The sequence below is a fragment of the Hyaena hyaena genome, unplaced genomic scaffold, assembly GCF_003009895.1.
Source record: "Hyaena hyaena isolate Hyena2069 unplaced genomic scaffold, ASM300989v1 scaffold_44, whole genome shotgun sequence".
Taxonomy (NCBI): Eukaryota; Metazoa; Chordata; class Mammalia; order Carnivora; family Hyaenidae; genus Hyaena; species Hyaena hyaena.
The window spans coordinates 2,951,094-3,023,182 of record NW_024080676.1 but is presented as its reverse complement, the minus strand read 5'-3'; the positions used below and the strand labels follow the sequence as shown (position 1 = coordinate 3,023,182).

At 41.2% G+C, this 72,089-nt stretch overlaps 3 protein-coding genes across 3 annotated transcripts in view; 2 read left to right on the top strand and 1 right to left on the bottom strand.

Moving 5' to 3' along the window:
- The window catches only part of PDLIM1 (PDZ and LIM domain 1), a 52,643-nt gene extending 43,587 nt beyond the window's left edge, over positions 1–9,056 (top strand). The window contains exons 5-7 of the mRNA XM_039230292.1: positions 813–964; positions 8,083–8,200; positions 8,556–9,056. Coding sequence (XP_039086223.1) covers positions 813–964; positions 8,083–8,200; positions 8,556–8,742 — 457 coding nt within the window. The 3' untranslated portion in view covers positions 8,743–9,056. The remainder of the gene's footprint in view (positions 1–812; positions 965–8,082; positions 8,201–8,555) is intronic.
- A 14,694-nt stretch (positions 9,057–23,750) lies between these two features.
- Positions 23,751–53,897, top strand: LOC120230594 (cytochrome P450 2C21-like). Its single transcript, XM_039230221.1, is given in 11 exon segments — positions 23,751–23,932; positions 28,068–28,096; positions 28,098–28,228; positions 29,964–30,113; positions 32,334–32,494; positions 34,145–34,154; positions 34,271–34,434; positions 35,296–35,437; positions 39,008–39,195; positions 44,931–45,072; positions 53,176–53,897. Coding segments are annotated over 11 exon segments (1,467 nt in total). The 5' UTR covers positions 23,751–23,764; the 3' UTR covers positions 53,358–53,897.
- A 15,352-nt stretch (positions 53,898–69,249) lies between these two features.
- The window catches only part of LOC120230588 (cytochrome P450 2C41-like), a 36,970-nt gene continuing 34,130 nt past the window's right edge, over positions 69,250–72,089 (bottom strand). The window contains exons 8-9 of the mRNA XM_039230216.1: positions 71,606–71,747; positions 69,250–69,442 (exon numbers count right to left, since the gene is read on the bottom strand). Of these exons, the coding sequence (XP_039086147.1) occupies positions 69,261–69,442; positions 71,606–71,747 (324 nt within the window). The 3' untranslated portion in view covers positions 69,250–69,260. The remainder of the gene's footprint in view (positions 69,443–71,605; positions 71,748–72,089) is intronic.

Below are 72,089 nucleotides of genomic sequence, written 5' to 3'. Positions count from 1 at the left end.
TGGGCTGAGAATGGCAGTGTGGGGGCAAGTGATGAGGGTGGTTCATGGTGCTGGCCGGTGGTGGTGGCTTGGATGCACGGCGGAGGTGGGGGTGTTGAGGGGGGGTTCAGGACAGACTTTGCAGGTAAAGCTGAGTAGAGTCTCCCTTTTACCCCTTCAGACACCAGGCAGCAGAGGCTCCTCGCCTGGAAAGGCCTTGGGGGGAAAGTAGCCCCAGCTCAGCCTGTCCCGTCCCGTCCTGTCCTGTCCCGCCCTGTCCTGGGGAGCTGTCCTGTCCCGTCCCGTCCCGTCCCGTCCCGCCCTGTCCCATCCTGTCCTGTCCCGTCCCATCCCATCCCGTCCCGGGGAACCGAGCTCAGGCCTCAGCCCCTCCCTTACACTAGAACAGGACTTTACTGGGAAGAATTTATGTACAGTACGGAGGCCTGTACTGAGGGGACCCAGCTGAGCTTTTAGTGGTCAGGCTGTGGTTGACATTTTTTCTCTGCTAAATTTTCTTCAGACATAATGTTGTTTACGTAACTAAGAAAGAAGCAGAGCATTCCCGTTCCATGGGATCAGGCCAAAAACTAATTGAATCACTGAAACTCTTTGGAAAAATAGCCTCTTACTGCCGTGAAGCGGTAGCCAGCTCTGACGAGACACCTTGTAACACCAGCAGGGTCTGTAGCTGTGTAAAGAGAGGGCTCTGTCCACTGGATCCTTTCTATCCACCCTGGGATTCAGGGGTGTCTTCACTTGGAAAGGGGTGCCTCATGATTTATTTTCTAACTTCTGAGATGTCCTAATGAATTTCCAAACATTCTTTATAGCTTAGACAACCCTCAGCCTCCGAGCGGACTCATCATCAACAAAGAATCTGAAGTTTACAAGATGCTTCAAGAGAAACAAGAGTTAAATGAGCCCCCCAAGCAATCCACTTCATTCCTGGTTTTGCAGGAAATCCTGGAGTCTGAAGAGAAAGGTAATCAGCCCTGCGTGCATGTGTGTGGTCAGAGGCTCGTGGGAAAGGCCTAGGTGAGGGTCCGTCGTGGCTGAAACAAAGGGACTGCAGTCCTTAGTGGCTGAAAGGGGCACAGTGTGCTTTGGAAAGCATGGCTTTTAAAATGCTAAGGGGCACCTGGGTGGCTCAGCCGGTTGAGTGTCTGACTCTTGGTTTCAGCTCAGGTCATGATCTCATGGTTCATGGGTTCGAGCCCCACGTTGGGCTCTGTGCTGACAGTGTGGAGCCTGCTTGGGATTCTCTCTCCCTCTCTCTCTTCTCTTACCCCACTTGTGCTCTCTCCCTCTTTCAAAAAATAAATAAACATAAAAATTAATAAAAAAAAATAAAACGCTAAAAGCTTTGAGAAAGAGACAGAGAGCGAGAGCGAGCATGAGATCCCAACCACACATGGCCATGAGTTCTCTGTCACTGACGTCAGGGTGAGCTTGACTGTGTGGGAATCTGTTCATCTGTCCCTTGGCCATTTGTTTGGCTTGAGCGCACATCCCATGCTGACGCACGTGACTGGGTGAAGGTCGTGGGCCGTGACCAGCAGAATGTAAAGGAATCAGCAACACGGTGGAGCTGGGTGCTAGGCTTTTACCCTGGGGCAGTGCACTTGTTCCTGCTCTAGGGTAGGTGGACTCCCCAGAGCCAGAGGGCCCCCAGTTTGGCCATACCCTCCCCGCGTGACCTTAGACAAGTCTCTGAACCTTTCCCGGCCTGTTTTCTCATCTGTCAGTCAGAAACAGAAACCCTCTTCTCTAAGGTTGGTGTGAGGATCTAGTGTCATAAGCCGCACAAACACCCGCCACATGACTGGCATACATTGGGTGCTTCGTGCCCACGATTTTGTTTGCAAACCTCATCAGGAGGTGCCAGGCCAGCCTTAGCTTGTCCAGGGAGTGAGCTCTGAGGCCTGAGCACCCAGGGCCTCCTGTGTGGCTCTGCAAACAGATGTCGTAGGCCTTCTATTCAGACCATTTTCAAGTGGGTGGCACTAAAGCTATCTTAATGTAACAACTGCAGTCTATTATGAGACAATTTTGGCAGATTGTGTCCCTGGCGAACGGGTGCTTTTTCCTTTTTCTCACAGAGGTGACCCAGGAGCCACAGCCCCTGCCCTGCCTACCTCCCTGGTGGTCACTCACAAGCACCTTCTGATTCTCTTGTCAGCCTAGCCTTGAATGACTTTTTTAGAGGCTTGGGTTTTGCCCCTTTCCTGGTCTCTGCGCTGCCCAGCCCCCCAGCCCCCCGCGCTCTGTCTCCCTTGCTTTCCCTGTGGCTCAGATGTCACCAGAGCCCTGCTTTCTGTTGCTCTCTCTTCCTTCTCCCCCACCCCCCATGTGTCCACCTGTGAAGAGAGAGTTGGTGATGCCTGCAGTGAAACTGGCCTCACCACCTGGCCTGAGGGAACTTGACTTGCATGCTCTGTAACAGTAACCTACACGCACACGCACACGCACACGCACACACACCCACCTCCCGGCCCCCAGCCACAGGTGTGGCTTCCTGGGAGTCCTGCCTGAGCTGAAAGTTCCCTACCGAACAAACCCAAACCCAGGCTTCCTCCCGACTTGGGTGGGTTCTTTCCAGAAACTGGTAATTTACAAGCACAGGAAGTTAGGGGACCGTTCTCCTATTATGCTAAAAGGATATTGCTCTACCAGCAGTTTCCCCCTTTGCTTGTTGTACCTGTGCATTTTGGAAGGAATGAGTCATATTCTGTATTAAGTTCAAGTATTAGGGCCAACTGACAAGTGACTTGGGGAACCAACCCTAGAGAATGACAGTGTTGTCAAAACGCGAGAAACCACAACTTACTCTGCTCTCTGAGTAAGTAGGTGCAAACCCCTTCAGTGAAGAGAGGAAAAGTCAGTCCATTCCAGCCCAAACTAGGGCACAGACACTGCAGAACTCATCTAGTCAAACGCTTTCATGTCCCAGAGAAGGACCTAAAGCCCAGGCTTACTCAGCTGCCCTGATGTGGTGGCTCCGTGCTCATCATGATCTGGAACTCCTTCCGTGAGGTGGCTTCCATTCTCAAGGTTACCTCATGGCCCTAGTTGGCAGCTAGTGCTCCAGCCATCATGCCCACATCCAGGCGCCAGGGAAGAGGAAGGGCTAAGTGGGGACTCCTCCTTTCAGACAGGCCAGCTTTTTCTTTCCCAGAAATCCCACACTAGTATTCCATTTAATTTGACCAGAATTTAGTCACACGGCCATATCAAGTTGCAGGAGAATCTGAGAATTCTAGTTCTTTCCTCCCTGAGATGTTATCCTCTTACCTCAAAAGAAGAATGTAGTTTCTCCCCTATCTCTTAATATGTACTCGCGTTAAATTTTCACTGAATGAAACACCGTAAGTTGTAATTCATACATCTGCCAGATTCAGAAGGCTCTCAGGGGAGGGAGCTCAAATGCCAGCTTTTGTCTGAGATGAAATGGTCAACGCTCAGGGAAGTGAAGGCTACTGTCATTCCAGAAGGCCTGGGGTTCAGAAAGCAACTGCCCTGCCAGCACTGGCATCCAGGATCTGCCTGTGACCCGCCTTGAGACCACAAGCAGGTGGCCAGTCTCTTCAAGCCCTGGTTTCTGCACTTGTCCAGGGAGGCTAAAAATGGCCACTTCATAGACGGTCTAAAGCATTAAGGGCAGTGGTGCCCGTAGAGTGCCAGGCCCAGCACCAGTGAGGCCCACGGGGGAGGCTTGGCTGCGGTGGGGTTTGGTGAGAAGCCTCCACAGGATTCACTGTGGGTCTTCTCATTTGGGTGAAATTCAGCCTCTGGACTAGGAGAAAGGGTCCTGGGTTTCTCAAACTTCCTCTTGCTCTGGATCAAATTCCAAATTTGCAGGGAGAAAGGAGGCTTTACTCTTTTTTTTTTTAATTGTGAACTACAGCTACCACTAGATGTACTATCTGAACTATATTTCAGTGTACGTGGTGGCGGCGTTGGCTGTGTGCATGCTGTTGGGCTACCATCAACACCACCCGCCCACAGAACTCTGTCTTGCAAAACTGAAGCTCAGAACCCATTCAACACTACCTCCTCGTCGCCCCTCCCCCAGCCTGTGGAAACCACCATTGTACTTCCTATTTGCATGAGTTTGACTAACTTCAGGCACTTCCTATGAGTGGAATCCTGCAGTATTTGTCTTTTGTGACTGGCTTATTTTCACTTAGTGTAATTATTTCACGTGTGTTGTAGCAGGTATCAACATTTCCTTCCTGTTTAAGGCAGAGTATTCTACAATGTGTAAGTAGCATATCTTGTTTAACATCCGTCTGTCCACTTAAGAGGACTTTTAATGAGAGGAGACTGGGAGGGAGCCATCAAGGACTGAGATAATACAGGGGGCACTAGAGGCTCCAAGATGAGAAAGCTGGAGATTTGCTCAGGAAGTGTCCAAGTGCCAGGTTTGGGCCATGAATTTGGTTCTTTGGAAATGTGGAACCATGAAAGGTGGTTGAGCAGTGGATAGAAAAAAAAAAGCTGTGCTTTACTCAACCCATTTTCACCCTTTTTCCAGAAAGCTTTGACCTGAAAGTTTCACTGGAAGAAGAGAACTTTGGAAATTTTTATAGCTTACCAGAGTCCAAAGGGAGCTAATATTTTTACTGTAAGCTAGTTGAGAAGGACAGAGTTTCTTTGAGTTTGCAGTGCTGGCTAGGTGAGTGAGAGACGGAAATGGAGCCAGCAGGTGGCGCTGCAGGGCTGAACAAACCTGAAGGCTGGCTTTGTGCAGCACACAGCTGCCTCCTTTCCCCCTGTGCTGTTTCCTCCCTCCCTCCCTCCCTCTCCCTCCTTTTTTTTATTTTAAGTTATCTCTGCACCTAACCTGGAGCTCGAACTCATGACCTTGACATCAGGAGTCCTGTGTGCTACTGACTGAGCCAGCCAGATGGAATGCATTATGTGAAAAACAGCCCCATCACATGAGACCATGACCTCACTGAGCTGGTTCCCTGGGCACAGTCAGTTTCCCTTCCAAGCCGTTGGGGTACACAGAGACACCGCATTTCCTTCCTTCACAGGACAGGCAGCCGGGTGGCTCTAGCAACAGGGGCCCACAGATGAGCCTGTTTGGGATGCTTAGAGGCGTGAGGCTGGCTACCCAGGCCCTTCTGAGATTCTCCAGAGGGAACCAGGATTAGGGGGGACAGGAGGGAGGTTTTGCCTTGGGTACAGAATTTAAGGGCGCACCAAAAAAACCCTCAACAATCAAGACAAAAACTATACTTTAATGCAATATTTTAAAAAATCATAAATAACTCAGGGAAAAAGGTATAATGAACAAAGTTAGTACTGTGGCCAAGGAAGGGAGGAAAGTTTGGGAAGCCACAAGGGGATGTCGAATGTGGGATAACCAAAGCACCAAAGGCAGCTAATGGGGCGGCACCAAGCCTTCCCCAAGCCTTTTTGTAGAGCTTATGGCCGAAAACAGTGGAAACCCTGGAGCCTCCTAACATCTGCCCCTTCTCATGTGTTGCCAGATGGACATCTGTGTTGATCGGTTTCCAGCACTGATGGGGGAACCCCGAGAGATCATGCCATCAACACCCATGATAGGGCCTTTAAAACAGGCTGCTTTCAAATATTCCCTCTAGCTCTTCTCTGTAGGGCAACAGAATGTCCCAGGCTAGCTGTCATGCTGCGTTAGCCAGCAGTGGGCTGCAGCAGCGAACGCACTTCTTGTTTCTCTGACAGCAGGGCTGCTGGTCGGACCCGGCCTGGCTCCGTTCCAGAGCCCAGCAGAGGGACGCGCCACACTCTGGGGCTTGCTGTTTTTAGGGCAGAGGGCAGAAGCCTCAAGGGGACAGGACCAAACCACACAAGCGCACCTCACGCTTCTCCTAGAACAGGGCTCAAATCTGCTCACATTCCCTTGGCCGAACCCAAGGCCTGCGGGGTAGGGAGTATACTCCACTGAGAGTGGGGTTTCTAAGTTTTGTGCTCTTGACATTTGGGGCCAGATAAGTCCTTGTGGTGGGGCTGTTCTGTGCATTTTAGGACATTTAGCGGCATCTCTGGCTTGGACCCATTGGATGGCAGAAGTACTGCCCTCCAGTCGTGACGAACAAAGCTGATCTCTAGGGGACAGAATCACCCCCAGTAGAGAACTACTGACCTACTGGGATGTATGGTAAAGGTAGGGAGGGTACAGATAATTGTGGACAAAATATGCAGCCTCCCGTCCCAGCCTATTATAAATGCCCCTTATTTGAATTTATCTCAGTTTTCCGTTCAGAGGTAGCAGTCAACATGTGGGGACTCATTTTCTAAGTTGACAAGAGAACCAGGGCCCTCATTTGTCAGCCCAGGATTGCCCCGCCGGCTGCAGCTGTAGGATGCCCCTTACCCCCTCACCTGACACACACAACCATTTTTTTGCTCTTGTCCAGTGATTTTCAAAGTGTGGTTCCTGGACTGGCAGCAGCAGCAGCACCTGTGGACTTGTTAGAAATGCAAATACTTGAGCCCTCCCTCAGGCCTACTGACTTAGAAACGCTGGCCATGGGGCCCAGCGAGCTGCATTTAGTGAGCTCTCCAGATCACTCTGGTACACAGTAAAGCTTGAGAAGAGCTGCTTCAGTCTGAAGAAGTGGGTTTTAACAAGAGACAGAGTCGGATCTCCTGGGGCCCCTGCAGCTGGAGATGGTTGGTCAGCAGCTCCAGCTATGAGCCTGGTCTGTGAATTTTAGGAAGTCTCTCCTGGTGCCTTCACACATGCCCGTTCAGAACCACTGGGGTAGAGATTTCTTTGGCTTCTTGGGCCAAAACATGTCAGACTAAGGGACCAGCGAGCATTTGTCATGGCATTTCACTGCTCATGTGTACATATTTATTGAATTTCTACTGTTTGCCAAGCCCAAGGCTAGGCTCTGTGGAATATTGCAAAGTGTATAAAACAGGGTCATGGTCCACTAATTTGCAGTCCAGTCACAGAAGCGTGTAAATAGCTGACGAACAACAGTACTGCTAGTCAGCTGAATAGATGGCAGTAATAGTAATATTTACAGCTTGCCATTGTAAATAGCTGCCATGATGGAGGGCTCTGAAGGCGTGATGAACTGGGCTGCAGTTGGGCACCCAGCAACCAAGAGCTTAATTTATCCCCTTGGGGCTGACTGCAGGAAGGCTGCTTCCTCTGCTCTGTGGCAGGTGGGTTTTATCTGGCTGCTTGTAGATGCTCCACTGTAATGACTTTGTCCTTCTTGTGAGGTGGGTTTCTTTTTTTCTTTTTTCTTTTATTAAGTTTCTTTTTTTTTTTTTTTTTTTAATGTTTTATTTNGGGGAGGGTCAGAGAGAGAGGGAGTCACAGACTGAAACAGGCTCCAGGCTCTGAGCTGGCAGTCAGCACAGAGCCCGACGCGGGGCTCGAACCCACGAACTGCAAGATCATGACCTAAGTGAAAGTCGGACGCTTAACCGACTAAGCCACCCAGGCGCCCCTCTTTTTTTAAGTTTCTTTATTTGTTTTGGCAGAGAGAGAAAGCATGTGTAGGGAAGGGACAGAGAAAAAGGGAGAGAAAATCCCAACCAGGCTGTGCGCTGACATCGCAGAGCCCAACGCAGGGCTCAGACCCACGAACTGTGAGAGCATGACTTGAACTGAAACCAAGAGTCAGATGCTTAACTGACTTAGCCACCCAGGCTCCCCCTTCTGATATGGGTTTCTTTTGGCATCTAAATACATTGTCTTTTGATTATCAGATGTTTTTATTTACTTATTCCAACTGTGTAAGTCAACTTTAAGTTCCTATATCAGTATTTGCATGCATTTAATCAAAATGAAATATCATTTGTGTTTTCAGGGCTTTGTGCCAGGTACTGTGGGAAGGCTTTGTGTGTATTTTTAAATTTTTTTTGTACCACCATGAAGGGGAAGGCAATCTCCTGTGTTATATAGAAAAGGAAACTGGGGGCTGGAGAGGTTAAGTGACTTGCCCAGGGTCACATAGCAGAGTCAGGTCTGTTTGATTGCAGTGCCCAGGGACCTTGCTGGAACATATGTATAAGTGACTCTGAAAGAACTAAATGAGACTTCTGCAGTCAGACCTTTCCTGGCCAACCCAAGTGTCTTCCTCATTGTAGGGGATCCCAACAAGCCCTCAGGTTTCAGAAGTGTTAAGGCTCCGGTCACCAAAGTGGCTGCATCTATTGGAAACGCCCAGAAGTTGCCCATGTGTGACAAATGCGGCACCGGCATTGTGTGAGTACACGCCCTCCCCAGGTGCTGCGGGCCCTGCAGGTTGGGTAAAGTATGACAACGTGGCAGGTGCCGGACATTGTGCATTTGGGGTGTAATGGGGCCAGGTGTACAGGTTTTCCTTGGCCAGGGACGCCTTAGAGTGTGACCGTGTAAAACCAGGAAGGGGCTGCTCTGCCGGAGTGGGAGGGCTTTCCGAGGAATGTCTGAGACCCCAGGACAGAGCAGCTGCTTTATGAGTGGAGGCCCCTTCGGAAGCCCCGACCTGCCTTCTGATGGGCCTCAGGGGACGCCCCAGCTGCGGTGCCTCCTTCAGGTGCCTGTTGCTAACGGAGCCCTGCTCTGCCTCCCCCTGCAGTGGCGTGTTTGTGAAGCTGCGGGACCGTCACCGCCACCCCGAGTGTTATGTGTGCACTGACTGTGGCACCAACCTGAAACAGAAGGGCCACTTCTTTGTGGAGGATCAGATCTACTGTGAAAAGCATGCCCGGGAGCGGGTCACACCGCCCGAGGGCTACGACGTGGTCACTGTGTTCCCCAAGTGAACCGGCAGACCTGCGCCTGTCACCGCTTATGCTCTCACCGCCCCGGCGCTCTCTCCTCTCCTCTCCTCTCCTCTCGTCTGAGGTCTTTGGTTTTCTCCCTGCCTCTGCTCACTGACTCACTGGCTGTGTGACGCCTGCTTTTACGATTAACAGAAGATGGTTTCGTTCAGTGGCCTCCTTGCCAGCATCCCCGGGTCTTCTCTGCACCTCGGTTCATCTCTGCCACCAGTGGACATCAGCCAAATTTGAACCAGACCGAATTTAATATGTGTGATGTTGATTTCGTTTTTACTCAATAAATTTATAGACTCCAAGGCAGTGTGACATTCTTTATCATTGCTGTTTCCTGTCTCAAACCAGAATGGGATTTCTGAGGCCTCTCTCCTCTTGTTTTGGGGCTCCCCAAAACAAATCTCTGACATTTACATGCCTTTTTCCTCCAAGTGTGAGAAATTTGACATTTGAATGAGCCAGGCTCTCACCTTTCTTGGAAGCTTGTTCCAAATTCTCTTTCTCCAATGCTAATATAATGTAAGATCAACCTCGTTATGTTGAAATGATGTTTTCTTTTTTACCTGGCTGTTCTCGGACTTATCTGAGGAAATGAATGCTTCTTAAATAATAGATGGAGAGCTTTACCAGTTGGCCTTAGAATATTCCCTAATGAGTCCTTCTCCAGGCTGGTTGCCACCACTAAGCCTCTTTCCTTTGTTTGATTTTTTTTTAAGTGTTTGTTTATTTTTGAGAGAGAGAGACAGAGCATGAACAGGGGAGGGGGAGAGAGGGAGACAGAGAATCTGAAGCAGGCTCCAGGCTCTGAGCGTCAGCACAGAGCCCGAAGCGGGGCTTGAACCCACAAACCATGAGACCATGACCTGAGCCGAAATTGGGTACACAACCGACTGAGCCACCCAGGTGCCCCAGGCTCCTCCCCTTGGTGAAGGGATGCAAACTCAAGACAGATCTCATATAGGTGATAAACTCAGGAGCTAGTCCCTTGTGGAATTTGGATAGCTGGTAGACCAGTTCAGCAGCCTGAGGAGAGCATGAGACCACTGGTGGTCCTGCCATCAGGTAAGTCTCAGGTGCACAGAGTCGCTAGGTGAGGGTGAAGGGAAATAGACTGAGATAATGAGAATGGCTCACCAGAACCTGGGAGGGGCAACGTTGAAGAGTCACATGAAGACTCCCTCGAACCCGACCTTGTGTCACCTGGATACCCCTTCAGAACCCAAGGACTTGGACTCCCAAGCTGGGGAGTCGCCAGCGGAGGGCTGTGTCCATCAGCTGAAGAGTGCTCCCTTTCCCAGCTGGTCCGGTGCCTGGCCCCCCACCCCAGCCCTGGAAGGCTTTGAAGGGATCCGCTGAGGCCTCCATCGAGGCTCTGTTGCTCATAGCCAACTTCTCCCCCTGTCTGGTTCTGCTTCCCTCTCTACCCCTCCTCCCCAGGTCATGGTCCCAAGGGCACCCCTTGTAAACTTTCCTCACGCCGACCCCCAGGTCCCAATTTGCTTCCTGGGAAAACACGCTTCTGACAACCATGACAAAAATTTTGGATTTCTTTTTTCTGAGGTGGGATTTATTTGGAGAGTTTTTTTTTTCTTTCACAGTGACATACCTTAAACTGACTTAGTCGTTTAAATGGTTGATTTGTACTCCATGTGAAAAACTCCCCATAGTGGGCAGAAGTGGAAACAGACCATGTAGGAGGCCACTGTCCTGGTACAGGTAAGGAATGGAAAGGCTGGCACAGGGTGGTGGGGGTGGGGGTGGTGGGAAGTCACTGGATTCGAGACAGATTTTATTTATTTTCATTTTATTTTAAAGAGAGAAGGAGAGGGGCAGAAGGAGAGAGACGGGGTGGTGGTGGTGGGGGCAATCTTAAGCAGTTTCCATGCTCAGTGTGGAGTCTGACAAGGGGCTTGATCCCATGGATCATGACCTGAGCCGAAATCAAGAGTTGGCCACTCAACCCAACTGAGCCACCCAGGTGCCCCTGAGACAAATTTTAAACGTGGAGCAGACTGACTCGGGCTGCCCTCTTTCTGGCAGACAGCAAAGAGCTTCTCCCCCAGTAATGAGCCACTAGGGCAGACCTCTCAGCTCTGTGCGCCCCATTGTTCTATGCCAGGAGCTCAGAATGGCAGGAGAAAGGGTGTGGCAGGTGTGGCCTGGTATCCCCAGTTTGTTGGGCATGTGTTGAAGGTTGGCTCCCTCACCTGCCACCCTCTTCATCCTCCAAGAGCCCTGCTCTAGAAGAAGGAGTAGCATCTAGAAAGTATCAGGTATAATGATCCCTTACACTGATGGCACTTTACAGATTGCAAAATGCATTTATATTTGTTGTATTGCTCTGCAAACATCATAGACCCTACCAATAGGCAACTTCATAGGTGAGGTACCAGGGACTTGGTGCACATGAGAAATAGAACGTATAGGGATAACAAACGTGCAGTAAGTTACAGGGAACACTGCTTTGTGCTCTGTGGACGAGCGCCTGTGGCCAGGGTCTGAGCGCACTGGGGCATTGGTTGTAGTGGTTAGGTTGCCGCTGACTGCCCTCCTCCCTCTAAATATTCTCTTGACACGGCGTCTTGTCACTGAATCGATCGAAAAAGAATTAAAGGATTTCTGTCCAATGGGATTAAGCCAACAAGGAACTGAATTGCTAAAACTGTTTGGCAGAAGATACTCATTGCGTTGAAGCAACAGCCGGTTCTGGTGACAAGTATACCTCAAAACCTTGAAAAACATCTGATTGTAAGAGAGGGTTTACTGCATTGTGATTACATGTATATATCCTGAGATTTGTGTCTAGTATTTACCAAAGGGGAATGCATGGTTTCTAACTTCTGACACATAATGAATTTCCATACACTCTTCCCAGATTAAAGCATCATCTTCTTGGCAACCTTGGCAGAGGCCAAGAACCTGAGGTTTATGAGATGCTACCAGAGAAGCAGGAACTAAAAGAAACAGTCCACCTCATTCCAGCTTCTGCAGAAAATCCTGGAGTCTGAGCAAAAATGTGACCAGTCTTGCATGTGGTTGGAGGCTGTTGTTCAAGGCCTGTCGCGCGGGTCAGTCGTTGCCGACACACAGGTGAGCAGAGCCTAGTGGTGAGAGGAAAGAGCACAGTGTGGGCCATTAAACACCAATAAATAAAATAATCTAACTGCCTTCGTGCCTTGGTCTGTGTTACAGAAGCTGCAGATCTGGCTGTTTCCTGTACCATGGGCACCTTATGGCTGAGGGCTGCATAAGTTACCTTGTGGTGGGGTTTTGTTGGTTTCTCCCTCAGGCCCCCTTGATTTGATGTGAGCCCACGGATCCCATTCCTGCAGTGACTGGTGGGTGCAGGTAGGCAAAGGCCAAGGACAGTGGACAGACTGAAGCAAAATGAGCCACCAACAGAATGAATCTGGGCTGTGGGCTTCACCGTGTGGCTGAGGAAATGCCATTTTATATTTGTGCCCAAGTGTGTTTGGTACATTGGAGTCCTGCTTTTACCTAAGGCTTTCTCCTCTTCTCCCCACCGTACCTGTCTGCCATGGGAGAGTCCTCCCCGTTGAGAGGATCTGAGTGACTGCTGGGGAGAGACCGGCCTCAGCCCGACTTCTGCTCCCCTGGGTTCCTCCCACTCTGGAAGGGACAGAACTCTTTTCCCAGGGTGACCTGGTCTAATGCTCCTAACTGAGGAACTTAGCCAAGCTACTCACCCTTCTTGAAGCAGCGATCCTGCGTTATCGCCTCTGTTCTTCATCAGTCTGTTTTCTTTTTTGTTTCTGTTTGACTTCTATAGTAATCTTTATTATTTCTCTCTTTCTCTTTGCCTTAGGTTAGTTTGATGATCTTTTTCTCATGATTTTGAGGTGGACATTTAGAACATTGGTTTGAGACTTTTTTCTTTTCAATATAAGCATTTAATGATACGTATTTCCCTGGAAGCACTTCTTGCGCTGCATGCCACAAATTTGATATACTACTGTGTTTTCGTTTTCATTCATTTCAAAGTAGTTTCCAGTTTCTCCTGAGATTTCTTGTCTGACCCCTGGAATATTTAGAAGCATTGTGCTTAATATCTATTGTTTTTAAATTTTGTAATGTTTACTTATTCTTGAGAGAGAGCACAAGCGGGCGAGGGGTGCAGAGAGAGAGGGAGACACAGAATCCAAAGCAGACTCTAGGCTCTGAGCTGTCAGCACAGAGCCCAGTGTGGGACTTGAACCGCCCCATCGTTGTCCTTAATATCTAAATATTTGGTGGTTTTCCAACTATCTTTCTGTTACTGATATCTAATTCAATTCCACAGAATCCCAAGCAGTCTCCATGTTGTCAGCACAGAGCCCAACACGGGGCTTGATTCCACACTGTGAAATCATGGCCTGAACCGAAGTCAAGAGTGGGACTCTTAACTGACTGAGCCACCCAGGCACCCTGGTTTTATATCTTTTAAAACTCTGCTTTAGGTACATATACACTTAAGGTTCTTATATCTTGTAATGAGGTAACTCCTTTGTGATTATGAAATGAACATCTTTTTTTTTTTTAATATTTTATTTATTTCTAGGAGAGAGAGAGAGAGACAGCGTGAGCAGGGAAGGGTCAGAGAGAGAAGGAGTCACAGACTCTGAAACAGGCTCCAGGCTTTGAGCTGGCAGTCAGCACAGAGCCCGACGCGGGGCTCGAACCCACGAACCGTGAGATCATGACCTAAGCGGAAGTCGGACGCTTAACCGACTAAGCCACCCAGGTGCCCCAGAAATGAACATCTTTATCTCTGGTAATATTCTCTGTTCTGAAATCTACTTTGATACTAAGCTAACCATCCCAACTTTCTTTGATCGGTGTTTTAATATTACATCTTTTTCCATCCTTTTAGTTTTTCTGTGTATATTTAGAGTTGGTTTTCTTTTTTTTTCTTTTAGAAAAAAATTTTTTTAACATTATTCATTTTTGAGACAGAGAAAGACAGAGTGAGGGAGGGGCAGAGAGAGAGGGAGACACAGAATCCAAAGCAGGCTCCAGGCTCTGAGCTGATAGCACAGAGCCTGATGCAGGGCTTGAACTTACAGACTGCAAGATCATGACTTGAAGTAAAATTGGATGCTTAACTGACTGAGCCACTCAGGCGCCCTTAGAGTTGGTTTTCTTTAGAATGCATTTGTTTGGGGGTGCCTGGGTGGCTCAGTCGGTTAAGCTTCCGACTTCAGCTCAGGTCATGAGCTCGTGGTTCGTGGGTTTGAGCCCCATGTCAGGCTCTGTGCTGACAGCTAGCTCAGAGCCTGGGGCCTGCTTCAGATTCTGTGTCTCCCTCATTCTCTGACCCTCCCCTGCTCATACTCACTCTCTCTCTCTCTCTCAGAAATAAATAAAACATTTAAAAAAATGAAAAAAAAAAGAATGCATTTGTTTGAGCCTTGCCTTTTCACTCAACCAGACAATCTCTACCTTTTGGTTTTGACCATTTTTATTTTATTTAATTTTTAATGTCATTGGGTAAATGTCTGTCATCTTGCTATTGGTTTTCTCGTAGTAATTTTTGTTCTTTATTTTCTTTCTTACCTGCATCCTTTTGGATCAGTTATTTCCTACGGTTACATTTGATCTCAATTAATTTTTTATTAGCTCAATTTTTTTGTGTTTTTAGTGGCTTACAATTTACATCACCAACTTAATGTAGTCAAGGGTTCAAGTTATATTATACTGTATCAAGCATAGTATAATAACCTTACAATAGGAGGTTATTATAAGGTGGCTCAGTCAGATAAGCATCTGACTTTGGCTCAGGTCATGATCTCACAGTTTGTGGGTTTGAGCCCTGCATTGGGCTCTGTGCTGGACAGTGTTCATTTTCTCTCTTTGTCTCTCTCTCTCTCTTTTTCTTTCAAAAAATAAACATTAAGAAACTTACAATAGCATATTTCCATTTCCTTCCTCTCATCTTTTATATTTTTGTCATATATTTTATTTCTCCACATGCTTAAACCCAACGGTAGTCTTTAAAAGAGATTTAAAAATTACTCTGTAATATTCTAAATAAATTTATGTAATTAATTCCCACATTACCCTTTCCAGTGTTCTTCATTCCTTCCTACATATCCATGCTTTCCTCTGGGAGCATTTTCCTTCAGCATGAATAATATATTTTAGTCATTATCTTCATCAGAGTGGTCTGCCATGATGAATTTACTTCATTTGGAATGTCTGAAAATCTTATTATGTAGCCATTTTTATTGAGGCATATTTTCAATATGTAATTTTAGGTAGTTTTAAAATATGAATTGATTATAAATGCCAAAATGATATATGAGTGTAAGGAATGATTGCTATCTCTAATTTTAGTCAGTTCTCTCAAATGTCTTTCTGAGTTCCAGTATAGAGAATTATTTTATATGTGTAGTAGAAGTTTCACCTCCAATATAGGGACCATGTAATACTTATCTTATGATCCCAAAGCCTCATGTAGGACTTGGCGCAGGTATAAGTGTGTTCAGTGAGGTTTTTTGTTTTTGTTTTTTTTAATGTTTATATGTGTGAGAGAGAGAGAGAGAGTGGGGGAGGGGCAGAGAGAGAGAGGGAGACACAGAATCCAAAGCAGGCTCCAGTCTCCAAGCTGTCAGCACAGAGCCCAGCACGGGGCTCAAAGTCATGAGCTGTGAGATCATGACCTGAGCTGAAGTCGGATACTTAACCAACTGAACCACCCAGCCGTCCCAAGTTTTTTTTTAATTAGATAGATGAGACCTCCTCTGTTAAGCCTAGTTCCCCCTCTTTTGTCTATTCTATCTAGGAAAGCCATGAAAAGTTATTTAACAAGACTGCTGATTTAAATAGTTTTGTCTTGGAGAGATTAAAGGAATACCAAGAATCGTGGACACTAACCATCACTGGAACTTTTTTGACTCTTTCTGGTCAAAATGGAGCAGGACAAATGTGAACTAGGTTATGAGGTTCATCATTTTATTCTCTCTGGAGGCATTTAGGTGATTGGGCAACTACTACTACTTGGCAAGCATTTACAACAGCAGGTACTGTGTGTGTGGACCTACCCAAAGCATCATGGGGACTTTCAATCTTGTAAGGTTAGAGAATGATAAAACATGATCCCTGTTTGGTAAGTGGTAAAGGTGGAACTGAAAAAAGGCAGAATATACATATTCTTATGTCTTGGATGAAATAATTGTAATTTTTAAGGAGCAGCATATACAAAATACCGTGCTCTGAAGTGAAGCTGTAATTGATGATTGAACATAGTGCAATCATAGTGCATGCACTTAAACGAAGTGATGGCATAAATTGGCCATGAAGGATGGGGAAGGGAATTCCGTACATGGTGAGGACATGCCCAACTCTGGACAAGTGGATTGGCAAGGAGACTGGGTAGAGGGAGCAGAAGGCTTTAAGTGTTTTAGTAAAATTGGGCTTTGGACTCACAAGGAATTGGAGTTATATGTATGGAGTGATCTGAATACTGAGTTAGAAATTTTTAATTTGATTAGATGGAAATTTGAGCAGGAACAAAGATGTGCTTGCTGGTGATATTTGAAGGAAATTATGCAGGAATTTCCTGAAGTGTTTTGAAATACAATGAGGGGATGTGGTTCAGGGGCCTCCCAAAGGTCTCTAATTTCTAGACCTAGTATCTGAGAGTCTGGATAATCATTATACCCATGGAAATGCAGAGATGATTACATGATTGGGGCCCCCGGTGGCTCAGTTAGTTGAGCATCTGACTCTTGATTTTGGCTCAGGTCTTTGTCTCACAGTTCGTGAGATGGAGGCCCACATCAGGGTCTGTGCTGACAGTGAGAGCCTTCTTAGGATCCTCTCTCTGCCCCTTCCCTGTTCGCGCACATTCATGTTCCCTCTCTCTCTCTCTCTCTCTCTCAAAATAGATAAACTTAAAAAAAAAAAAGATTACATGAAGATTGTCTCTCTGCATTCTCATGGATCTAAGAAGATAATCAGTTGGGCAAGTCCAAAGAAGCAAAAGGAGAAGAAAGACATTAAAAAGAAGGAATAGGGGGCACCTGGGTGCCTCAGTTGGTTAAGTGTCCAACTTCAGCTCAGGTCATGATCTCATGGTTTGTGAGTTCAAACCTCACATCAGGCTCACTGCTGCCGGTGCAGAGCCCACTCCAGTAACGAACAAACGAACGAGCGAACGAACTCACTCTCCCCCTCTCTCTATCAAAAATAAGTAAACATTAAAAAAAAGAAGGAATAGATTAGATTGTGAGGAAAGTGGATACCTGGGTGGCCTTTGGATGAGTTAAGAGGATTTCCTGGTGAGTCATAACTAAAGAGAGCTGTTTAGAAGGAAGGAGATGATGGTGAGAGAAATTTCAGTAATGGAAGAAGATCTTCTCTTTGAGAAGTTAAACCAAAGTGGGGAAGTGGATCTAGGTGACAGATTTAAATGGCGGTTGGGTCAAGTGGAAAACGTACATGGGAAGGGAATAAAGATACTTATAAAGACATAAGTGTGAGTGCAAAGTTTTCACTGAAATGGGAGAGGGAAGATTCTAGAACACATGGAAAAGAGATACTCCTGGAAATAAATGTACATTTCTTCCTCTGAAATTATAATTGGTTTAATCATCTAGTTTCTGTTATACTGGGTAGAATGGAGAAATTGGTTCATGGGCAGGACCTAGGACCCTAAATGGGTAGAGTCTAGAAGGTCAGAAAAAGTGACATTCAAATAATTTTCTGTGGAATTTGGTCTGAACCACCAATTTCATGGGGTCTGGATGAGGTGAAGTGATTTGGGTCAAGTGGGTGATTTAAAGAGTTGTAGGAAGAAGTAAATTTCTTCCAGTATCTGTTCTTTTTTCTGTCCCTTACGAATGATTCTTAACATTTTGGAGGCCATAGTTCTTCCTGGGAAGAATTTACTTGTATGCACCACTTGCTTTTTTGTGCCCATTTTTTATGGTTGTTGTGGATGCTATAAAGCCTCTTCATTACTCCCAGGATGAGGAGGACTCCAAGTCGTCTGGTGCCTGAATTACCGGTAGCTATCACCCCAGTACTGTATTTAAATATAACTTAATTGTTCTGGGCAACATTATTTTATTTTGATTTTAGCATAATTTTGATAGGCCAGGTATGAGAACCACTGAATCCCCTGATGAACTTGAACAGATGGGTATATCCAGGGGCAACTTGTACTATTGTTTCTTTATATTGGGTCACATGTTAGGCAATTATTTTGTCAAATAATTGTATCTAATCACTCCTATGGAGTGCTAAATGCTAAAACATTTACCTGTGACAACCTGATAATGATTATATCTGACTTGTGCTGAAATAGAAATAATCAGCCTCAGCCTGAGATAATAGAATCTTTCTTCTGTTGAAACATCCTAAGAGCACAGGTTTGATAACAAGAAAGGTGAATTTGGGGATAGATTAGAATAGAATTATAAAAGTTGTAAGGCCATGGATAGTATTCACTTTGATTCTTTTTCTTTTTTTTGAAATAAAAAAAAAGTTTTAGTTATTTTGAGAGAGAGGGAAGGAGACAGGGAGAATGCAAGCAGGGGCTAGGGGGCAAAGAGAGAGGGAGAAAGAGAATCCTAGGGAGGCTCCACACTGCCAACACAGAGCCCAACACGGGGCTTGAACCCACAAGTCGTGAGATCGCAACCTAAACTGAGATCAAGAGTCTGATGCTTAAACGAACTGAGCCATCCAGGCACCCCACCTTGATTCTTTTTCTTAAAAAGTTTTTAAACTGATGTGCCCATGACTATCTTCTGTTCAAATTGCCTGGCAGGACTGGAGAGAGGAGACAACACAAAGGGGAGAATGATAGGGAAAACTAAAGGGCAGAGTGGACAGTAGGAGACGTGATCGTTATGAGCGATGCAGAATCCCAGCTTCATGGCTGTGGTTTCGGCATAGTGAGCTTGTCTTAGTTGGTTTTGTTTTGTTTTTCTTAAGATGTGGCTACTTCTTTGATCAGTGTGCTTTTTTTCAAAATTCATTCTTCATAGCGAAGATGTCCAGAGTAGTGTTCCAATGTTGCAGTTGTGAAAATGGATACTCCACTTTCTACTACTGAAGAATAAAATAGATTCTGGAGGGGCACCTGGGTGGCTTAGTCGGTTAAGCGTCCGACTTCCGCTTAGGTCATGATCTCGCGGTTCGTGGGTTCGAGCCCCGTGTCGGGCTCTGTGCTGACTGCCAGCTCGGAGCCTGGAGCCTATTTCAGAGTCTGTGTTTCCCTCTCTCTCTGACCCTCCCCTGCTCACGCTCTCTCTCTCTCTCTCCTAGAAATAAATAAAAATATTAAAAAAAAAATAGATTCTGGAATTTTGTGTGAAATGGTCTCAGATGGTTTTGCAGTCTGAGAAACATTCTAAGAAGTTAGCTTCAGGAGAAGCGAACTGCTATGACAAAAGATGTAGTAGCTAAAGGAAACTTACTATCCAAGAAAGCGATGTCCAGAAAAGTAGTGAGTACAGAGTAAGAATATCTGGGTCAATGTTTTTATTTTAGCGTTTTTTCTCACTATTTATTTATTTTTGAGAGAGAGAGCGGGGGAAGGGCAGAGAGGGAGAATCCTAAGGAGGCTCTGATGCTGACAGCACAGAAGGTGCTGACATGGGGCTTAGTCCCGTGCACCATGAGATCATGACCTGAGCTGAAATCAAGAGTTGGATACTCAACTGACTGAGCCACCTGGGCACCCCTAAAAAAAGTAAATAAATTGGGGTGCCCAGGTGGCTCAGTCAGTTAAGTGTCCAGCTTCGGCTCAGATCATGATTTCATGATCTGTGGGTTTGAGCCCCGTGTTGGGCTCTGTGCTGACAGCTCAGAGCCTGGAGTCTGCTTCGGATTCTGTGTCTCCCTCTCTCTCTGCTCTTCCCTGCTCATGCTCTTTCTCTCCTTCAAAAATAAGTAAAACATTTAAAAAAACACAAGTAAATAAACATTGCAAAGAGACAAACTTTTCTGAACTCCCCTTTTTATTTACCCTCTGTAAAACTGTCAACTCACTATTTCAACAAATTGTTTGATGTCCGAGTCTGCAAGGTACACACTCAACAAATGTTTGTAGGATATAATGTTTGTAGTTGAAATACTTTCCAGTATAGAGTTCATAAGTCATACAGTTGACCATTGAACAACACGGGGATAAGGAGGAGCCAACACCGGTGTAGCTGAAAACCCACATAGAACTTGACTATTAAAGTAAGACACACAGCTCTCAGAATGCGGACAACTCCTTTCATTCTAGATTATCTTACCTATTTTGTTGAAAACATCTAGGTTTTTAGCCCCTTTTTAATTTTTTTATTTTAATTTTTAAAATTTATGTATTTTGAGAGAGAAAGAGAGAGAATTAGTGGGGGGGTGGGCAGAGGAGGGGGGCCACAGAGGGTCCAAAGTGGGCTCTGCATTGACAGCAGAGAGCCTGATGCAGCATTTGAACTCATGAACCATGGATCATGACCTGAGCCAAAGTCTGACACTTAACTAATTGAGCCACCTCGGCACCCCATAGCTCCCTTTTAAATGAAAAATAACTTAATTTCTTCAAGCTTTACAATCACCTTATCAGTCATTATTTAGACTCAGAAAGTTTTACTTGCATCCAGGCCAGAACTCAAGATGGTTGCACTCTTGTTGAGACATGCTGGCCGTCATTGCCTCTGTGCCCACCTTAGTCTTCAGCTCTGCATCAGAAACGCTGTTCCTTTGGGAACCACTGTCAAGGAAGAGATGGGGGAGGTTCTGGAATAAGAACACTGGTTCTGTCTCCACATACCACTATCTACAGTTGGTCTCTTCCCCTAGCAATGTTTGCCACTGTGGTACAGGGATGGCCTTGAGTGTAGGGGTCTGTCTTTTTGACTTGTCAACCCTGTTGGTCCCTGGGAACTTTGTCTCCTTTGGAACTTGTGAAGTTGCTGTCTGGGGCCACCACTGATCCACACAACCATGCTTGCATTGTCTTCCCTCGCCTGTGTCATACCTGGAATGGGATCTGACACTCGATGTGGAGTACCTTATAGAAGTATGGCAGTGGGTAGAGGTCCAGTTTCCCCATTTCTAAAGATGGAATGACTCAAAAATTCCCTTTTCCTGCTCCCAGCTTGCAGCCTACTCTGGGCCTAGGATCCCTCATTCTCTCTCTGTGTTGGACCTTGATTTGTGCTGATGTTCAGCTTTCAGCTCCTTCGTCCTGAGACAGTAGAAGAAGGTCCAGCTCTATGGCCTCTGCCACCGGCACTGGGCACGGGGCTTTGGGTGCCACTGCTTGTGGGTTGTTAGCTTAAAGGACAGTTCTGTTCGTTGCTCTGAGCCCAGGGTCTTCAGCACCCACACGGTATGGCTGAAAACAGAGGGGTGAGGGTAGAGGGGAATAAGCCTATCCCAGCTAGATGGAAATGAAGAGGGTCAGTTGATTCTTGAAGCAAGTGCTTTGGAGAGAAGATATACAGCTTTTGATGGAAAAGGAAGATCTGGAAAATTAGCATTGAATCTACTACGGGTTCTTTCTTTTCCCTCTATTTCTGGAAAAACAGGCTTCTTTTATAATCCAGATTCATGTGACATCTTTTTCTGAAACTGAATTAAATACTCATTTTGTGCTTGGAAAAAAAAAGTTCTCTTTTGCACATTATTTTTGTATCCTGCATTCTCCCTGTTCTTGGATACATTTTTTTAAGTTTATTTATTTTGAGAGAGAGAGCGAGAACAAGCAGGGAAGGAACAGAGAGAGGAAGAGAGAGGATCTCAAGCAGGCTTCTCAGTGTCAGTGCAGAGCCAGATGCAAGGCTCGATCCCACAAACTGTGAGATCATGACCCAAGCAGAAATCAAGGATCAGATGCTTAATTGACTGAGTCACCAGATGCCCCTCTTGGATACATTTTTATTTCATTGGGCTTTTTCTCAATGATTTTGGAAATGGTTCAAGGTTATAAAATGTCTGAATGTTTACATGTTCAAAAATGTCTGTATTTTGACCTCATATTTGAATTCTATTTTGGCATAGAATAATAATTTTGAAAATCATTTCCTATTGAACCTTTGAATACCTTACTCCTCTGTAGTCTGTCATGTAAAAGCATCATATGTAGGAAGCTTTATTCTGAATTGATCATTAGTCTTTATAACTTCCCTTTTCTTTCCAGAATTTTTTAGATTTTGTTTTTGTTTTGTTTTATTTCTTGACGTTCTGAGGTCTCACAAGACTGCGGGAGTGTGGGTCTTTTTAACTTTAATCCTGTGGAATCTTTGCATTGTAGGAATGCAAAGTTCAGGAAAATTTTCTTCAATTTCCTTTGCTTATTTTTCCATTTAAGTATTTTTTTCTCTCTTCTTGAAATTGCTATCATAAATTCACTGGAATTTCTAGAACTATCATCCATACCACTTAACTTTGTTTGTGGTTTTCATTATTGTTACTTTGTATCCTACTCTTGGGAAACATTTGGTTTCCCAATATCTTCCTGCTAAATAAATTGAAATACAGCTAAATCTAGTTTATTACTCAGCATGTTTGTTCATTTAAAACATGTTTTTGGTCAGCAAAACTAAAAGGCAGCTGACAGAATGGGAGAAAATATTTCTAAATGACATATCAGATAAAGGGTTAGTATCTAAAATCTTAACCAAAGTCAACACCCCAAAAAACAAATAATCCAGTGAAGAAATGGGCAAAAGACATGAGTAGACATTTTTCCAAAGAAGACATCCAGATGGCTAACAGACACATGAAAAAATGCTCAACATCACTCATCATCAGGGAAATACAAATCAAAACCACAATGAGATACCACCTCACACCCATCAGAATGGCTAACATTTACAACTCAGGCAACAACCGGTGTTGGTGAGGATGTGGAGAAAGGAGATCCCTCTTGCACTGTTGGTAGGAATGCACACTGGTGCTGTCATTCTGAAAACAGTATGGAGGGTCCTCCAAAAGTTAAAAATAGGACTACCCTACAACCCAGAAATTGCACTACTAGGTATTTATCCAAGGGATTCTGGAGTGGTGATTTAAAGGGGCACATGCACTTTAATGTTTAAAGCAGCATTATCAAGAATAGCCGAAGAATGGAAAGAGCCCAAATGTCCATCAACTGATGAGTGGATAAAGAAGATGTGGTACATAGATACAATATATGGCATATTACTCAGCAGTCAAAAAGAATGAAATCTTGCCATTTGCAACAATGTGGATGGAACTAGAGGTTACAATGTTAAGTGAAATTAATCAGAGACAAATATATGATTTCACTCATATATGGAATTTAAGAAACAGATGAACAAAAGGGAAGAAAAGCAAAAATAAGATTGAAACGGAGAGGGAGACAACCATAAAAGACTCTTAAATTCAGAGAACAGGGGCGGTTAAGTGGCCGACTTCGGCTCAGGTCATGATCTTGCGGTCGGTGGGTTCGAGCCCTGCGTCAGGCTCTGTGCTGACAGCTCAGAGCCTGGAGTCTGCTTGGGATTCTGTGTCTCCCTCTCTCTCTGCCCCTCCCCCAGCTCGTGATCTGTCTCTATCTTAAAAATAAATAAACGTTAAAATTTTTTTAAATTCAGAGAACAAACTGAAGGTTGCTGAAGGGTGTTGGGGGGGGTGTAAATAGGTGATGGGCATTAAGGAAGACACTTGTTGGAATGGCACTGGGTGTTATAGGTAAATGATGAATCACTAAACTCTGTTCCTGAAATCATTATACACTATATGTTACTAAGCTAGATTTAAATATAAATAAATAATGTTTTGGGGGCATGTGGGTGGTCTAGTCAGTTAAGTGTCTGACTCTTGATTTTGGCTCAGGTCATGATCTCACTGTCGTAAGCTAGAGCCCTGAATACTAAAGTGACTGTTTTTGTTTTCATCTTTACCAATGGGTCAGAGTCCACTGAAGATAAAAAAGTATCCAAAAGGTCAAAGCTTTAGTCCATGTTTGATGATCCACTTGTGCTCAGTATTTATAAAATCTTTGGATTCCAAGCTTCCAACTGCATTTACACAAAGCACAACAATGGATTTCTTCGTAGTTCTGGTGATTTGTCTTTCTTGTTTGATTCCTTTTTTTCTTTGGAATCGAAACCATGCCAAAGAGAAGCTACCACCTGGCCCCACTCCTCTGCCAATCATTGGAAATGTTCTACAGATAAATGTTAGTAATGTCAGCAAATCCATAAGCAAGGTAAGTATGATTACTTTTCTTCCAACTCGCAGTTACAACCATATATCTAAATAAAATGTGGTCCCAGCCACCATGTTTTAAAGAAGTGATTTTAAAGGGAAGTGTTCATGCTAGGAATTTACCCAAGGGATATGGGAGTGCTGATGCATAGGAGCATATGTACCCCAACGTTCATAGCAGCACTCTCAACAATAGCCAAAACATGGAAAGAGCCTAAGTGTCCATCAATGGATGAATGGATCAAGAAGATGTGGTTTATCTATATGATGGAATACTACATGGCAATGAGAAAGAATGAAATCTGGCCATGTGTAGCAACATGGATGGACCTTGAGGGTGTTATGCTGAGCGAAATAAATCAGGCAGAGAAGGACAGCTACCATATGTTTGCACGTATAGGAGGATTAGGAGGAACTTAACAGAGGACAGTGGGGGAGAAGAAGGGGGGAAATAGTGGGGGGGAGAGAGAGAGGCGGACCATGAGAGACTCTTGAATGCTGAGAACAAACTGAGGACTGATGGGTGTGGGGGGAAGGTGGGTAGAGGGCATGGAGGAGGGCACTTGTGGGGATGAACACTGGGTGTTATATGGAAACCAACTTGACAATAAACTGTTAAAAAAAAAAAGCCTTCCAAGTTAAAAAAAAAAAAAAAAAACCCTTCCAGGTAATTCAGATATAAACTCAAATAAAGAAATTAGGGTACTAGATGTTGCCAACATCATTGCAACAAATTGATGAGACTTTATTAATGAAAGCAGTTTGAATGAAATGAAATGAAATGAGAGATTTTTGTTGCATCTTACCTCCTTTTTCTTCATAAGGTCTGTTCTAATTGGATTGATTGCTTTCTAGGACTGCAGCACAACAGTCAAACAGATTTCTTTTCATGTACTCCAACTTAAAGAACAAAAAAACGATGGTTATCTAAGATGTTAATATTAGGGGAAGCCAGGTGAAGTGTGTAAGAGAATTATCTGTACTCTCCTTGCAACTCTTCTATAAACCTAAATTATTCCAAATAAAAAATTAAAAATAAATAAATAAATAAAGGGAAGTGTTCATTAGATACCCAGCTAGAAGGTTGCCAGAGGGGATGAGATCCATGAGATGATTGTTAAGATTCCCAAAAGGAATTCCTGGTCCATATTGTGAGCAGGTCCTCTTTTTAGTAATTATTCTTTGGTGAACTCGAATGGCAATGAAACTGTTTTCAATTTTTAAAAAAATTCTGATCTACAAATCGCAACACTAAAAATTTCCTAAAAACACACATTGATTTAAACCCAGGAAATAACTTAAGGTTCCAGAAGTTTTTTTCTATTTGCTCAGTGAACATGTGAATAACTATTCCTAGCTATTTATATAGCAATACCTCTCTAAATCTTGAAGGGATTGTCTGAAATCTGTCTTCACTGAGACAGCTAGTTACCAGAGCACAGCTTCTGGAAACTCCTTTCTGTGTTTTGGGCTAAGAGATTCAACGAGATGATGTCAGCATCCTACCTCATCTGCTTGTTAACTCACAGCATTGGGTACGTTTTAAAAATCTCTCTGAGTGTTAATTTCCATTTCTTTAAAATAATAAGAATTCTATTTTTGCACAAGGTCCTTGAATATATCACATACTCATCAAGTTGTTGAATATTTAGTTAGTTACTAGGCACTATGTTGAGAGCATGTAGGGGCGGGGCAGAGGGGGAGAGAGAGAATCCCAAGCAGGCTCCATGCAAAAGCCTGACTTGGGGCTTGATCCTATGTACCATGAGATCATGACCTGAGCCAAAATCAAGAGTCAGATGCTTAACTGACTGAGCCACCCAGGTGCCCCAATGCTGAGGATTTCCAATGGTAAATAAAAAAAAGAAAAAAAGACTGAGCATTATGGGATTTCCAGTCTGTAGCTGGTAAGCATGTTTTGTAAAATAATCATGCAGATAAATGTGTGATTACAAACTGTGTAATAGGGTCACAATAGAAAGAGGCCATGCAGCTTGGTGGAGCAGGGATGGGAGAATGTCAGCAAAGGATTCTCTGAGGCAGTGAAGCTGAAGCTGAGATCAAGCATTAACCAGAAAAAATACAGATGAAAGTTTGTTCCACGCTGTTTCAGTTTGAAGAAGAATTACTTGTTACTGCCTCTGAAAGAGGACCGATTTGGTTGTACACCAGAGTGTGTGCACAAAACATGGTGTGGAGAAGATTGGAGAAATAGTTGCCAGAAATGCAGGTCTTACAAGGCTTTTAAAAATATTGGTCCTGGGGTGCCTGGGTGGCTGAGTTGCTTAAGCGTTCAGCTTCAGCTCAGGTCATGATCCCGTGGTTCATGAGTTCGAGCCCCACGTTGGGCTCTGTGCTGACAACTCAGAGCTGGGAGCCTGCTCTGGATTCTGTCTGCCCCTCCCCTGCTCATGCTCTGTCTCTCTCTTTCTCTCTCTCAAAAATAAATAAACATAGAAAAAATATTCGTCTTTAGCACAAGAGCAATGTGATGCCATTAACATGCTGAAAGCACTCTCGTGTTAGCATTTGCCTTTTGAAAAGAACACTCTGGTTGCTTTATGGAGAATGAATTGTATGGTAAAATAGAACTCAGACCTTGGACAAGCTGAAAGAGTCAGTCAGTATACCAAAGAAGCTGCCATGACAGAAAGATCCCAATAGCACAATGGCTTCAAGAAGATAAGAGCTTATTTCTGTCTCACAGAATGATACAGAGGTGAGTGCTGCTGAGCTGCCTCTTTTGCTTGAGGTCCTCTAGAGAAATAGTTTTTCTTTTTTTTTTTTTAAATGTTTTATTTATTTCTAGGAGAGAGAGAGACAGCGCGAGCAGGGGAGGGTCAGAGAGAGAGGGAGTCACAGACTGAAACAGGCTCCAGGCTCTGAGCTGGCAGTCAGCACAGAGCCCGACGCGGGGCTCGAACCCACGAACTGCGAGATCATGCCCTAAGTGAAAGTCGGACGCTTAACCGACTAAGCCACCCAGGCGCCCCGAGAAATAGTTTTTCTTAGTCTTGTAGTTGGCCATCCTGTAGTAGGGCTATTGTTCTCATGTGCATGGAGGCAGTAGGGTTGTCTCCATGCTGCCATTTCAGTGCCCGGGTAGGGGGAGGAAGAGAGGGCCTGCAATTACCACTTATACAATAGTGTAAGATTTGGACACATCATTTCTGCTAATATCGGTTCATGAAAACTTAGTCACATGGCCACACATGGAAGCTGGGAAATGTCTGCGACTACATTGCCATGTCCTTCTGTATTTAGAGGTCTCTAGTGCTAAAAAGATGTGCAGAGTGGATAATAAGGGATGATTAGTAGCCTGCACATGGGACAAGATGGGGGAACTTCCCTTAAGCAGGACAAGAAACAGATTATTTATTGTAACTATAGGAAGAAAGGAGAAATTTGGTGCAACTGTAGGTTTGGCAGATATAGGTTAATAAAAGAATATGAATAAAATCTATAATATAATATCAGGAGCTGAATAAAGGTTAACTATTTTTTTTAATAGTTTATTGTCAAGTTGATTTCCATATAACCCAGTGCTCATCCCCACAAGTGCCCTCCTCCATGCCCATCACCCCCCTTCCCCTCCCTCCCACACCCATCAATCCTCAGTTCTCAGCATTCAAGAGTCTCTCATGGTTTGCCTCCCTCCCTCTCCTCCCCTATTTCCCCCCTTCTTCTCCCCCACAGTCCTTCGTTAAGTTCCTCCTAATCCTCCTATACGTGCAAACATATGGTAGCTGTCCTTCTCTGCCTGACTTATTTCGCTCAGCATAACACCCTCAAGGTCCATCCATGTTGCTACACATGGCCAGATTTCATTCTTTCTCATTGCCATGTAGTATTCCATCGTATAGATAAACCACATCTTCTTGATCCATTCATCCATTGATGGACACTTAGGCTCTTTCCATGTTAATAAAGGTTACCTATTGATGAAGATGATAATAATAGCAATGTGACTAATAATATAATTACCACTTAATGTGATTGATTAAATTACTAGTTCTAGAAGTTGAAATCTTTTATATTGGGTGAATGAATATAAAATGTCTCTTTAGTAGAGAGACTTATCTACATTTTTAGTTTTGAAATCCTCCCTATTCCTGCACCTCCTGTTCCTTTCCCAGCTAGCAGAGAGTTATGGTCCTGTGTTCACTGTATTTTGGCAACAAGCGCACTGTGGTGGTATATGGATATGAAGCAGTGAAGGAAGCTCTCATTGATCAGAGTGAGGCGTTTTCTGGCAGAGGCCCTTTCCCAGTGTTGGACAGAGCCATCCAAGGATTAGGTATGTCTCAATCTGGGGAACGTATGTGGGTTTGTAAGTTGCAAAGACTCCAAATAAGCTAAGGGATTGAGATATTGTAAGTATTTAGAGACACCTATGAAAACATAATTCCAGCATTTTTTCTGTAAAGGATCATTAATCCATATTTTACATTATGAAAGTGACAAGGTATCTCCATGAAACATAAAATGCAATGAAAGCAAATCATCTAACCATTAACGTACTTAAATTTGTGTTCATTTCAAAATATGGCCAGTTAGGATAATGTTCATTTCAGTTAAGATAATAAGAGAAAAAGAAGGAAGGGAAATGATTCAATTATACTAGCCACCAAACATTTTCCTTTTTGGCCTGAGTTATGGTTGCCAAGAGACTAGTTTAGGAAACTTGCATAGTGTGCATGGAACCAGCATAGGTTTGAAATATTCCCAGTCTTGACTTCAGTCTTTTATTCTTTTAAAGTAAAAGGCATAAGAAATATTTGAATCCAACAGAATACAATCCATAAAGCACAAATAATCCCTGGAAAGGGAATTATGGAAAAACACAGAGTGAGTACATATGGATTGAGAGTGAAATTAGAAAAGGTTTTTATATATTTTTTTTTTAATTTTTTTTTTTTTCTAGGAGAGAGAGAGAGACAGCGTGAGCAGGGGGAGGGTCAGAGAAAGAGGGAGTCACTGACCGAAAGAGGCTCCAGGCTCTGAGCTGGCAGTCAGCACAGAGCCTGACGCGGGGCTCGAACCCACGAACCGTGAGATCATGACCTAAACGAAAGTCGGACGCTTAACTAAGCCACCCAGGCGCCCCAAAAAGGTTTTTATATTAAGTACTTGAACTGTCTTCCATTTGTTTCTGGAGCTGACCTTAAACTGTCCAGTCCTCTGTGGTTCACTGGGTTCCTGTAAAAAGAAATAAGGCCTGAATGCGGTCACTTCCTTTTCTACATTGTTCTTTAAATTCTTTATGGACAAGTCTCCTATAAGAATTGTTTTCTCTCCTGATACTGCCTTGGCTTCTGGAAGTCTGATATTGACCTTTCTTGGTGTTAAAACCGTATTTCATGGCAGAGATATTGCAGACAGAAGGGAAATGTTAAAATGAGGAGGGCAGTTGCTGTGTCTCTTATCAAAGGAATAGATTTTCATGAATTTCCTTCCAGTGCACAAGAGTGTCTCTTCTTCTCTTGAGAATTGACTCTTTTAGTTGCCTCTCCTACAATTCGCTTACAACATACAAAAATCAGCCCTGAAAATTTCACCTATGACTTGAAGTCACCATGCTGTATTAGCTGTGTGACCCACAGAGCAAGCATTTTGCCTCTGTGATCATCAGTAAAATGGGGACAAAACACTTGGTTCACAGAGTTATTCTGAGGTTGAAGGAGATGGAGAAGAGTTAAGTAATATGTAAAACACAGAGTCTTGACAGATATGAGGCTTGGCTAACAGAAAGCAGGTAAAGCAAGGCTCATTGGAAATTCGTACAGCTGGCACCACACCATATTTACATTCCTGTTTAAATGTCATTATCATTCGCTGAGATAAAAGACTCAGCTAGAATTCATGGCAATAGAGGTCATTCTTCTTTTTTGAGTCTTTTTTTTTTTAACACAGGTCTTGAACTCAGGACCTTGAGATCAAGATCTGAGCTGAGATTAAGAGTCAGACCCTTTACCTACTAAACCACCCAGGCATCCCTCTTTTTCTTTTTCTTTTTTTTCCCCCCCTGATAGGAGTTGTTTTCAGCAATGGAGAACAATGGTAGCAAGTCCGGCGTTTCACCCTCATGGTTTTGCGGAATCTGGGGATGGGGAAGAAGACTATTGAAGACAGAATTCAAGAGGAAGCCTTGTATCTGGTGGAAGCATTAAAAAAAACCAATGGTGTGTATTTCTTTATGTATTTAAGAGTAATAGTTTGGGCGGACTCCATGCTCTTTCAAATAGGCTACAGAGAGATCTAATGGCTCAAGCACCATAGAAGTTTACTTTTTGCTCACATGATAGTAGTGAAGTGAAGGGGTTGGCATACCAGTCTCTTCGGGCACCAGGTTGATATCTTCAACATGTGGCTTCCAGTGTCACCAAGGACTCCTCTCTCTTCAGGGTAGCAGAAGGAGCAAAGAACAAAGAAAAGAGCAAATAATGTTTTCAGGGGGCCAGGAGTGGCAATGGCACACATTCTGTGGACTCTAACTCAGTCTCAGGATCACACCAGCTCTAAGGCGAAGTGGAAGATGTGGTTCCGTGAGCATAGGAAAACAAGGAGAACAAGGATTCGGGTAATGAGCTAGTAGTTTTGGCCACAGTAATTTGAAAAATGACGTAATTTCTCTAGTAACGTCTTGAAACCATTGCAAACATTTCACAGTATGTGTATGTCAAATCATTATGCTGTGCACCTGAAACTTACACAGTGCTGTCAATCATATCTTAGTAAAATAGGGGGAAAACCCCATTCAGCACTAGGATTCCTTCTCTGTGCTTAGGGCTGCTATATAGCTCACTTGGAGGAGTATGAATATGAATGGAGGGAGCCTCAGTAGCACAAATTGGTTCAGTGTGTGTATTTGTGCATGCACATGCTAGACTGGGAGAGGAGGTAGAAGAGGAAGGGGTAGACAGGAGTCTTGGCAGGGAAGGAGTAAGATCAGGATTATAAGACATATATGGTTTTTGAACCTCAATCTTTAAATATTTCCCAAGAACAGTGTTAAGGAAATAGTACTGTTTTCTTTTTTTAAAACATATTTTGGGGATGCCTGGGTGGCTCAGTCGGTTGAGTGTCCGACTTCAGCTCAGGTCATGATCTCACGGTTCGTGGGTTCGAGCCCTGCATTGGGTTCTGTGCTGACAGCTCAGAGCCTGGAGCCTGCTTCAGATTCTGTGTCTCCCTCTCGCTCTGACCCTCCCCTGATCACGCTCTCTCTCTCTCTCTCAGAAATAAATAAAACATTTAAAAAAATAAAATAAAACATGTTTTGGAATGTTTGTTTATTTTTGAGAGAGAGAAACAGCAGGAGAGGGGCAGACAGGGAAGAAAACACAGAATACTAAGCAGGCTCCAGACTCTGAGTTGTCAGCACAGAGCCCGACACAGGGCTCAAACCCACAAACTGGAGATCATGACCTGAGTCGAAGTTGGGCACTTAACCGACTGAGCCACCCAGGTGTCCCATTATAGTACTATTTAATATATGGTGAATTGCCATGGTGGGTTTTTTCCAATATTATTTTTTTAAGTTTATTATTTATTTTGAGAGAAGCAGAGAGAATGTGAGTAGGGGAGGGGCAGAGAGCAAGAGAGAGAATCCCAAGCAGGCTCCATGCTGGCAGCATGTGGGGCTCCAGTCCATGAAACCTCAAGATCATGACCTGAGCCAAAACCAATAGCCAGGTGTTTAACTGTCTGAGTCACCCAGGTGCTCCACCAATGCTATACATTGTCCAGACAGGTTGTTTCCCTTTTTCTTTCTGATATTAATATTAAAACTGCCATTTTTATAAGTATTTGTGCTTATTTTTTCCTTGGAATAACTTTCTGGAGGTGGTAGTAGAGTTTCAGTGAATATCATTTGGACTTTGATGTCTACCAACAAGGAAAGGGTAGAAGAGGGATATAGATGTGAGGCTTATACTATGCATATTGTTTCATAAATTTTCAATTAAATATAGTAAATATATTTACAGGTTTAATCTATAAATGTTTATCAAGAACATTATTAACAGACTAGTACAAGATTCCATTATTTTGGATGCTCCTGACCTATGCTTACCAAGATTGTACCCAGTAATTCTTGTGAACTATCCTGTGGCTCTTATTTGGGGAACACTTGGGGGAACTCTTGGGGTGCTCCCCAAGGGGAACACTTGGGGAAAATAAATGGACTGGATGAGAGACAATCCAGTGTTTGGGGAAACAATAAATTTTAGGCATGTTGAGTTTATAGTGATGATGACGTGTCCACGGAATTCCTATACTTAAAAAAAAATCCCAGAAGTCAACCCTTCTTTTGTTTTAAACAATCAACTTAAGATTTATATATATATATATAAGATTTATATGAAAATTGTGCTCTAACTTTTTAACTTTTATTGTTTTAGCATCTCCCTGTGATCCTACTTTCCTTCTGGGCTATGCTCCCTGCAATGTGATCTGCTCTATTATTTTTCAAAATCGTTTTGAGTATGATGATGAGAAATTTTCAATCTTGATAAAGTATTTTCATGAAAACTTCCTAATTTCAAGCACTTCCTGGATACAGGTAATGTCAAAGTTCTCTTTATTTTTATTCTTTTTTTAGTTTTTTTAAAAATATATTTAAGTAATCTCTATACTTAACCATGGGGCTCGAATCCATAACCCCTGTATCAAGAGTCACATGGTCTTTCAACTGAGCCAGCCAGGTGCCCCCAGTCAAGGTTCTCTTTATTTTTAAAAATATTTTATTTATTTTTGAGAGATAGATAGATACAGCGTGGGCAGGGGAGGTCAGAGAGAGAGGGAGACACAGAATCCGAAGACAGTCTCCAGGCTCTGAGCCACCTGTCAGCACAGAGCCCGACGTGGGGCTCGAACCCATGAACCATATCATGACCTGAGCCGAAATCGGACCTTAACCAACTGAGCCACCCAGGCGCCCCCAAGGTTCTTTTTAAATGGGAAATAATTTTTAGGGCACCTGGGTGACTCAGTGGGCTAAGCGCCTGACTCTTGATTTCAGCTCAGTTCATGAGCTCAGGGTTCATGGGTTCAAGCCCTGGTCGAGCTCTGTGCTGACAACGTGGAGCCTGGTTGGGATTCTCTCTCTCTCTCTCTCTCTCTCTCTCTCTCTCTGTCCCTCCCCACTTGTACATGATCTCTCTCTAAATAAATAAATAAATAAATAAACTTAAAAATATAAAAATAAATGGGAAATAATTTTCTACGTAATCTATTACTCATGCCTACCTCAATCTTTTGCCCTTTTCCACATGGCTAAAGTAATGTTTATCACATTATCCTTTGTATCCAATTAGTGACAAATTAATGTATTGAAATAAAATTTGAAACATGAAACATAGTAATAGACAAATGTAGTATAGTGCATCAATTATAGCAACGTTTTTTTTGAGAAACCTTTTTTATATCCATAGATGGAGAGGATGGTGATGTAAAATGTATGTCTTACTTGAGTGTCAGAAGATGTTAGTATCCTGTGTTGTATGATCATTAAGAACTGAAATTCTGTGTGGATCAAAAGGTCATGATATATTCCACCTGGAAAGGACTCTCGAGAACAAAGCATCTACTCATTTTTGAACCAGGAAACCGTCACCCAGAGATATTAAGCACATATTTTCCAAAATGGCCTAGCCAAGATAAGGAATGAGCTAGACCCAGAATCTAGACTTCTCAATTCTCCATCTAGTTTGATACATGCTACCAGCCTGAATAAGTTGCTTCAGTGCCTACCAAGGGTGTTAAATCACATGGTACTGTCTAAAGCAGAGTCTGTAAACTCTAGGACAATCAATGGCCAGATAAATAAGGGCAATGTGCATATTCTTAAAGGTATAAAATTCCTAAGTAAAAATAAGCTAACTAATTTGAGCATTTCTTTAATTTTTCTGATATAGTTTCTTGACTACAAAAAAAAAAAAAAGCCCTGCAAACCTTTTAGGTGACTCTGTAGAAATACATATAGGTAAACTGGTATGAACACTAGGTTCTAGCTCTATTACTAGTTTGGTGTCCTAGAATGGTTGAGTGACCTCTCTGAACCTTTGTATTCTCCTTTGGAAAGAGGTGATATACTCTTGGATTCCTTCATAGAATTATGGTTAGGAAATTAAATGGTTTTGAGATTGCTTTGTGACTTTCGCATAACTTAACTCTGAACATTTTGTCAGTTCTCTCTCCTTCAGGTTCCAAGTTATGTTCTAGTGCGGGGAGCATGTCTTACTTTTATCTACTCAGCATAGAACTTGGTGTCTGATGCATACCATGAGCCTATAGAACTTTGTGAAGTAAATTAATAAGTGATTCTTTCCTCTTTCAGCTTTCCCTCTTTTATTACACTTTCCAGGAACTCATAATGTGTTACTTAAAAACACTGCTCACCAATATAAATTTATTGTGGAAAAAATAAAAGAACACCAAGAATCCCTGGACTTCAGTAACCCTCGAGACTTTATTGACTACTTCCTGATCAAAATGGAAAAGGTATAATGTGCCCCTTCATCTTTGTGGGTGATGTGACTCATGGATTAGCTTTGTTCTTCCCAGTGAAATTGGGATATTAAAACAAGTGGTGCTTCCTAAAGATGTATTAGTTGCTTGTGTCACTTATTAATTGTGCAAATCGTATTGGGTATCTTGAGATATTTATAAATTCTCACTGAAAGTGACTTACGAGGTTTTATATTTATTATGTGAAAGCTGGGTTTTTATTTGGGAGCAGATTGAAATACATACACACTCAAGATTAATGATACATAACATAATCATCCTTCATCAAGTCAGTTCTGAGAATGGAAAATGTAACACATAAGGGAACACAGGAATGGATAGGAATCTAGAAAGGCTTACCTTTGGAGTGTCACTAGGAAATCTTCACAGATGAGGTAGGTTTTGAAGAAACTCTAGCTTAGATGAACAGAGATAACAAAGTAGGTCCAGGGAATGGTAAGTGCAGTGATCAAGAGTGGACCTTACAGAGAGGTGATCTTGATTGTAACTGAGTAATCATGCCTGATGAGGTTGGGAATAGGGCTGCATTTGGGGGATGAGTAGTTCTGGAGGCTTGGATGAGAAAAATCATACATAATAAAAAAGGCAATTAGATGCTAGAATGGACAGTGAGTAGCAGTGAGGACTTGATAAAAATTATGTTTCAAAGAAATTATAGAGGAACTGGTCGACTCTAAGGGATGAGAAGTGAAGAATCAGAAAGGACTTGTTGGAAGTTTATAACTCTGGTTATATTTTAACTGTAGTGCTCACACCAAAAAACGGTGTCATATTGAGTTATGTTACCTATGGAGGTCTTTCATTAATCAGGTAATTCTAACACATCATTTCTAGGAAAAACACAATGAACACTCGGAATTTACCATGGAAAACTTGATCATTACTGTCTTGGATGTGATTAGTGCAGGAACAGAGACAACGAGCACCACCCTGAGATATGGACTCCTGCTCCTCCTGAAGCACCCAGAGGCCACAGGTACAGTCACAGGTGATGGGCAGGATGAAATTCCAGGTAGACGTTGGAAGGCAACATGGACAACCATCCTGCTCTTCACTGCCTAGACAATGCACAGGAAACATTTTCCATCATTAGGGGAACCTGGGTGGCTCAGCCAGTTAAGTGTCTGACTCTTGATTTCTGCTCAGGTCATAATCTCACAGTTTGTGGGATCAAGTACCAAGTCTGGCTCTGAGCTGACAGTGTGGAGCCTGCTTAGGATTCTCTCCCCTCCCCCCCCACCTCTCCACCACTTGCTCTCTTTGAAAAATAAACAAACATTTAAATGAAAAAATATTTCCAGGCACCTGGGTGGCTCTGTCAGTTGGGCATCCGACTTAAGCTCAGGTCATGATCTCACAGCTTGTGAGTTTGAGTCCTGCATCAGGCTTTGTGCTGACAGCTCAGAGCCTGGAGCCTGCTTTGGATTCTGTGCCTTCCCCTCTCTGTGTCCATCCTCTGCTTGCACTCTCCCTCTCTCTCCAAAACAAAGATTTAAAAAAATAAATAGAAATATTTTCATCATTAGTACATCTTCCTGTCATTGGATAGATTAAATTCAAATTAGATTATAGTACAAAAAGATAATGAAATACTTAAACAGCAACAGAGATTTGAAGGACAGAGCTCATTCTTTTCCCTGCCATGGTGGAATGTCCCTGATTTGTGTTGGGACAGATGCAATAGCAGAGTTTTCTTAGGATAAAAGAGTCAGCCTTCCACTTTCTCTAAAAAGATGTCACTTGATATGTCTTCCATGTCCAGATAAATATATTTTTGTCAAAAGATCTTTTTTAAGTTTATTTTTGAGAGAGAGAGGGTGAGAAGGCTCAAGAGGGGCAGAGAGAGAGAGAGAGAGAGAGAGAGAGAGAGAGAGAGAGAGAGAAATCCCAAGCAGACTCTGCACTGTCAGCACAGAGCTGGATGTTTTGAAATCACAAATGATAAGATCATTACCCAAGCCGAAATCAAGGGGTCCAACACTTAACCAACTGAGCCACCCAGGCACCTGTGTCAAAAGATACTTCTACTCAAATGCATTTGTAGTGTAAGTATTGACTCAACAAAATTACAGTCTTTCTTTATCAAAGAGACTCACTCTCTGAAACTTTATTTAAATGAATTCTTTTCAAATATATCCTTTTGGGCAAATGAATTCTTCCTCATAAACATAATTTGCAAATACAACCTTTCCATTTTTCCTCCTCTTTTTTTATTGAGTGTTCATCTCAGGATATTTCCTTCACTACTGTCTTATGTTCTGTGCTTTGGCACATTAAGACACTTTTAGTATAATTATATCTCAATAAGTTTTCTTCATGACATCAGCACCAGATTTTCCTCCTTTGTCGAAGGTCCTTCTGCCCTCCCATTATAAAGTTCTTCTTTCCAAATGGTGCAATTTAGAAGCATAGCCTCAAAATTCCCTTGCTTTTATACTTTGTGGGATATAATGATGCTGTTTCCTGTGAATGACATAGACACTTTCAGCCAAATAACTTCCTAACTCTTATTAGACCTATGTCAACTATGACTATGAATATCATATGGCATTTTTCTCCAGACCTTTAAATCTTGTGTACATTGCAGAAGCCCTTTTTGTGTCATATTTCCCCATTGCTTTCATTTTCATTTTTTCTTACATCATATCCATGTATATTTTCCTTTTCTTTCTTCCTGTTTTCATCCCTTACTGTTCCACTCTCTAAGCATTCTCATTTTACAAGTAGTTCCTAACCACTTTATATAATCACTGTCTTCTAGATAAAAATCCAGCCTTTCAACCTGAGAAGGTGAAGTTTAAAACTTCTCTAAAATTCCTAAGTCTTCTTTTTTAAAAAAATCTTTTAATGTTTTATTTATTTCTAGGAGGGAGAGAGAGACAGCGTGAGCAGGGGAGGGTCAGAGAGAGAGGGAGACACAGAATTTGAAACAGGCTCCAGGCTCTGAGCTGGCAGTCAGCACAGAGCCTGACGTGGGGCTCGAACTCACGAACCGTGAGATCATGACCTAAGCGGAAGTCGGACGCTTAACCGACTAAGCCACCAAGGTGCCCCTAAAATTCCTAAGTCTTCTTGATAGCTATCAAACCACAGAATTTCCACATGATCCATTAACAAAGACACCTTCTTCAGGTAGTAGATGAATACCATTTGACCAAAGTAGCACCATGGTACTGGAGAAAATTAACTATAGTGGCTTCAGATTCTGACTTTATTAGTAAGTAGCTGTGTGACCTCAGACTAGTGACTATCTCTCTGCATATCTTGGTCCCTCATCTGTTTAAGGGAGATGATAATACTTCCTAACATTCATAGACCCTCTCCCTCATAGGAAAAGGTTAATAAATGTTTGTTTTAACTAATGAATAGTCCACCTTAAAACTACACATGATATATTTTGCAAATAAAGGAAGAATATAATTCATTAACATAAATTACTTTCAGTAATCTTAATCAATTACTAAGATTGTGGGTTTGGAAATGAGAAAGACCACATAATACCTGGGTGTCCTTAAGAAGTATATTTACATTTATGGACCTGTTTCTTCATTTAAAAAATTAAAAAAAAATTTTTTTTTCTGAGAGAGAGAGAGAGAGAGGCAGCATGAGCAGGGGAGGGTCAGAGAGAGAGAGGGAGATACAGAATCTGAAACAGGCTCCAGGCTCTGAGCTAGCTGTCAGCACAGAGCCCAATGCAGGGCTCGAACCCACGAACCGTGAGATCATGACCTGAGCTGAAGTCGGATGCTCAACTGACTGAGCCACCCAGGTGCCCGTTTTTTCATTTTTAAGACACATAAAATAATACCAACACACAGAACTATTTTGAGGAATTATAAAGTAATGTAATATGTTGTACAGCATGCCTGTCATATTTTGCATTCTAAATAAATGTTAACTTCTTGTTCCTATGTGCTGAATCAAACATCTTATTCAATTGTTCTATTTATTAAGCATCTGTGGCACTGGGTAGTTCTTACCCTCTTGGAACATATTTAAAACAAAAACTGGGGGTGTCTGGGTTGCTCAGTCAGTTAGGTGTCTGACTCTTGATTTCAGTTCAGGTCATGATCTCATGAATCCTGGGATCGAGCCCTATATTGCGCTCCATACTGACAGCACGAAACCTACTTGGGATTCTCTCTTTCCCTGTCTCTGCCCCTTCTCCATTCTCTCTCTCTCTCTCTCAAAATAAATAAATAAACTTTTTAAAAATTTCTAAAAAAATCTGGCAGACACAAAGTGTTAGCATGGTCTGTAGTGAGCCTTCAAGATCATAGATCCTTGATTTATCAAACAAAAGTACACAACACAGAGAATCAGAGTTGAACTTCAGGGTACAATTATATTTTATATGTACATATATTCAAGTCTCTAATGGGGTCCCAATTTGCCTGGGAAACAAATTGTTTCTTTTCTTTCCCCCTATGGTTATAATCATATGTGATTTTCCCTTCTTCCAATCTACCACAATGTAACCATGATTAAGAATATCAAATCAGAAGACATTTCCATTTCACATAAATTCTCATTCCTATCTTGCCAGCTAAAGTCTAGGAAGAGATTGACCGTGTGGTTGGCAGACACTGGAGCCCTTGCATGCAGGACAGGAGTCGCATGCCCTACACAGATGCTGTGGTACATGAGATCCAGAGATTCATTGACCTCGTCCCCAACAATCTGCTCCATGCAGTGACTAAGGACACTAAGTTCAGAGGATACCTTATTCCCAAGGTGAGAGATATTTCATCTGCACTACTCCTTACGAATCTCAGGTTATCAGCCATCACAATAGTAGGATTGTAGATAACCATCTACAGATATGGCACAGTCATAACCCAGGCATCTTACCCTCTGACTACATGCTCCTGACCTTTTACTCTGTTGATACAATTTTATATATAATCATGCTCAGACTCCCATGGGATTTTCTTCATAGTAATCATTGCTACTGCCTATGTTTTCTTCTGGGAGTTTTATGGTTTTATGTCTTATGTTCAATTCTTTAATTCATTTTGAGTTAATTTTTGTGTGTGGTGTAAGATAGGGTCTAGTTTTATTCTTTAGCATGTAAAGAATTTTTCCAACATTATTTATTGGAAAAAACTGCTTTTCTTGATTGTATAATTGGCTCCTTTGTTGGAAATTAATTGGCCATATATACATGGGTTTATTCCTGGGCTCTCTATTCTGTTTCATTTATCTATGTGTCTTTTTTTATGCCAATACTATACTGTTTTAATGAGTATAGCTTTGTAACAGAGTTCGAAATCACAAAGTGTGATGCCTCCAGGTTTGTTTTTCTTCTTCAAGATTTCTTTGGCTATTGAGGATCTTTTGTGGCTCCATACAAATTTTAGGATTAGTTGTTCTATTTCTGTGAAAAATGCCATAGAAATCTTGATAGGGATTGCATTGAATCTATATGTGGCTTTGGGTTGTATGGACATTTTAACAATATTAATTTTCCCCAGCCCATGAGCACACAATATCTTTCCAGTTATTTGTGTCTTCTTCCATTTCTTTCATCAGTGTCATACGGTTTTCATTGTACAATCTTCATCAGTGTCATATAGTTTTCATTGTACAATCTTTCACCTCCTTGGTTAAATTTATTATTTTATGCCATTGTAAATAGTACTGTTTTCTTAATTTCTTTTATAGTTTATTATTGTATAGAAATGCAACAGACTTTTGTGTACTACTTTGTATTGATTTATTCTAACAGTTTGGGTAGAAGCTTTAGATCGACAATATCATGTTATCTTCAAATAGTAACAGTTTTACTTCCTCTCCTATTTGGATACTTTTTATTTCTTTTTCTTGCTAATGTTTTAGACTAGGACTGTAATACTATGTTTAATAAAAGTGGTGAGGGTGGGCATCCTTTGGTTCCTGATCTTAGGAGAAGAGCTTTCAGCCTTTCACTATTGAGTATGAACTTTTCTGTAGTCTTATCATTTATGGCCTTTATTATGTTGAGGCACATTTCTTCTTTATCTATTTTGTTGAGCATTTTTATCATAATTGGATGTTGAATTTTGTCAAACGCTTTTTTCTCAACTTACTGAGATGATCATATGGTTTTTACCCTTCATTTTAAATGTATATCATATTCATTTGTGGATGTCGAACCATCCTTGCATCCCTGGAATAAATCCCACTTGATTATGCATATGATCCTTTTATTGTACTGTTCAATTCGGTTTGCTAAGATTTTGCTGAGGATTTTTACATGTTTATTCATCAGAGATATTCGCCTTTTCTTATGGTATTCCTTGTCTGGTTTTGGTATTAGGATTATGCTGCCTCATAAAATGAATTTACAAGTATTCTTCTTTTTCTATTTTTACATAGAGTTTGAGAAGGATTGGTATTCTTTCTTCTTTAAATATTTGGTAGAGGGGTGCCTGGGTGGCTCAGTTGGTTAGGTGTCTGACTTTGGCTCAGGCCATGATCTCACGGTTCGTGGGTTTGTGCCTGCATGGGGCTCTGTGCTGACAGCTAGCTCAGAGCCTGGAGCCTGTCTTCAGATTCGGTATCTCCCTCTCTCTCTGATCCTCCCCTGCTCATGCTGTCTCTCTCTCTCAGAAATAAATAAGACATTAAAAAAATTAAAAAATAGGGGCGCTTGGGTGGCTTAGTCAGTTAAGCGTCTGACTTTCACTTAGGTCATGATCTCGCGGTTCGTGGGTTCGAGCCCTGCATCGGGCTCTGTGCTGACTGCCAGCTCGGAGCCTGGAGCCTGTTTCGGAGTCTGTGACTCCCTCTCTCTCTGACCCTCCCTTGCTCACGCTGTCTCTCTCTCTCTCCTAGAAATAAATAAAACATTTTAAAAAATTAAAAAAAAATAAAAAATATATTTTGTAGAATTTGTCAGTGAAACTGTCTGGTCCTGGACTTGTGTTTGTTGAGAGGGTTTTGATTCCTAATTCAAGCAGAGTAATAGGTCTGTTCAGATTTTCTGTTTCTTTATGATACAGTCTTGGTATGTTATATGTTTTTAGCAATTTATCCATAACTGCTAGGTTGTCTAATTTGTTGGTGTATAATTATCCACAGTAGTCTCATGTTCTCTTGTATTACAACTTTGGTATCAGTTGTAATAGCCTATTTCATTTCTTATATAGAGTCCTCTTGTTGGTGAGACCAACTAAAGGTTAATCAATTTTGTTTATCTTTCTTTTCAAAAACCAAGTTCTTGGTTTCACTGATCTTTTCTATTCTTTTTAGTTTCTATTTCATTTATTTCAATCTTAATCTTTGTTATTTCCTTACTCCTCCTAACTTTGAGCTTCATTTGCTCTTTTTCTAGTTCATTGAGGTATAAAGTTAGGTTGTTTGAGATTTTTCATATTATATGATGTAGGCATTTATTACTATGAACTTTCCTCTTTGAACTGCTTTTCCTGTATCCCATAAGTTTCAGTATGTTGTGTTTCCATTTTCATTTCTCTCAGGGTATGTTTTTCTCTTTTTATTTCTTCTTTAACACATTTGTTGTTCAGTAGCATGTTGTTTAATCTTCACAAGTCTGAATTTTTCAATTTTGTTCATGTTTCTAGATTCGTATCATTGTAGTCAGAAAATATGCTTGATACAATTTTAATCTTTGCCATTTATCAATGCTTACTTTGTGCCCTAACATATTATCTTTCCTGAAGAATATTCCACATGTGCTTGAGAAGGACATGTACTCTGTTGCTTTTGGATGGACTGTTCTGTGTCTGTTAAACACACACTCATATATTCATATGCTTTGAACCTCTTACTTGATAAATCTGACAACTAGTGTACTATGGGGTATGTTTCTATGGATTATTTTTTTCTTTAATTTTGGGTTACGTTTCCTTCTTTTCACATGTTTAATAATTTATTATATGCTTAATGTTTTGAATGATGCCCTGTGGGAAGTCTGGATTATGCTGTCTTCCTTTAAAGAGCATTGGCATTTATTTTGGCAGGCAGCTAAATTACGACAGATGCTTTTCAGTCTGTGAGGTTTACTATATTTCTTTCATTCTGGATTAGTTTCAGTTCTGAATTTAGTCTTTGTGCATGGCCTTTAGTCTGATATGACTTCCTTAGTCCAATGATTTAGAAGTTTGGGGTCACCTTAGCATCTGAGGTGCTAAGAAAGTTCTCTCCATCCTAGCTGGGTTGGAATCTCAATTCCTCTATCACTGCACAACATCTGTTATTCATCTGCAGTTCTCAAGCAGTCGTACTCTGATAGGCTTTCATGGAGTTTCCTATGTATGTGCCTCCCAACCCATAATCATGGTCTCACAGAGTCTTATGATGTCACAGGTCTTATATACCTTTGAGATCTTCTCTATTTGTAGATTCTTCTTGTCCTGTATCCTTTTTCATGAATTCTAGATGCCAAATTTTTATCTCTCTTTATCACTTGAGATAGCTCAAGTGCTATCAGTGTCACATATAGACAGAGTGCTAGCTCAAAAAGAGAAGCACTTTGCTTGACCTTCACCTCCCTGAACTCTAGGAGTAAAGTGTTGTCAGGCAGAAATCCAGTGTGATTGTAGAGTCTACCTAATTTCTCTTTAGTGAAGTATTATAATCCTGGATTGCCTCTTGTTCAGCGCCAGAGAGCTATTTCTTCATATATTTTTTTTCTGGATTTATATTTGTGTTAGTTGTGAGGACAACTCCAAAGCATTTATTCTGTTATAGTCTGAAGTGGATGGTACCATTAGCCAGGAGAAGTGTTTTGTAACTAACTTTATATGGAAGCCTATTCTAGGGCTGACCATACTGTCTGTACTTCATACTCAGGCCATGTCTCTAAGTCTATCCAAGGGCAGAAAATGAATCACAACAGTAACTGGTCTATGGGGAAGACGTTCAGTAAAGACTGAAACATCAGTTTCATTTATCTACATGGAAATGTAGTCTATGCATTTGATCCATGACCTTTCATTCAATGTGAACTATATCATGTATTTGGAAAGGCCATACAGTACACCAGAAAGCATCCAGACAGATCAGGATTTGCATTTTGTCTCTGCTATGTAATAAATGTATGACCTTAAGACCCCAAGATTTTGAATGAAGTCATTATCATAATAGTAACAGATTTCTCTCTCTCTTTTTTAAATGTTTATTTTTTTTTTAATGTTTTATTTCAGAGAGAGAGAAAGACAGCATGAACAGGGGAGGGTCAGAGAGAGAGGGAGATACAGAATCTGAAACAGCCTCCAAGCTCTGAGCTAGTTGTCAGCACAGAGCCCGACGCGGGGCTCAAACCCACAAACCATGAGATCATGACCTGAGCCAAAGTCAGGCACTTAACTGACTGAGCCACCCAGGCACCCCTTCTCTCTCTTTTTAAATTTTATTTATTTAATAAATAAATATATATATATATTTAATATTTATTTATTTAAGCGTATTTATTTGAGAGCAAGAGAGAGCATACAAGTGGGAGACAGGAAGAGGAGGAAAGAGAGAATCCCAACCAGGCTCTGCACTGTCGGCACATAGGTTGATGTGGGGCTCAAACTTACGAACCGTGAGATCATGACCTGAGCCAAAATCAAGAGTCAGATGCTTAACCAACTGAGCCATCCAGGCAGCCCATCAAATTTCTCTTTATTGAGCATTTTAGCATGTGGTAATCTTTGTGCAAGAGTATTTCATGTATTATCTCATTTTACATTTACAGTGAACTAGTGCAGATGTACAATTTACATTTTACTAGTAATGAAAATGAGGCATGGGATGTCAAACAACTAATCTACGATCACAGAGCTTAATTTAATAGAAAGATTCAATTGATTTTGAAAACTAACCTCCAGGTTGTTGTGTTACACTGTATCTATTAGTTTAAGAACACCCTACTAGGAAGCAGAAATACTCTCTCATTTCTACAATAATATGCAACAATGCAATTGAAAGAGCATAGCAGGAGGAGGGAATACTTACCCATTTGTTATCTTTAAAAAAATTTTTTTAAAGTAAGGTTTATGCCCAAAGTGGGAACCCACGACCCTGAAACCAAGAGTCACACTCTTTACCAGCTGAGCTACCCAGGTGCCCCTAAGTTTGTCATCTTGATGGGAAGATGAAGGGCTTTCAAGAATATGGCCACTCAAGTAGAGTTTTGAAGACCTCATACTTGGTTCCAAAGAGAATGAGCTAGATTTTCAGTGGCATCAGCACCTTGAGACAATACTGCAATCCATTTGTCAACAATGCACTCTAGGGAGCTCCCTTAATTTTCTGAAAACCAAGTGCTAGTGTCAGGCTACAAAATTTGAAGCCAGTTAACAGTGTCTTGGACTGCCATTACATGATTTAAAACCTCTTAGGGTTGGTCATTAGTTTGTTCTGTGACATGGAGTAAATAAATTATTTTTGTGCCTCAGTCTCCTCATCTACAAAACAAAAGGATTTTAAGCTCCATGGCCTTCATCATAATCCAGTTTATCTGTTTCTCTTTATATTAGGGCACAACCATATTAACATCTCTGACTTCTGTCCTGCATGATGACAAAGAGTTTCCCAACCCAGATCAGTTTGATCCCAGCCACTTCCTGGATGAAAGTGGCAACTTTAAGAAGAGTGACTACTTCCTGGCTTTTTCAGCAGGCAAGCAAACTTCGTTTTTATCTATGCATTGGGGGTCAGTGAGACGAAGCAGGCTTTGCACAGAGGCTCTTCTGGACCGGACAAATTGTCATTTGTATGAGACTAGAGCCATCACTCCCAAAGCCCAGGTTATTTCTTGTTTAATTGGAGTCTGCCCTCACTGAGTTTGGCATCAGGACCCACCACTGAGATTCCTAAAAAGGGGCAGGGGCAGAGGGTAGAACAGATAGAGGCTAATGGAAATTTGAGTATCTTCCTTCAGTTTGTCCTGGGAAGAAACAGGTGGCATGCTCAAAATGGCTAATTAAAGAGAATGCAATGATGAGACTATTTTCAGAGGGTGGGTAGGAATAAGGTAAATAAGATATTATAAAGTACTCAGGGACTGGCATCAGCGGGAAGAGGTTACCATCCTAAGTTGGAAGGGATGAGGGAAGGAGGGCATCACTGTTAGGAAAGAAAGGGCGGATGCCTCAACTGGAGATGTGTCTATAGTAAAGCAGCACAACCACTGCCTGAACTATAGCCTGGCAGGCTAGGATTGAGGAATAAATACTCTGACTTTTTCAATATCTAATGCTCTGAATTTATTCAGAACCCAGAAGGGAATTAACTTCTCGGTTTATGCACCCATAGAAATCAGCTTGCTGAACACAGAGTAGGCATAAAAGACAAACACAAAATAGAGCTGGAAGGAAGGAGAAATGGAGAATTTTCAAAACACTTCAAAGGGAAGACAGGAGGGTAATAGGCCTTTGCTATGGAAGTAATTGAAAGAGACAAAACTAGGAGATGTGCTTCTGATTGAGTATCTAAGAAAATTATGTGCAATGCCCAGAGATGATCTTAAAGCCAGATACTGCTGTATCACTCCTTACCTTTCTTCCTATATTTTGGGCCCATTACTGCATAATGAGACTCCTTGAGATTTCTGTTCAAGTCACAGGGCTTGGAGACCTGCTTTGCCCTGCCACTGTGGGTGTCATTACAAGATCTGAGGCCTTAACCTTAAGAGCTTATGTTCCAGTATGTGAGATAGGTTAATAATTATAATTTAATCTGAAACATGCTGTTTTAGAAGCATTAACTAGTGTGATAGAAAACAGATAAAGAAGTGAGTTATGTACTCTGAGGACATCAGAGAACTTTGCATAAAAGAAATGATATCTGAGCTGGATCTAGAATGATGTAGAAAATATCAGCAGGCAGAGTAGAATGGAAGCTATTTCAGCTGAAGGAATAACTGGAATCTAGACAGCCTTTGGAATCGCCAGTCTGGGAATTAGTGATTAGTTATTATGCTTGTGGCTGATTTGCAATATTTCTTTTCTTCCCCACCCTCGTGGCTCAGGATGACATAAATACCTTATTTTGCCTGATCATCTTTGGAATTTCCAGATCTCTGTGGATTCTCTGCACATGTGAAATTAAATTTGATTTTCTTCTGTTTATTTGTCTCATGTCAATTTGATTCTTAGTCCAGCTAAGAGGACCTTGAGAGGGACTGGAAATTCCTGCTCCCCACCAGACAATTGGTGTCAGCAGGACACCTTAACTCGCTGGACACTGCTTGCCCCACACACTGCTATAGCCAAGAGCTCCTTTGGACAGCTGGCAGAAGGTAGGATTTCTTAGCATGTCAGTGTCTGAGAGTCTCTATCTGAAGAGTCTGATGATGACAGTCCTTTTTCTCTCTTTCTAAATTTAGATTAACAGGTTCCTTGGGCTTAGTGACTCTTGCTGAGTTTGGTAGGATACTCTTTGGTAACTGACCTATTTCCCCCCAGAGATGGTCTTTGTTTTCCTTTGTGTCTTTTATGTCATTTGTCATACAAACTTTGCTTTATGTTAATGGGTGTATGAAGTCAAGGCTGTTGCTAACAGACCTCTCGGAAGCCAAAGCTGCAAAACTGGTGGACACGGGTTGAACACTTAAAAGAAGTTAGAACTAAGGTTCCTGGCTGGCTCAGTCATTGGAGTTTGTGACGTGATCTCGGGGTTGTGGGTTTGAATCCCATGTTAGGTGTGGCTCTTGCTTAAAAAATAAATTTTTTTAAAAGAGAATGAGAGAGAGAGCATCCCAAGTAGGCTCCTCACTGTCAGTGTAGAGCCTGATGTGGGGCTCGAACTCACAAACCCACCATAAGATCATGACCTGAGCCAAAGTCAGATGCTTTGACTGAGCACCCAACTGAGCCACCCAGGTGCCCCCACAAATAAAATATATTTAAAAAAAAAGTCTCCTGTGATAGGATAAGTTGGTCACAGAACAGGTTGGATTGATAATAGATCACCTCCTAGCCTCAAGAAAAAGGCACTCTGTAAAATAACACACAATTCCCAACCCTGCGGTGCATCCTACAGGTATTAATGTGGCTCCAAGCCCCCCAACACTTAGCTAAAGCTGTGAATGTGCATATATACAAGATAGGATTTTTCCTTTTGTCTTGTTCTTTGTCCTAAGAGCTTGACTTTGTGACCAGTGAGAATATTCTCTTTGGTCTCCACCATCTGGAGGAGGCACTTAACAGTGCCTTGGTGGCCAAATAGAATGGGGCTCCAAGTCTTTCTCTGGCCATGACAGTTCTTCAGGGTATTTGTCATGAGAGGTCCCAGCCCACAAGCTGTCATCTCAACCTTTGTTTCCTGCTTGTGCCAGGAAGTCCCATTACAGGAGTGCCTGCCTGGTATCACAGATTAGCAGATATGTGATGGAGGCACCTCACTTTCACAGTGAACTATAATACCAGTATTTTTAGACTGGCAAATTTAAGAATACATTTTGTAACTTAGAAACATATACTTCATCATAGTACAGTCTTTCAGTAAAGGACAAACCAGGTTTACTAACAGACCCAAATTTAACTGTAGTTTCTCTGTAATATGACAAAAGTAGAGGGATGCCTGGGTGACTCAGTCAGTAAAGTGACTGGCTCTTGATTTTGGCTCAGGTTGTAATCCCATGGTTCGTGGGATCAAGCCCTGCATTGGGCTCTGCGCTGACATTGCAGAGCCTGTTGATTCTCTTTCTCTCTCTGTCCCTCCCTTGCTCACTCTCCCTCAGAATAAATCAACAAACATTAAAAAAAAGACAAAAGTAGATAAACCTATGTTCAGTACTTATGTTTCATTATTTTATCTTATTTGGAAATGATCTAGATATTCAATGAATTTAACTTAGCCAAAGTTTAAAAATTCAGGTTACTGAAGATTTGGTATCTATTTAAAAGCTTACCTACAAACCTTTTAATCTTATTTACATCTATTTATTTTTATTGTTTTTTGGGAGAGTGTAAGCAGGGGAGGGGAGAGGGGAACAGAGGATCTGAAGTGGGTTCTGTGCTGACAAGCTGACAAGCAGTGAGCCCAATGTGGGGCTCAAACTAATGAACTGTGAGATCATGACCTGAAGTTGGACACTCAACTGACAGAGACACCAGGCACCCCTACATCTATTTAATTTACTTGTTCTGAACAGTTATATTTAGACTAGTCACAAAATTTTATAAGGCATTGGACAAAGTCAACCATTATTTTAAGGTTTTTTTCTTGACAAATTTTGTAAGCTATAATGTGGACTTATTTGACTTTTAGTAAACACAGGCAGAATAAAAGTTTTATATTTAATCCTGATAACTCTGAAGACATGGCTATTTTAATTAAACAATTTTTTTTTTTGAGAGTGCATGCGAGCAGGAGAGAGGGAAAGAGAGAATCCATGCTGAGCATGGAGCCCAATGTGGAGCCTGATCCCATGATGCTGTGGATCATGACCTGAGCTGAAATCAAGAGTCAGAGGCTCAACCAACTGAGCCGCCCATGTTCTAAACCAACAACTTTAAATTAGCTTTGATATTGAATATTTTCAGGGTGCCTAGGTGACTCAGCATCCAACTTTGGCTCAGGTCGTGATCTCACGGCTTATGAGTTCGAGCCCCACATCAGACTCTGTGCTGACAGCTCAGAGCCTGGAGCCTGCTTTGAATTCTGTGTGTCTCTCTCTCAAAAATGAATAAACATTAAAAAATATTTTCTGTGGGGCGCCTGGGTGGCTTAGTCGGTTAAGCGTCTGACTTTCGCTTAGGTCATGATCTCGCGGTTCGTGGGTTCGAGCCCCGCGTCGGGCTCTGTGCTGACTGCCAGCTCAGAGCCTGGAGCCTGTTTCAGCCTCTGTGTCTCCCTCTCTCTCTGACCCTCCCCTGCTCACGCTGTCTCTCTCTCTCTCCTAAAAATAAATAAAACATTAAAAAATTAAAAAAAAAAATTTTCTGAGATCACATTAACTTGAAAATTATTTAGGTTAGCTTCTATCTGAGTTTTAGAATGCCCAATCCTTAAAGTACTTGCCTTCAAGCCAACTAAATGGAGCCTTTTTACAAATTTATTTTTTAAATGTCTGTTTATTCATTTTGAGAGAGAGGGAGAGAATGCATGCATGAGTGGGAGAGGGGAAGAGAAAAAGGGAGAGAGAGAATCCCAAGCAGGCTCCAAGTTCAACACAGAGCCCAATATGGGGCTCCAGCTCATGGCTGAGATCATGACCTGAGCCACTATCAAGAGTCTGATCCTGGGGTCTGGGTGGCTCAGTCAGTGAAGCATGAACTCTTGATCTCAGGTCATGATCTCATGGTTTGTGGGGAGAAGCCCTGAGTAGGCACTGTGCTGACAGCGCAGAGCCTGCTTGGGATTCTCTCGCTGCCTCTCAGCCTCCCACTCTCTTAAAATAAATAAACTTTAAAAAAGAAAAAAAGTCAAATACTCAACCTGAGCCACTCAGGTGCCCCTGAAGTTTGTATTTAAAAGAAAGACTTTTACATCTTCGAGATGATAAGCATAGAAAATTTATATCACAAAAGCACAGAGAAAAGTATCCATGTTTTTTTCCAAGTCTGAACAGAAGAGGCATTTTAGCAGTTTGTATTTGGAAAGGCCTCTTCCCCTACGACTGTCACCCTACCCCACCTCTTGCTTTTTTTTTCTTTCAGTCTCAGGTGATTGTGGGCTGTGTTCAAAGACATTAGATTTATAATTTCAAGGGACAGAGAAGGTAAAAAAAATTTTTTTTCTCTTGTTTCAGGGTAATTGCTCTTTAAAATTTACTTTCTTTTCAGTACTCAGCAATACTCTTCCAAATCGTAATCTTTTATCGTATCTATAAACATTTTGAGAGAAATAGACCAGGTTTGAGGATTGGTAAAGAGAGGTAAGCTTTGAATTCTTTCTAGAGTTGCATCTCTGGTTTTGTAGAGCTTTGAAAGAAGAGTTGCTTCTAAGTCCTCAAAGGACTGGCCCCCTTTTTAAACTAAATTTCCTTTTTTTTTTAAATACCTTTTTTATTTTTATTATTTTTTTAATGTTTTATTTATTTCTGAGAGAGAGAGGCAGTGTGCGCAGGGTAGGGTCAGAGAGAGAGGGAGATATAGAATCCAAAACAGGCTCCAGGCTCTGAGCTAGCTGTCAGCGCAGAGCCCGATGCGGGGCTCAAACCCACAAACTGTGAGATCATGACCTAAGCCGAAGTTGGACCTCAACTGACTGAGCCACCCAGGTGCCCCTAAATTTGCTTTTTTATATCAGGCAGATTTTTTTATTGAAATGGGAATCAAAAGATTCATGGCTTTGTAAAGTCTGTATGAAGCATTTTAACAAAAGCCTTCTTTCTGGTTGTACAGTTTAATCTGGGCTTCTATCAGTCCCTAAATATTGCCCTTTCCCTGATCATTTATAGGAGGGCCTAGGAGAAATTTTGGTCACGTTTCCTCCCTGAAGAGAGGGTTTCTCTCTGAACGGAGGGTTGTGACTAGTGATTAATCTTTTTAATTTCTCTGTAAATTTGGTAGGGTCGTTTGAACGTAGAGGTTAAAAGGGCTTTATAATTTAAAAGCTTTGCTGCTGTCCAGGGGACACAAATTCGTTTGCCTTGGGGGTCTAGGATACAACAGCCAAGTACATTGCATAGGAATGCCTGAAGCTGTCATAAACTGCCCTGGAAGGTAGAAGCAAAGGGAGCCTTACTGCTTTTGTTAAATTCCTTTCCTGGCTTTCAGCAATTACTTGAGGAGCCTGTAAAATTTGAACCTAGAGATGAAGTTGGAGTGCTCTCTGTAAATCTTATAGGGAAAGGGAAGTTAAAATAGGCAGATAAGGCTGTATTTATGTTGAATGTGGATATTTATTTTAAGTTTAGTTTCTCTTCTTTCATCTTCCGAAGGGAGTCCCTGAGGCTAGCTGTTAAACTAACTTTAAAATCTTTTTCTTCTTTTTTCAAACATTAGCTAAGTTAAAGGATCCATCATCTGGCTATTGATAAATAGGATCTGTTATGAGCAACTCAAACCAATAAGCCTTTTAATGCCTTAACCAAAGATACAAGAGGCGTCCAGAGAAAGGGCATAGATGACACAGCCCTCATGATCCAAAGTTTACTCCCATAATTAAAGAAAACAGAGGCCCTCATTGCTGGTCTCCAACGAAATCTTGAGATGCCTCTAGTCACAGACAATAATCTGTGACATCAGGCATGTGCTCCTATAATGAGAGTTTCCAGCACTAACAAGAAATGAAGGTTGAGAATATAAAGGCTCCTATGGGCTGGGACAAACACCCTGGAAATCTGGCATGACCAAACAGAGAGACTCATATCCCCCTTTTTTTCAACTGGCTATTAAGGTGCACCCGGATAGGTGTATCCTCCAGATGGTAGAGAGCAAACAGCATATTCTTACTGCTCACAAAGCCAAGCTCTTAGGAGCTTGTTCTATGAACAAGACAAAAGGAAAAATCCTATCTGGTTTTTCTTTCAGCTAAATCTTGGGTCTCTTGGAGCCACACTCATTCCTAAGAGGAATGTGACACTGGGTTGGGGATTGTGTGCTGTTTTCCAGTGTATCTCATTGCACAGCTGTTTCCTTGAGGTTGGCAGGTGACCAAATATTAACCTAACCTGCTCCGTGACCAACTTATCCTATCATAGGAGACTTCTTAAGGTGGCCAGTGCTCTAATAGCTTTTAAGTGTTCGACCTGCACCCACCAGTTGTGCAACTTTGTTTTCCAAGATGTCCTTTAGCAACAGCTTCTAAACAGGTGCCAGTCTGATGAGAATCATGAACTCATCAGCCTGTGGGACTGGCTCAAACAGCAGGTTTATAGGGCCTATGCTTGCTTTCTACCCTATGCTAATTCCTTTTTAGGACAAACAGTGTAAAATAAACAAAGGAAAACAAAGACCATCTCTGGTTAATTTACCAAGAGTTGCTAAACCCAAGGACCTAGTTCTCCAAGTATTTTCTCCTGCTAATCTCAATTTAAAAAGAGAGGAGGACTCTCACCATTCTTGCTCCATCAGACTCTTCAGATTTCAGGAGACTAACATGGTAGGAAATCTTACCTTCTGCCAGCTATAGGTCAGATGTCCCAAAGATCTCCCAGCCACAGCTGTGTTTATGACAAGCAGCATCCAGTTGTGACAGTGTGTTACAGTGGACTGCCAAAGATGCCAGGTGTCCGGGATGAGTAATTTTCCTCTACCTTTCAAGGTCCTTCCCAGCTAGACTAAAAGAGAAATAGACAGATTAAGAGAAAATCAGATTGTTTCACAGGTATGAGGAATCCACAGACATGAAATTTCAAATACAGTCAGGCAACATGAGGCTCCTATGACATCCTGAGTTAAGGCGAGAGGAAGGGGTCTGGGGATTCACAGGAGAGGAAGACCATTAGCAGGAATGTGAAAGCTGTTTCAAAAACAAAGGTTGCTCTTTAATGCAGAGAAGTTTCTTAGGTAAAGAAGAATCTCTGTTAATTGCTCTCTTCTTGGTATAAGCTGGCAGTTGAGGGAGAAGTAAGGAGCTTTCCTTGAATCTGCTGGGTTTTGCTTGCTTTTAACTAAAAATAATTTTTATGCTAAAGTGGTCCATCTTGTGGTGACCTGCCCTTGCCTTTACACATGCACACAGAAATATGTACTGAGGAAATGAAGGTAACCAGTTTTCGGTGTAGGTAAAAGAAGGCATAGTTTAATTAGTCTGTTAATATATTTATTTTCTTCCTTGTGTGCTGACTCAGGAAAAGGAATTAAATGAATATTAACGTGTCATTTTTAGGAAAAAGAGCTTGTGTTGGAGAAGGCCTGGCCCGCATGGAGCTGTTTTTACTACTGACCAACATTTTACAACATTTTACATTGAAATCTCTGGTTGATCCAAAGGACATTGACACTGCCCCAGTTGTCAATGGGTTGGGTGCCCCACCAACTGCATATGAGCTGTGTTTCATTCCAGTCTGAAGAAAGGGCAGGCTGCCAGATTGCCGAGCGATGCTCTCTGGGCTCATCTGCACAAGCCAGATGCTTTCTGTCCTGTGTGTTAGCTGTTGTTCACCTCCAGGAATGACATTCCTGACCCCATCTCTTCTAATTTTCCTCATCCTTTAAGATTCAGTTCAGATTTTCCCACATGGAACAAAAACTCTGTTAACAGTTTCTTACAAAATTCTTTTTGTAATACAACGCTGAGATCTTAAGCTGTAGCTCATCTGCAGTGTATATCAAATGTAAGAGACCTTATTAATGTCATATTTTCTTCTGTTAAAAATTATCCTGTGAGTTAAAAATGTTTTTCAAATATATAAAATTTACTTACCTCTTACTCCAGTTAGTTCTCCAGGGGAATATGCTCTTGATAGTTTGGTATGTACAATTTCTGTTTTTTTCCAATGGTTATTAAAACAAAATTTCGGGGGGGGGGCATGTGGATGGCTTAGTTGATTAATGCATCCCACTTGATTTCAGCTCAGGCTGTGATCTGACAGTCATGAGATTGAGCCCCATGTTGGGCTCCGTGCTGAGCTTAAAGCCTTCTCTCTCTCCCTCTGCCCCTTGCCTGCTTGTGCTCACTCTCTCGAAATAAACATTAAAAAAAATAATAATTGTGTGTGATGCATGTTTGTGTATGTGTATGTATATGTAGGTATATACATGCAGGGAGAAAACTGGAGAAGATCATTCTAGCCAGAGGCAATAACATAAGGTAAAACTTGAATTTGCTGCTCTGTCCATGGATGCCCTTCTTGTTTTCCCCCACTGGTTAAACACACGAATGGTGGGGCACCTGGGTGACTTAGTCGGTTAAGCGTCCAACTTTCGCTTAGGTCATGATCTCGCGGCTCGTGGGTTCGAGCCCCGCGTCGGGCTCTGTGCTGACTGCCAGCCCAGAGCCTGGAGCCTGTTTCAGAGTCTGTGACTCCCTCTCTCTCTCTGACCCTCCCCTGCTCACGCTGTCTCTCTCTCCTAGAAATAAATAAAACAAAACAAAAAAAAAAACACGCATGGAGACACACACATACATGGACATACTAAGGCAAAGAAGGGGGAATATAATGTGTATATATGGTTATATTTGAATATACATATCAGAAATATGAGTTTTTATGTATGTGTATATATACAGATATTTAGGGATAATATACCTATGATTTGATTTGGTGATACTTATATATTTTTACAAGTCATATAAATAGAATACCCTGTTGCATAGCTATAATAATTTTTTAAAATATCTCCTTATTCAAGGGTATTTTTGAATTTTTGTTACTATAAAAATGCTGCTATATGTGTTTGCCTTTCATTATTCAGGAATAAATGTGAAGTGATTGCACATATATGTGCACTTTTATTTTTCATAATACTGAAGCATAACAAAAAATTGTGTTTACTTTTCTATCATGAGTATATAATAATAACACTATTTGACCAAACCCTTGTATAATACTGAGGATTGAATTCTTTGGTAGATTTAGTAATTTTTAACTAAAAATTCATAGATTTTCAAGTAGGAAATCATATCACCTGTAAATATTTCATTGCAATGACCAGTTTCCAGAAATAAATAATATCTATATACTAGGTCTTTCTGTCTCTTTCTAACTTATCAAACACACATGTACATAAATTTGTCAGCATGGGAAAGAGATGAAAGCTGTGAGGATTTGTGGGGACAAGATAACAGAGGGCTTAGGAAATCCATATTGAGAAGCCTGATATTTGTATGATTTTATTCTTGAGGTGATTTCTGATTTGAAATCAGGTGGTAAGTGGCTGAAAGACTATAATATTATTTAGGAGCCTTAGAATCTGAAAAGAATTTTTGCAGATTCTCAGAAGAAAAAAAAATGGACTTCAGAGCTGGCCAAGTAAGAAGGACCAAGTAAACACTTCCACTTGAGCTAAAATTTGAAAGTCTCAGAGAACTGCACCCAATGATCAAGAGTAAGCCTGGGGGTGCTGGCTGGCTCAGCTGGAAGAACATGCAACTCCTGATCTCGGGGTTGTGAGTTTGAGCCCCGTGGTGGGTATGGAGGTTACTGAAAAATAAAATCTTAGAAAAACAAAAGCCGGAAGCTAAACAGGCTGATTACTAGTAAAGAAATTTAATCAGTAATCAAAAAACTCCCAATAAAATAATTCCAGGACCAGATGGCTTCATGGGTGAATTCTACCAAACTTTTTTTTTCAAAAAATTTAATGTTTATTTATTTTTGAGAGAGAGAGACACACACACACGGAGTGTGAGCGAGGGAGGGTCAGAGAGAGAGGGAGACACAGAATCCGAAGCAGGTTCCAGGCTCTGAGCTAGTTGTCAGCACAGAGCCCGACATGGGGCTCAAACCCACAAACTGTGTGATCATGACCTGAGCTGAAGTTGGCTGCTCAACTGAGCCACTCAGGTGCCCCTAATTCTACCAAACATGTAAAGAAGACCTAAAACCTATTCCCCTTAAACTAGTCCAAAAAATAAGTGAAGGATAAAAAAAAAAATCACATGATCTCAATACATTCAGAAAAAGCATTTGACAAAATTCAACATCTATTCATGATAACAGCTCTCAACAAAGTGGGCTTAGAGGGAACATACCTTAACATAACAAGGTCATATCTGACAAACCCACAGCTATCATCAACCTCAATGGTGAAAAACTTAGAGCTTTTCCTCTAAGATCAAGAAACAAAGATGCCTACTCTCACCACTTTTATTCAACATAGTACTAGAAGTCCCAAGCACAGCATTTAGATAAGAAAAAGGAAAAAAAAAAAAAAGGAAGAAAACATATCCAAAATGGTAAGGAAGAAATAAAATTGTTATTATTTGCAGATGATGTGATACTATACATAGAAAACACTAAAGCCTCCTCTGTGTATAACTTTTGACTCCCTCAAAACTTCACTACTAAAGCCTACTGTTCACCAGAAGCCTTACTGATAGAATAAACAGTTGATAAACATATATTTTGTATGTTATATTAGGTAGCGTATTTTTTTTATTTTTTTATTTTTTTATTTTTTTTACAAATATCATCAAATTAGTTTCCACATAACACTCAGTGCTCATCCCCAAAGTGTCTTCCTCCATGCCCATCCCCCCTCCCCCCCACATCCATCAGTCCTCAGTTTTTGTCAGCATTCAAGAGTCTCTCATGGTTTGCCTCTCTCCCTTTCCCCCTAGGTAGCGTATTCTTACAATAAAGCAAAGCTAGAGAAAAAAATATTGAGACAATCATAAGAGAACATATATTTACAGTACTGTATATTTATTTCAAACCTATGCTGATCATGGGTCAAGAGTGTTATTCAGCCATAAAAAAAAAAAAAAAATCCTGCTATTTGCAACAACATGGTTGGATCTTCAACACATTATGCTAAACGAAAGAAGTCAGAGAAAGACAAATACTGTATGATCTCACTTATATATGGAATCTAAAAAACTGACCAGATAGACACAGAGAACAGATTAGTGGTTGCCAGGGGTGGGTGGTGGGGTAAATGAGTTAATATGGTCAAATGGTACAAACTTCCAGTTGTAAGAGGAGTAAGTTGTGGGGATGTAATGTACAGCATGGTGACTATAGTTAACAAAACTGTATCATATATTTGAAAGTTGCTAAGAGAATAGATCTTAAAAGTACACCCCATATGCAAAAAAATTGTAACTATGGAGGTGATGCTTGTGTTAACCTTATTGTGGTAATTTATTTGTGATACGTACATAAATCCTTATGCTGCATCCTTATATTTATACAATGTTATGTCAGATCTCAAGAAGGCTAGAAAAAAATTCCTTATATAAATTTTTTTAATTAAAAAATATACTGATTTTTATATGCCTGTAAGCAAAGATAAAGGACTTTTCAGAAAGGGTTTTTTAGTATTTACAACAATTATATCAACATATAAATGGATGTTGTACTGGGAATTAATGCGTCTAGCTCATCAGGAGCTTCATGCCCTCCTGTTGGTAAATACATGAGAAATCTGAAGTGTTCTGAGTATGTAATTTTTTCTCTTTCATCTCAAATAAAAGAGCCACACACAATGGCATAAATGAGCTAGGTCAAAATATAAAGGAGAGTGCCAAATAAAGCTGAGTTAAAAATTTTTGAGAGAGAGGGTGCAAGCAGAAGAAGGGCAGAGAGAGAGAGAGGAGGACAGAGGATCTGAGGCGAGCACTGTGCTGACAGGGGAGACTGAGCAGATGTGGGGTTCAAACTCACAAACCTTAACATCATGACCTGAGCCAAAGCCAGATGTTTAACCAACTGAGCCACTCAGGCACCCCACTCCCCCAGGAAGGACTTTAAAGTTAAGTCTTTAGCTCAAGCCACATGGTCTGACCATACAATTACTGCAGAAAATAAAGAGCAAATAAAGAAATGGAAATCTGGCTATGAACTCCAAATGGATTCCCTAGCTTGCTAGAGTTTGATAGAATTTTTTCATGTTCTGAGTATAAAATATTTTCTCAACAAATTAGCTTACCTTGACATCTCCAAATTAAATAACTAATGAATTAGATTATAAATTTTCCTAAATTTAACAGAACTCTTTTTTAACTTGACTATAAGGGTTAATAAACATTTATATAAATTTAAAACAAAAGAAAATCTCTAGAAAAGAAACCTTGAACTTCTAACACTTTAAATGGAAGCTTTTTTTTAAAACTCTAACTCAGAGCAGAAAATTTTAACTGTGCCTTAAGATAAATGACCTGAATTACTAGTTTGCAAAATAATAAGCTAATGAATGCAAATTGAAAGAAAACCATACTAAGTAAACTTTAGTAGTAATTTAAAAAATATCAGATAACATGAAAACCCCAAATATATGAAAATTAAACCACACATGTCTAAATCATCATTAGGTGAAAGAATGTCACAAGAAAAATATTTATAATTGAATAATAATGAAAATACAACCTACCAGAATTTATGGGGATACAGCTAACACAGGACACTTAGAGGAAAATTTAAAGCCTTGGAATACCTAAAATAGAAAAAGAAGACCCAAATCAATATCATCTCTCACCTTGATAAAATATAAAAGAGAACATTAAATTGAAAGCAATCAGGAAGGTGGAAATAAAAAAGCAGAAATGAATGAGATAAAAGAGAGGAGCATCTGTGTAGCTCAGTTGGTTGAGAGTCCAACTCTTGATTTCAGCTCAGGTCATGATCTCACAGTTCATGGGATGGAGCCACATTGGGCTCTGCATTGATGGTGAGGAGACTGGGATTCTCTCTCTCCCTGTCTCTGTCCCTACTCTACTCTTGTGTGGGTACATGAACGCATGTGCACTCTCTCTCAAAATAAATAAACATTTTTTTAAAAGAGAGGGAAAAGCAAAGAGAAAAACTAATGAAAGCAGAAGTTGATGCTTTTTTAAAAAAATTAAGTTTATAAACTTCTGGCTACAAAAAAAACCACATTGTACCAAAATCAGTAATAAAAGGGACATCACTATAGTGCCATCAGAACATTAAAGAATAAGAGATTATTATAAACACCTTTGAAGACCCAGAAAAAATGGACATGCATGGGTGCCTGGGTGGCTCAGTCAGTTAAACATCCAACTCTTGACTTCAGCTCAGGTCATGATCCCAGGGTCATGGAATCAAGCCCCATGTTGGGCTCTGCACTGAGTGTGAGTCCTGCTTAAGATTCTTTCTCTGCCCCTCTCTCTGCCCCTCCCTTGCTTGTGCTCTCTAAAATTAAAAAATTAAAAGAAAAACAAGATCAAAATCCCATATCTAACCCAACAAGAAAGAGAAAGCTTGAACAGCCCTATATAAATTTTAAAAACTGTATTATTAAAAACTTTCCAACAAAGGAAACTCCAGGCTCATATAGCTTCATTGGTTAATTCTACTAACAATTAAAGGAAAAAAAATCAATACTACACAAAATCGTTCAGAAAAGTGAAGACACTCTGAACTCATTTTATGAGGCCAGTAATACCCTGATTCCAGAACTAGAGACATCACAAGGTAAAAGAACTATCAATAGCTCAAAAGATCAATAACTTTCATAAACATAGATGCAAAAAGCCTTAACAAAACATTAACAAATCGAATTCAATATTACACTAAAAGGATCATATGTCATGATGAAGTAGAGTTTATCTTCAGCGTGCACAGTTGATTTAACATCTGAAAATCAATCGATATAATTCAAAATATTAATAACGGACAAAACTATGTGATTTTTTTCAGTGGATGCAGAAAAAGCACTTTACAAAGCTCAATACTCTTTTCTGTGTTAAAAAGAAAACCACAGGCCCCCAAAAGAGTCACTTATATTAAGGTCCCACATCAGCAACCCAAGACAATGCCTAGCCTAACTGCAGTTTCAAACCACCCAGGAATGTAACCTTTCACCTGTCAACATACAATTCACTAGTTAGCACTAGGAAATTTACTGATAGACAACTTCTGTTCCCCCTTAGGAGGGTTACATTACCTAAAATAATGTATCTTTTCCAGCTCCCTCTCTGCCTTTAAAAACCATTCTGTGGGGCACCTGGGTGGCTCAGTCGTTTAAACAACTGACTTCGACTCAGGTCACGATCTCACAGTTGGTGAGTTCGAGCCCTGTGTCCATCTCTGTGCTGACAGCTCAGACCCTGGAGCTTGCTTCAGATTCTGTGTCTCCCTCTGTCTCTGCCCCTCCCCTGCTCATACTCTGTCTCTGTCTCTGTCTCTCTCAGAAATAAACGTCAACAAACATTTTAAAAATAAAAAAATAATAAAAATAAAAACTTTCCTTTTCTTGAGCTCCATGGAACTCCTTTCCATTTGCTGGATAGGCTGTTGCCTTATCATGAATCGTTTGACAAAGCCAATTTGATATTTTAAAATATTCAGTTGAATTTTGTTGTTTAACACATAATTAAAAACGCTTAGCTAAGCAGGAAGGAAACTTTCTCAACCTGGTAAAGGGCATCCACGAAAAACCTACAGCTAGTTACATATAAAATGAGGAAAGGCTGAAGTTTTCTGCCCAAGATCAGGAATAGAGGAGACATCCAGTCTCACCATTTTTATTTAACATTGTACTAGATATTCTAATCATTTATTAAGACAAGCAAAAAACAGAAAGCATTTCAGTCAAGGGAAAAAAGTACAATTGTCATTATTTGTAGATGATATGAAACACCAAGGAATGCGGCAGGCAGAAAACACCAAGGAATCCACACACACACAAAATGCCCCTAAAACTAATAATAAATAAATTTAGCAGGATATAAAGCCAATGTCCAAAACTCAAGAACAAAATCAAATGTTCTATATCCTAGTAACAAACTATCAGAAAATGACATTTCAAAAAAAATTCCATCCACCAATAGCATCAAAAATAATGAAAGATTTAGAATTAATTTAAGAAATGATGTGAAACACATTTATATAGGAAACTATAAGATACTGCAAAGATAAATTCTAGAACAATTTTCAACTTAATTTCAATTATCAACATGCAAAATAAATTTAAATTTTGCTCTGTACTTCTTGAAATCATGTTTAGAACCCCAAAGATCAGATGGTTATTTTTTTTTTAAGTATAGCCAATGTAGGGCTAGAACCCATGACCCTGAGATTAAGTTACATGGCCTATTGACTAAGCCAGTCAGATGGCCCTCAAACATCAGTTTTCATGGGGAAATCATGCTGCTTTTGTGGTCTTTTAGCATATTGCCATATACAATCATGTTCAGTATAAATTTTCTCCAGCTTGCATTGTGAGAGGGCTCCCATTGATTTCATGTCACTTACTTGAGGCAAAGTTAATGCACTGAGCTGGTTAAGACTCATCAATAAAATGTTTGTGTTCACTGAACCACTGCTATCAATAAAAGGAAATCTTTTGAGTCAGCCAATTGCTAAATAAAGTTCCTTCTTAACTGAAATATTAATTCTAGGGGCGCCTGGGTGGCTTAGTCGGTTAAGCGTCCGACTTTCGCTTAGGTCATGATCTCGCGGTTCGTGGGTTCGAGTCCCGCGTCAGGCTCTGTGCTGACTGCCAGCTCAGAGCCTGGAGCCTGTTTCAGTCTGTGACTCCCTCTCTCTCTGACCCTCCCCTGCTCACGCTGTCTCTCTCTCTCTCCTAGAAATAAATAAAACATTAAAAAAAAATAAAAAAAAAATTAATTCTAAATTTGGAGAATTTCTATATTCTTTGGAAAGACTGAAGTCACTAAGAAATGATTTCCCTTCATTGTCAAGTGAAAAATTAAAGGGCTGAGAGACACTTCAGAAGCCAAGCTGATCTTTGGAGCCCCTCAGTGGCTGTGGTCCAAGCATAGCCCAGGCCAGTGAGATGGTTGCAGGCACAGTAATCACAGGGCACAGTGCTGGGAGGGGACAGTGGGTGCAGAGAGCCAACTTAGCAGGAGGCCTAAACAGAGTGTTTGATCAGTTATACAGCTCCAAGGCAATTTCTTTTTTCTTTTTTTCTATATTTTTTAAATTTACATCCAAGTTAATTAGCACATACCACAAGGTGCAACAGTGATTTCAGGAGTAGATTCCTTAATGTCCCTTACCCATTTAGCCCATCCTCCCTCCCACAACCCCTCTAGCAACCCTCTGTTTGTTCTCTATATTTAAGAGTCTCTTATGTTTTGTCCCCCTCCCTGGATTTATATTCTTTTCGCTTCCCTTCCCTTATGTTCATCTGTTTTGTAGCTTAGTCTTCATATGAGTGAAGTCATATGATACTTGTCTAATTTTGCTTAGTTCCATCAATGTAATTGCAAATGGCAAGATCTTTCTTTTTTTATTGCTGAGTAATACTCCATTGTATATATATACCACATCTTCTTTATTCATTCATCCATCAGTGGACACCGGGCTTTTTCCATACTTTGGCTATTGTTGATAGTGCTGCTATAAACACTGGGGTGTATGTGCCCCTTCAAAACAGCATAATTGTATCCTTTGGATAAATACCTAGTAGTGCATTTGTTGGGTCATAGGGTAGTTCTATTTTTAAATTTTTGAGAAACCTCCATACTGTTTTCCAGAGTGGCTGCACCAGTTTGCATTCCTACCAGCAGTGCAAAAGAGATCCTCTTTCTCCACATCCTCACCTACATCTGTTGTTGCCTAAGTTGTTAATGTTAGCCATTCTGACAGGTGTCAGGTGATATCTCAGTGTGGTTTTGATTTGTATTTCCCTGATGATGAGTGATGTTGAGCATTTTTTCATGTGTCTATGAGCTACATGGATGTCTTCTTTGGAGAAGTGTCTATTCATGTCTTTTGCTCATTTCTTCACTGGACTATCTGGTTTTTGGGTGTTGAGTTTGGTAAGTTCCCTGTAGATTTTGGATACTAATCCTTTATCTGATACGTCATTTGCAAATATCTTCATGCATTCCATTGGTTGCCTTTTAGTTTTGCTGATTGTTTCCTTCGCTGTGCAGAAGCTTTTTATTTTGATGAGGTCCCAATAGTTCATTTCTGCTTTTGTTTCCCTTGCTTCTGGAGACATGTTGAGTAAGAAGTTGCTGTGGCCAAGGTCAGAGGTTTTAGTCTCCTTTTTCCTAGAGGATTTTGATGGCTTCCTGTCTAACATTTAGGTCTTTTATTCATTTTGAGTTTATTTTTGTGTAGGGTATAAGAAAGTGGTCCAGGTTCATTTTTTTGCATGTTGCTGTCCAGTTTTTCCAGCATCATTTGCTGAAGAGACTGTCTTTATTCCATTGGATATTCTTTCCTGCTTTGTCAAAGATAAGTTGGCCATTCATTTGTGGGTCTATTTCTGAGTTCTTTATTCTGTTCCATTGATCTGAGTGTCTGTTTTGGTGCCAGTACCATACTGTCTTGATGATTACAGCTTTGTAAATAACAGCTTGAAGTCTGGGATTGTGATGATTCCAGCATTGGTGTTCTCTTTCAATACAGGCAATATCTTTAAAAGAAAAAAGAGCTAAGGGCGGATTCACAGAAGACAAAGTAAACAAAACTCAGAAAGTTATTGGTCACAGTAGAAATCTTGCAAAAGACAGGACTAATCTGTATCATTCCCTAAAATACAGAAAATGAAAGCAGCTATTAGAGAATCATTATGCTGTTATTTGATATGCTTTGATTTTTTTTAAAGGAAAAACAAGGCATACTGGATTGATAACTTAGAGTTATCCTTCAAAGATGGCCTTGGAACAATATTATATTGAAAGATTTGGTGTAAAGTGTTTGGAACAATGCCTGGCACACAGCATTTATTACTACTTGTATTTATTACTACTAGTAGTAAATACTACTACACAAGTATTTATCATCATACTATCACTTTAGAATTTTATTTGTTGTCTGCAAGCTGGCCTTGAACAAAAACTTTCTGAAATAGGATAGTACACAAAATGCTGGCAGAAAAACAACATTGCCCATTGGATGATTATAACAGCTTGTGACTCAAGCTTCATACATCCTTGTCAGGGTTTAAGGGTTTGAAATCTGGCTAAAACATGCTGTAGGTAATGGACTCTGCCTGTAAGTGTGCTTCTTTTTCCTTCCTGTAGGTTAGGGCAGCCAGGATTCCATGAAAAAAAGTGACTTTTCCTCCATGACTACCAGATCCCCAGGTCACCCATCTCTGGAGATGCAAGCCTCTCTGCAGAAGCAGATGGTGGCTAGGAGAGGTAGAGTGACGGCAAAATGCTACAGGGTCAGCATTTTGTCTTTGCCCTCACTTCCCCAGCAGGTCCCAGTATGACTTCACTGCTTTTCTACCCAGGGAACTGTTTTGGCCACAAAACGTTCAGAATGTACCAAGCCAGAAAGGCATGTTGTAAGAAAATGTGTAGACAGCTTCCATTTAAAAGAGAACAGTACAGGCAGGGATTTCCCCAATGTTTAAAAGTAGCTACTGGGTGGTGAAATGACGTGATTTCTCTTTTGTTTGTTTAAAGTATGTGATGTTTTGACTCAGTCAACACAGAACATGTATTAGTTAAATTTATTTTTTTAAGTAATCTCTACACCCAGCATGGGGCTTGAACTCACAACTCCAAGATCAAGAGTCCCATGCTCTACCAACTGAGCCAGCCAGGCACCCTGGGAACATGTATTAGTTTAGCAAAAAAGAAAACAAAATAGCACAAGTTATCTGGAAACTGTTTTTTTTTTTTTTTTTTTTTTTAAGCATGGAGAGTTTCTGCACATGCATTTACCAGACTGGTCTTAAATATTTTATTATTTGGCATCAGAAATCATTTTTATCAAGATTAACACTGTAATCAGAATGCAAAACATGAAGCCCTGCTATACTTTGAAAGTGATATAGGCAGGCTGGGTCCAGAGACCCAGAGGGGTCCTGTAAGGCCAGCCAAGTGGGCCCTTGGCTTCACACAGGATGGAAATCAAACATGAAGCAACACGAGGTAGAAGCAGAATTTATTAAAGACACAGAGAGAGCAGATACAGACTGAGTGTTCAGAAGACTCAGAAAGGAAAGGAAGGAGTATCATCTTTGCTTGGCATCTGGGGTTTTTACTGATGATTGGAGTGTGGTGCACATGTCCTCAGGTGTCCAGGAACTGGGCAGAACAAGGATAGGGTCCAGGTGTCCTTCATAAGTCACTCGTTCCCTGAAGCCCTTGGTCTTGGTGCCAAGATGTTTGGAATCAGTGGTCTTGGAGAACGTTTATGATGGCCATGCCTGGTCACTCCTTAGATGTTATCTATTGTGCTGGAAGACTCCAAAGAAATCATTAACTCCTTGACCTTTACAAGGAGGACATACATCAAGGCATGTGTAAAGCGGGAGTGCAGATCCCAGCAGGAATAGAAGCAGGAAAAGCAGCAAAGAAAAAAAATGGCATTTTTTCATGGGGTCCCTTCACCTTCTCTGTCTCAAAAGGACAAGTATACAATATGGTCAGACTAGATCAGGATATGAGAAAAGGCTTACTTTCAGATACTTGAAACACCTTCCCTTTTTGAAATGGCCTTAAACATCTTGCTCACTTGGGGGACACTGAGGCCTTCTGGAAAGAGCTGAGTTTACTGCTTATACAGTTTCAACAACCACCAATACCTGAGTAACCACATCATATCAAGGTACAGAACAATCCCATCCTCCTGGAAAATTCCTTCCCACCTCTGGCTGGCAATCCCCAGCCTCAGAAGCAACCACTGTTCTAGCAATTAGTTTTACCTCTTTTAAGAACATCATAGAAGTAGACATTCTTGAATGATGAAATTGGTTCTTTGCAAACACAATACTTAGAGGTTTAAAATTATCTTTAATAAGATTATCTTTTTAAATGATTGAAGGAAGCCTTCTAGTTTTGGAAGTCTACCTAGTTACTATGACATTAGTAATACCATCAGATTAATTAATTAATTAACACTATCAAATGCTATTATATTTACACAGCAGAAAAATAAGATATGGGTAGCTACATCTAATAATCCTAGGGAAGATAATCACTGGGAAGTCTGGGTGTGATTGCTTCTGTTTCTTTTTAAAGAAACACTTCAAGTAAGATCAGTTTAAATAAGCTTTTCTAAAAAAAATCCAAAATTTAGCTGAGTAAATTTGAAGATCTAACTGATTCCTGAATCAGGCATTTATCCCATCTAGCTAACAGAGGGGGCTCTAAGAAGATATACAAAATAGAAGGTTTTTATAGGAGAGGAGGGCAAGAGTGTTATTAGCAAAAGGATTGTTTCAAGATAGGGCTGCTTCCTAGGGGGAATCATGCAGATTGACTCATCTTTCTTTGGGGGAGTGGAGAGGACCCAAGTGGCAGATTCATTGGCACTGACTGAAAAATTCTGGACTAAGATTACGTTTCTGGCAGAGGTTGAAATTGCAGTTAGTCCCAGTTTGGGACTTCAGCCTAAATGACATCATTTTGGGGCTGTAGATTATTTTTCTAAACAACCTAACTAAAATAAAAAAAATTGAATAATTAAGACATATGAGGACTTCTCACAGGAGTTGAGGGACTTACTTATATCCTAAAACCCTCTTTGAAGGTCTTCTTACTCTTTAATCTATGTGTTTATTCAGTAAATATTTATTGAACAATTAACTCCAGGGTGTGGGCTAGGAATTAAGGCAAGTGCTTAAGTATCATATTTCTTTGTCTAGATGTCCCTGTCTTAAGCCCCAGGATGGGTAATTATACACCTTACAGGGTAAGAGGAACTGTGTAAATACAATTAAGTTCAGAATTTTAAAAATAAGGAACTTATGCTAAATTAGCCAGGTAGATCAAATGCAATGGCAAGGTCTTAGGAGAGAAAGGGAGGCAGGAAGATTAGAGTAAGTAGAGGAATATAAGCCAGAGGATGGAGTGATAGGAGGAAGGAGTCATGAGCCAAGGAATTCTGGCAACAGCTCAAAGCTGTAAACGCAGGGGAATGGGTTCTCTCCTAGAGCCTCAGAAGGAAGGAGCCTTGCCAGCACCTTGATTTTAGCCTAAGGAAACAGATATTGGACTTCTGAACTCCAGAATTATAAGATAGTAAATCTGTGTTGTTCTGAGCCTCTAACTTGGTGGCAATTTGCTATAGCAGCATTAGGAAATGAATACAAATACTATCTGCCTCTTAAGTTTATGAGAAAGATGAATGAATACAAAACATGAGAAGCGGCAAAAGCATTGTAAGGAGATTCAGAATCTGAAGGATGGGGAAAGTGGCAATGGAGAAGAGATTACAAATTTTAGTAAGACTCTCAGGGTAGGTGTCATGGAGACAGTAACTTTAGAACAAGGCACTGTGCATTGACACATGTTTTCTAACACTACCATTAAAATATTTTCATTTACCAACCTCTGCTCCTTCCCCACTCATGTTCTTTCTCTCAAAATAAATAAATAATAAAAAACTTAACAAAAGGGAGGGGGTGGAGCGCCTGGGTGGCTCAGTCAGTTAAATAGCCAACTCTTGATTTTTGTTCAGATTATGACCTCACTGTTCATGTGATCAAGCCCCACATCAGGCTCAGCGCTGATAGCTTGGAATCTGCTTGGGATTCTCTCTCTCCCTCTCTCTCTACTCCTTCCCCACTCACACTCTCCTTCTCACAACAAATAGATAAATAACTTTTAAATTCCTTTACCATTCAAGGTTTAAGAGAATATAATACAGTTTTAGTTTGTACCTTTTATTTTAAAAATCTTTTCATTTGTTTAATAACCATTTCACATCTTATTCTGTAATCTGTCCATTCAAATCATCTGCTCATGTTTTTATTTCTTAGAATTTTCCCTGTCATACTGTATGGTAGAAAACAACAAGTTGTAGAATATTATATATAATAGGAGCCCAGCTGTAAAAAAGCATTTTAAATCTCATATGTATATGTGTATATATAACATATATTATGTGTGAATATATACTTTGGACATATGTATATGTACATCTATCCCCATATGCGATCTTAAAAATGCATGCTGAAATAGAAATGGTTTCCTCTAGGAGGTGAGCAGGCAAAAGGTTAATAGATTTCATTTCATACACTTAAAGCAATAAGAAAAAAAAAGATGAAAATTATTGGACTCGTATATGATGTTCAGTTATCTATGTTTTAGATAAAGTTTTTTTTTTCTTTTAAATGTTTATTTAGAGAGAGAGAGGGTGCACATGATTGGGGGAGGGGCAGAGAGAGAGAGTGAGAGAGAGAATCCCAAGCACTGACAGTGCAGAGCCTGTGGGACTTGATCCCACAAACCATGAGATCGTGACCTGAGTGGAGATCAAGAGTCAGATACTCAACTGACTAGGCCACACAGGAGCCACAATAGTGTTTAGGTAAAGACTTTAGGATCTTAGCATCACAATGCCATCACACTTATGTTAGGTATAAAATGATGTGCTAGAGAGCAGAAGATGATGATCTAGAGATGCCCCCCAGGGATTTTGTTCTAGGTTGGCGAGAAAAAAAAAACACATAGAAAAATTGATTAGGGGCACATGGGTGGCTCAGTCGGTTAAGCATCCAACTTCAGCTCAGGTCTTGATCCCTCCGTTGGTGAGTTCGAGCCCCACATCAGGCTCTGTGCTGGCAGCTCAGAGCCTGGAGTCTGTGACTCCCTCTCTCTCTCTACCCTTCCTTCATTGTACTGTCTCTGTCTCTCAAAAAATGAACAAATGTTTAAAAAAATTTTTAAAAAGAAAAACTGATTAGCAATATGAAAGCATATGTTAATAGTTGACTCTAAGTTTGAAACACAAAGTAATGAAAGGATGTAAATCTTTGGTGTTCACAGAGGCACCAAAGCAGAGGAATGAATTCTAATGGTAATTATTCCTTCCTCCCCAGTGTTGATCTTCCATTACTCAGCTCCTGGACACAACTTTGCTCACTTTCAAATCCAAACCTCAAGTAACTCTAGGTGACATACAGCCAAAAAGCTTTTCTGTATTCTCCCCCTTTGCTCCTCTCTGTGCTTATCAGTATGAGGACCATGTGGCCTTTTTGAACTCTACTTTCTTCCATTGGTTACCTGTATCATGCACAAAAGAAGTAAAGTCTAACAACTGGCTCAGCAAATAACAGTGCTTTCTATTTAGAACATGCAGAGGACAGATGGCTGTGTGTTAGTCATTTTGTTTTGTTTCACGGTGATAACATAGTAATAGCTCAATATTTGATAAGTATTAGCATATATGGTGGCGAATACAAGAGCTATTGAGTACAAAGAACAGCACAGCATACCATTTGTGCAATGAAATTCTGGAAACTCTCCTTTAATGGAGGCTGGATGTTCAGTGGGTGTGGAGGCAACGGGGAAATATGAGGTGAGAGGTCAGAGAAAGCATCCCAAATAGTGAGAAGGAGGCGGGTGACACCCAAGAGGATGAGGAGTTACTATAGCACAGCAGCAGCTGGATGGTCTGCCCTTCCTCACAAAGGAATAAAGCAAAGCTGGTAGGGAGGTGGGATATGTCCAAACCCGCTGGCGACTGGGGTGGTGTCAAGGTCTTTTAGGTCGACCAGAGGTTTCAGGGTAAAATTCTGTAAAATGGAGGTCAGGAATAAAAACAGCTCCATACGGGCCAGGCTTTCTCCCATACAACTCCGTTTTCCTGAAAATAACAAACACAAGGGATTTGTTCCTTGAACATTATGTTTTGAACTGTCACAAGTATGTCAGAAGAAGTATCTGATGAATGGCTGAACCGATGGAGAGCTGGCTGGAGGGGTAGAGGGATAGACAGATGGAAGGATGGAAATGCCTACTATTCATCTAGTATTTTAATGGGAACCTTTCATGCAACAAATACCTTGAGCATTAGGCCTACATCAAGCACCTCATTATGTATTCCCACATTATGACTACACTTTTCACATTTCCAGTTTCCATACATCTTTGCAGAAACACACCCACTTGTCCAAGTGCATCGGAGGGAGGAGGACTGAGAAAAGGGAGCTCATAAACCTGTGTCTCCCTTTCTACCTCTAGTGCAAAATTTAGACAAAGTTTTTTCTTCATGTGATTTCAAAAGCACATGTCTAAATGTGTCCTCTCTTGGGGCACTGGGTAGCTCAGTTGGTTATGCAAATGACTCTTGATTTCAGCTCAGGTCACTATCTTAGTTTGTGGGATCGAGCTCCGCATCAGGATCCCACCTGACAGCATGGAGTCTGCTTGGGACTCTCTCTCCCCTGTCTCTCTGCCCCTTCCTAATTCACACACATGTGTTCGCACGCTCTCTTTCTCAAGATAAATATTTTTTTAATAAAAATAAAAAATAAAAAAATAAATGTGCCACTTTCTCAATTTAAAATATTAAATGACTCCCTGATCATATTAATTGACTCTCCCTGATGAGATGAGGTCAAATGGGTTGAACTGGCCTTCCACATTCTGTTCCCAGTCTGATGAGTCGTATCCCTCCTCCCATCCTTCCACTCTTGGCTCTAGCCATACTGACTCTTCATTGATCTCCAACATACCGAGAAGTTTCCAGCTGTACTTCCTGCTGTTCTGTTGCCTTTGGTTAAGGTGCACTTCTCTCATACTTCTTCCAGGACCTATGTCACATGTCATTTCCTCTTTATAATCTTTATGATCACCGTGGGAGCTACAGTCTTGCTCTCTCTGGCTTTCCTCAGAATCTTACTTACTCTTCAATTAAAGAAGGGATCATCACCTTGAATCATGATTCTCTGTTTATTTCTCCGACCATGTTAAAATGTGTGCTCCTTATAGGGAAAGGTCAGTCTTTGACATCCTGGTATGTATGGCACAAGACCCAAAGCAGGCATCAAAAGCCATCAGATAAAGAAAGGTGACTCTGTGGCCAGAGATTCAGGACACACACTGTAGACATGGACACCCATGATCCAAGATCTCTGATCTTGAGCAGATGAAGATCAGGTGCTTTTGAATCCTGCAGGGTATTCTGCCATGTATTCAAGGTTTACTTAATGCTGCAGTTAGTTAGCAGGTTCTGACTGCCTTGTCTATTAAAACGTTCTGCTCCTATAGTCCACTCTCTAAAAATGCCCTGCCTTCTCTTCTTTCCCTTTCTCGCTGCCCCTGTGAGGCAGCTCAAATTCTCTTCCTATTAGAATGTTGCTTATTCCATTTTATGCCTCGTAAAGTGATCAGGAAGCAGGTGGCTTCCTCCTCTGGCCTCCTGAGCAGCCTGTGCTTTCCTCTTCCACAACACTAGCCTTGCTGGATTACAATAATCTATTTACTAATCTGTTTCCCTAACTAAGTTAGGTGTGAGCCCTTTTGGTGCCCATTCAGTTCTTGTGGATACTTATAACTCCAGAGCCCACTCTGGGGTGTGGGAGATATCACATAGAAGATACTTAACTCAACTCAAAGTTGAGGAGTTATATTCCTTTTTCTTGGTGGGTGAGTAAAGTCTAAATGAGTTTCACCTGCTAAGAGGAGCTCTCTGTAGCTGTGTGATCTCTCTAGAGGCAGAATTCAATGAACCTATTCACTTTGGAAGAACTGGGTCACCAAGCCAAAGTTCCAATAATGGGGGTGTAGAGTAAGTGGGGCAAGTGCATGGGCACTGGACTGATGCTTCTGGTCATGGACAAAGAACAATTCTACCCACCCCAGCTAGGCACCATGTAAATTTCAACGGATCATCAGAAGATATTCTTGGGTGATTTCTGGTCATGGACAGAGAACAATTCTACCCACCCCAGCTAGGCACCATATAGTTTCAACAGATCACTCAAGATATTTTTGGGTGATACCTAAGAAAATTAATGTTTATTACCTGCTGAGAAAGGCATGAAGTAGTCACTCTTCTTAAAGTTGCCACTATCATCCAGGAAATGGGAAGGGTCAAATTTCTCTGGGTTGGGGAATTCTTTGTCATCATGTAGCACAGAGGTCAGTGATATTAATATGGTTGTGCCCTGTAACGAACACATGACAATAAATTTCATTATAAGGAAGTTGTGGAGGTGGAAGCAATGTTGCACATCACTTAGTTCAATCTTTTGATCCACGCATAAGGAATCCCAGGTCCAAAGAAGGGCAGTGGCATTTCTAGCCAGACACACCAGTAATAAACAGGGATGAGATTAAGACCAGTGCTAGTAAGGTGGCTAAAGTGGTCTCCAATAGGATTTGAAACGCTGAGTGCTTGGTTACTTGGGTGCCAGACCTCTAAATCCCCTCTACCGATCACTATCTTTGTTTTTTTAAAAATGTTTTTATTTATTTCTGAGAGAGAGAGAGAGACAGAGACAGCGTGA